The sequence below is a fragment of the Megalobrama amblycephala genome, linkage group LG1, assembly GCF_018812025.1.
Source record: "Megalobrama amblycephala isolate DHTTF-2021 linkage group LG1, ASM1881202v1, whole genome shotgun sequence".
In the NCBI taxonomy this organism is placed as follows: domain Eukaryota; kingdom Metazoa; phylum Chordata; class Actinopteri; order Cypriniformes; family Xenocyprididae; genus Megalobrama; species Megalobrama amblycephala.
In genome coordinates this window covers 11,234,827-11,306,915 of record NC_063044.1, presented here as the reverse complement: position 1 = coordinate 11,306,915, position 72,089 = coordinate 11,234,827, and the positions used below count along the sequence as shown (strand labels likewise).

At 38.9% G+C, this 72,089-nt stretch overlaps 2 protein-coding genes across 4 annotated transcripts; both read left to right on the top strand.

The window, feature by feature from the left end:
• Positions 1-38,059: 38,059 nt before the first annotated feature.
• On the top strand, positions 38,060-46,676 carry LOC125262818. 3 transcript variants are annotated; one of them, XM_048181688.1, is made up of 6 exons: positions 38,064-38,930; positions 39,347-39,475; positions 45,320-45,349; positions 45,536-45,600; positions 46,388-46,450; positions 46,603-46,676. In XM_048181688.1, the coding sequence occupies exons 1-4, from the start codon at positions 38,390-38,392 to the stop codon at positions 45,550-45,552; spliced, it is 717 nt and encodes a 238-aa protein (XP_048037645.1). In that variant the 5' UTR covers positions 38,064-38,389; the 3' UTR covers positions 45,553-45,600; positions 46,388-46,450; positions 46,603-46,676. The 3 variants fall into 3 exon arrangements, with proteins under 3 accessions (XP_048037652.1, XP_048037645.1, XP_048037642.1); XM_048181685.1 differs by having other exon boundaries at positions 45,317-45,349; XM_048181695.1 differs by lacking the exon at positions 39,347-39,475 and having other exon boundaries at positions 38,060-38,930; positions 45,317-45,349.
• Positions 46,677-46,809: 133 nt separating this feature from the next.
• On the top strand, positions 46,810-57,777 carry LOC125262809. The gene is made up of 6 exons (XM_048181683.1): positions 46,810-46,919; positions 49,774-50,079; positions 54,089-54,397; positions 55,107-55,397; positions 55,979-56,293; positions 57,281-57,777. The coding sequence occupies exons 1-6, from the start codon at positions 46,856-46,858 to the stop codon at positions 57,343-57,345; spliced, it is 1,350 nt and encodes a 449-aa protein (XP_048037640.1). The 5' UTR covers positions 46,810-46,855; the 3' UTR covers positions 57,346-57,777.
• The last annotated feature ends 14,312 nt before the right edge of the window (positions 57,778-72,089 follow it).

The following is a 72,089-nucleotide window of genomic DNA, read 5'->3' as shown; positions in this document are numbered from 1 at the left end:
CCTCTTTATAATACATAGCCTAACTTTTCTTACCATGTTCAGCTGGCATCTGGAGACTTGTCCCAGGCTGTGGTTGGGAGTGGGCACTAGTGCTGGGGACCACAGATGATCCACTGGGGCCTGTCAAGAGAACACACACACACAATTTAGTGATGATGAAGATGATGATGATGATGATGATGACAGTAGCCTAACAGAAATAGAGGTTGTAATACAAATTAAATGACCAGCTAGAGTGTGTTTTCAAGTGACTGGAAGGCAAATTATAGTAAGCTCTTTAAAATACATAGTTTTTCTTACCATGTTCAGCTGGCATCTGGAGACTTGTCCCAGGCTGTGGTTGGGAGTGGGCGCTAGTGCTGGGGACCACGGATGATCCACTGGGGCCTGTCAAGAGAACACACACACACACCCAATTTAGTGATGATGAAGATGACGATGACACTAGCCTTATACTAATAGTAGTTGTAATTGTTTACCAGCACTTATCTCCTCCTCAATCTCCCTGTTGTCCTCGAGGGTTGGATCTGGCTCCTCAGTTACTTCGGCTCCTTCAAAGTCTTCATCTTTGTAGACGGTCTTGTCAACAGGCCACATCCCACAGGCCTTGAAACCCTTTTGGCCCTTCCCCACACACGCTGAAGCTGAGTAGGCTTTATCGAAAAGCCCACACAGCATAAATATCTATTCGTTGTCCTGGGTGAGAGGTCATCCAGTTATCTGCAGCTGTGTTGTATTTTGCCTTAAAAGACTTGAAAAAGGTGCGGTCTAATGGCTGCATCTTGTGGCTGCAGTGGGGTGGGATGGTAATCATTATCACCCCACGCTCTCTCGCAAGCAACACAGCCTCGAGGGTCTTATGTGAGTGGTGGCCATCCAATATCAGAATGTGAGGCCTCTGAGGAGTGCATCCAATGGTGTCACAAAAATGTCTCAGCCACTGGAGAAACAGTGTACTGTACATCCACCCTGAGTCAGTCACTCCACCAATCGATCCTGCTGGGGCACCACACAGCAGGCGCTCATTCATTCTTTTTCTTGGAAAAATGAACAGTGGTGGTACAAACTGCCCAGCGGCATTCATGGAACAGGCAGCAGTGACCGTAAAGCCTCTTTCCGCACTTGTGACTCTTGCCACCTGCCTCTTCCCCTTTGAAGCAACAATTTTGTTTGGCTTCTGTACATTCTGGACACCCACCTCGTCCATATTCCACAGACGGGTGGGGTCAACGTTTTCGCCACGCCTATAGAGCTCATCCTCATAAATACAGAAGAACAGGTCCACCTTTGGTCTGTTGAACCCCACCATCCTAGAAATGCTCGTCGCCTGTGGAGTCCTGACAGACAGGGTTCCTTGTCTTCTTAGAAAATTATAGAACCAGTCTTTCCCTGCCATCTTGCGCTCTGAATTAAAACAATGGTTCAAGCCTAACCTCTCTGCCAGGTCATAGGCCAGCCTCCTTACATCAATCGTTGAAAGCCCAAACAATGCCCTCTCCATTGATTGAATGTGCTCAGTTAACTGGAGCTCGAATGATGATGTAAAAACTGCTTTGCGCCCTAAACACTTTGATCCAGGCTCCAAAACTTTTTTATCCCTATGCCGCCTCAAGGCCTTTGGGGGGACTCCAAATTGATGGGCTGCAGCCTTCAAAGTAGTTCCCTCTTCAATCGCTCTGATGGCATTTTGTAGAGCTTGCTCTGTATAAGCACCACGGTGACTTTTTCTTTTATATGTTCGCATCTATATGGAGAGAAAAAATATATATATGAGGTTGAGATTTCTACATTAGGCCTTTATGGGGTTGATAATTGATGTATTTGTTCACCACTATCACCAAGACAAACAGAAAACCCTAAATAAATATTAAACATAAATTTGTATATTTATGTAGTGAAATATATTCAATAATGCATTAAAAGCCACTATGTTTTATCATTGGGTCACCTAACCACCTTCCATCAGTGAGCTAACTGTGCTATCAAGCTAGCCTAATGCTCACTTGAGGTCATTTTTTTTTATTTTGTTCAAATATTTTGATTTTACCACCTAGTTATACTGCATTAAGTGTAAAACAAAGGATTTGATAGACAGAAATATGTTAGTAATTATGATAGAGAGAAACTATGCCCTCTGGGGGGCGTTTTACCCCTCAGCGTAGGGGGCGTTTTACCCCACAAGCTATGACTTTTTAAAAAAATGTTTAATTTTTAAAACATAATTATATTCCTTATAAATAACATATCCTCTCAAACTACAGACTTCACTATTCATCTATCATACATCACTGTGATATCCTGAAGAACAATATTCTCTTAAACACTTGTTTACTAATATCTGAAAATTATAGCGCTTACCATGTAATCCTCTTCTCGTCAAATACGTCGCTGGTGTCAGCTTCTCCAAGGAGATTTGTTTATCCCCGTTGTCAAACGTAGTGCATAGCAACAGTGAAAATGTATCTTGACTCCCTCTAGTGGTTATTTTGGGAAAAACAGGTGGGGGGCGTTTTACCCCAGAAGGGTGTTTTACTTTAAATTCAAAATGGTAAAGAAATAAATTGGCCAGCCACACAAGTATTGATATCACAAGATTCAGCATGATACAAAAAATTATGTAAGGATAGTGTTAAAAAGCAAATATGTAAAGTATATTTTATAATAAATAAATTAAGAAATAAATAATGTAAATGTATTCTTTACATCTCACAATGGTGTCCAATAAAATATTTAGACTCATTTCAAAGTGTTAATTATCACCTACATGAGAAAAGGGTTCAAAAGTTACAAAGAAAAAATTATTTTTTAAAATTTTTTATAAGCACTGGTGGTGAAATAATAGTGGAAAGTCACATGTGAAAACATGTGCACAGATTAAAGCTTTGAAGAAAGAAAGGCTGAAAGCATGGTCCAAAGACCAGAAAGGCAGACTCACCAGGGGCGGATCTACCGGGGTGGCAACTGCCACCCTAAGAAAAAGCTTTGCCACCCCAAAATTATCAGAGAATAAAATAGAAATGTTAGCAGTGTTTCAAGTACTAATCGAGCGCAGCGTTAGTTCAGTCAGGCCACGTAGGCATAGTGCCGCGACCAGCTGACGCGGTCAGCTGTCAAATCGCTCCAATCATTACCATTCTCCTATTAGACACGGGACATATATACGTGGCATCGCTGCTCGGTAAGTATGCTCAAACTGCTCGCAACCCTCCCTCCCTCCCCATTATAAGCATGAGCACATTACTGTGCACCTTCTGGTTGTCGTCTTCTTTTGATCCAGATCTCTACCTTTGTAGTGATCTGGATAAGGCTTCAAGTCCCGGCTGGCATGGACCTCACTGCTGAGAGACACTCATCCTCATAACCAAGCTACAGTATAGACGTCCTACTGCCATATATACATGATACCACGTTCGCTCCTAAAGACATTACTAGTGTCTTAATTGTCTGTGTATTTCCAAGCTGATGGTTCCGGGGGTTAATGTTAAAGCTCTTGTATGTCCAATTAATTTTGGAGCAAGAACACCCGTAAGGAACCATACCGCCAAAGATAATTGTGTTCAATAAACTCAAGTAACTTGCCAAAGTGGTCCTGTCTGAACTGCTTTTCAGCAGCAGCGCTTCAATGTGATGACATAAAAAAGACAGCGTATTGCAAAATAATGGCAAGAAAACACGTCTTTCAATAAGCTGCATGACGGTTGCACGCGCACGCAGCGCGCCCAGTGTAGTCAGCTTCATTAACAAATGACTCTTATGAACCGGTTCTTTGGGAGTCAAAAACACAGCGTAGCCAAGTTCACTTACGAATTGTTTTCCATTCGTTTGTAAATCGGAAAATTACTGCTTCTCGACTAACTCATAAGTCCTTGAATTTTCTTTATTTTTTTGCGAGCTGATTCACCGCCCGCCCGCTCCACTTTCATCATGGATAAAGGTCTTTTTGCCATCCGATGAAACGATAACATGAAATCAATAAGAAGATCCCGATCACAGAAACTAGTTAGGTAAGAATCTTAATGTATTTTAGCTTTTCTCGATTGCTAACACATTATAAGTGATTCAGTTGGCCCAGTTTCCCAAACCATTCGCTCAGTTCTCAAAACAAAGACACATTTCTCAAAATGTTTAACAATGACAAATACATTAGGTAGCAAAACTGATGACACACCAGTCAAAATCTGAGAGAGAGCTGAATGAATAATTTACAGGGGTTTTAATCTTGCACAGTACCAGTACTTTAGATGAGGGAAATTTCACTATGTACAGTAAACTGGAGCACGTTGTACACCCTCAAACTTGTGATTGTCAACTTTCTCTGTAGCCATTTGTACTGTATTTCTGCAGAACTGAGAAATGATTGCCTTAGGGATATAGTCTTGTGTCAGAAGACCAATACACTGCTATAGTACTTTATATACTGTAATGAAATTTGGCCAAATGTGCAGAGGATACTGAATTTAGTTTTACTGTAATTGACAGTATACTGTATTGTGGTGCATACTGCAAAATCAATTTATAATAGTAAAATGAAAAAGGAAAGAAAGAAAAAATCATTTCTGTATGTTACTGTATCTGTAAATTTATTTGTGTATAGTGTAGTAGACAGTGAGCTGCAAAATAATTCCTGAATCCCAGTAAGCGGTATTTTTGTTACAGTGTTATATGAATTGATCTCACTAGTGTTCACTGGGCAGTGCAGTAGTCTGTGTATTTGTTATGTTTTATGTGTCATCTGAGGCCAAAGTTTGATTTTGTCAGACAAGAATAAGTTTTTGACTAGAACATTTTATTTTGACCTGGAAGTTTGAGGTTTGTGCAAGTTGGTGTATAGTTTTGAGATTGTGTTTAGTTGTGAGAAAATGTTGAATTGTTTCATTTCAACTAGACTGAAAAATTTGAAAGACAAACTTATGCTGGCTTGTCATAAAGCCAATTTAAAGTCTTGTTTAAAAAACAAATAGTTTGATCTGTTCTAGGTGTTGCTAGGAGATTCTGGGTGGTTGCTAGGCTCTTGCTATGCAGTTGCTGGGGTGTTGCTAGAGTATGTGGTTGATGGGGTGTTCTGGTAAACACACAGACATTCCCACCTCTTTTAATAACAGAAACTCAAAAATGGTTTGCAAAAAAATAAGTTTTTGTTGTTCTTTAATTTGCACTAAAACAAGTGATTTAAACCATCAAAGTAGCCTGTGTAATATGAATAAAACTGCTCATCTCCTTTGCTGATACAAGCTCAGTCTCATTTAGAATCTGCTGATATTTTTCTTATAGTGTCTTGACTTGGTGCCATGATGGATATTGAAATCTTGTTTATTTTTTAATTTTAAACAGTATATAGATGATTATTTTGTGGTATTGCAATGTTTGTGAACACAATTGTGTATGTCAGGCCATAAATCTCCAAAAACTATGCATGAGCGCTTGCTTTGGTGTTGCCACCCCTCATAGACCTCATGCCACCCCTTTGCCACCCTATAAATAATTTTCTAGATCTGCCCCTGCCAGACCATCACGCCATGTGGCAGAAAGTAGAGGATCAGCCAAGAGAGATGAGCTTGCAGCCTTGATTTCAGCTCCTGTGCAAAGACACATTGCCCTGCAACACCACGACTACGACTGAGGAACGAGAATGATTTACCACTTTCAGAAGATTAAAGACCTTCTTATTAGTGGCAGTTAGTGCAAGGGCTATGATTAGAACAGTGTCATAAGGGTTTTATACAATTACAGTAAAGGAAATTCTCACTTTTAAAGGTTTTCGCGATTGGCTGTGCTGGTAATGTACATTTTTGTTTTGTTTTCTATTTAATTTTAGAAGGAGATTTTGACAATTTGAAGCTGGAGGACATTTTAATCTTTGCCAGTGGGGCATCTAAAGTCCCACTGGCAGGATTTCAGGAGAAACCAACCAATTCCTGGAACCAGGGTTAGGTCGAAGCCTTCCAACAGCCATCACGTGCTCATTTGCCAATGTGCACAACATTTAATTACTTTTCAGAAAGTATGGCATTGGCCATAATTGCTAAATTCAAACCACAAGGTTTTTTGTGTGTGTGTGTGGAAAAGTTGTTTTTTTTCTTCATATATATATATATATATATATATATATATATATACACACAATTGGGGCATTTTGTATGTTACATTAACTTGATTAATGTTTATTTCCATTTTTTCACTTTACTAGGTCAATAGTTCACCTTTGAGAACTCTAAGTTAAACATTGAGATTTGCTATATCTGAGTGTTTTAAAAGCAAATGTATGTCTGTGTTTCCCAACCCTCTTCTTGGAAGCAAGCGTTTGGATGGATGGTCTCCCTTACACAATCCATCTATTTCAGGGATTGGGCTGAATCTGAAATCAAATACTCTGAATGGGTACCACTTCTGAATATGTACTTTATTCGCAATTAAAAAAAGCATGTTGTACGTTCGTTCTGTTAATAGGTTCATAGTTCACCTTTTGAGAACTGTTGTCATGAGTTTTCTTTGCTTTAGTGTTTCTGTCAAATTTTTTTTTAAATAAATAAATAAATAAAATAAAAATAAATTGAAACTGTTGTGATCTCTTTTTTTTCTTTTTTACTATAAATAAAATGACATTTATTGGTAATGTTCTATGGTGTTGAGAATAAGAGTTTCAGTGCATAATTATAGGATATTCCAGAAGCTTTTTAAAATAGTTAAAACACTTGGATATTGTTACTGAAAAGACTTTGTATAACTATCAAACATATATAAAATAATTTACTTTTCCCATAAATAGTTGGCTGCCAAAAAAATATAAATAGGAGTTGTCATTACAAGTACAGGTTTAAAAATACTTGTATATTTAGATAATATGTATTTATTAGTTTGTTCAATATTAATATAGTTCAACATAAATAAACCTTTTTTTTTAATAGCTACTTTGATGCTAAACATTACAACTCCAGGAGTCTTTATTGTGGACCTTACAATTAAAAACTTTCAATGTGTTTTCTTAAACTGCTAGAATTTGACTTCATAACCAGTTCTATTCAGTTCAATTCACATTTATTTGTATAGTGCTTTTCACGATACATATCGTTTCAAAGCAGCTTTACAGAGAATGCATGTCAACATTACAATTTAGAGAACGTAATTAGGTAATGTAATAATTTAGGCAATTAATTTACAATCACTGTTAGCAGTTTAACTGAAGGTAGAAGCAATGAACTCTAGAGGAATGGTGAGCAGAACTGAACTGAGACCTGCTGAACAACCAGACACCAGCTGCTCTTTCATCATCTCCAGGGGCCAGTTGTTCAAACGTAATCTGATCGGATTTTGGCTATCGGATTGGATAAAATCTTGAAAATGGGTTGTTCAAAAGGAAAAAAGGATTCTGAAATCAAATTAGATCACAAAATCCAATCTTGGTTTTGATCTGGATAAAACCTTCAGTTTGTGTTGTTCAAAACTTGTCAGTAGGATTTGGATAACTTTGATCCAAAAAAACAGGATTATACTGATCCCAACAGAAGGGTGGATTTCAGGAACAAAAATGTGATAAAACTTTAAAACTGGTCAAAAAATACAACTTTTATATCATATAATATACATACACACTTTTTTATTTTGCTCTTGATTAGTTTAAGTGTTAAAAGTAATAAATTAGAAGTAGACATTAGCCTACATATTTAGCCTTTCGGTAACCTACTGTAAAGTTAAAAAGAGATTTTGGTGCCATAAAACAATCCTCAAACAGCTGTAAATATCCAACAAATATATTATATTTAATTCAAAACTCATATTCTTTCTATCAGCATGTCCCTTTAGGGGCTCCGTAAAGCACTGGTAATCCAGATTTGGTTATCTGGAAAAGTGTGTATCTGGATCACAGTGATCCAATCTAATTTTTCTTTGAAAAACCAGCACAAAAGTAAGATGGATTACCTGATCCTGGATGGCAAAACATGGGATTTCCAAATCCAGATCATTCTGATCCAGATTAAACTTTTTGAACAACTGGCCCCTGGAGTTCCTGGAAGGTCACATGATTAGTGATGGGGAGCCGACTCCAAAAGAGTCGATTAGAGTCTGAATAGCCCAGAGTCAGGGTCGACTCCAGCACAGGAATCGACTCTCTGTGTCGACTCTGTTGCTGTGTCCGGAATCGCTCACTTGTTTACTGATTCTTGAATCCATAGCCTACATAATGCATGCTTTTAAGCTAAAAGCCCTGAGGGATGTTATTTTGTGGAGTTTTTTCATGATGATCTCACAGGAGTTTTTTCTCAATGGCTGAAGCTGACGCTCATATTTCAATGAAAAGGTAACGACTCTGTTTTTCATATTCATAACTCCCGACGCATATTAACAAATAACGGTCACTATACGATATTAAGAGTAAAATAAAGATTAAAAATTGAAGCTCGAGCCTTAGATCTTTTCAATGATGTATAGTGTAATACAGTTCGTATATACGGGAAGAAGGAGGCGGGAACCGGCGAACATTCAACAAAACTTTAATACCAAAATAAACAAAGAACAAAACGAAAGTAATGCTGGCAGACCCTCGCGGACGTCTGCCGGACACACAAACATAATAAAATATAACATAATATCCAGGCCTGGTCCTCTCTCGTCCTTCACTGTCGTCGCTCCTCCATTTATGCTCCCGGAGCTCTTCCGTGAGAGACTCAAGGCTCAAAGAGAACTAAGACTCAAAGCCTCCCAGGTGGGGCTAATTAACTCTTGCGCCACCGGCCTCGCGCCGTTCCCTCACGGTTCTCGCCTGCCCTGGTTGCAACATATAGTTTGTCAAGGTAATTGCATTACATCTAACAGTAAATTTGAGCTCATTTAAACAAAGAAGTTTCAGTGCATCGGTGTCCTCGCGCAGGTTACGCAAAAATATCTAAATTTGTGTTCTGAAGATGAACAAAGGTCTTACGGGCGTGGAACGGCATGAGGGTGAGTAATAAATTACATTATTTTCATTTTTGGATGAACTAACCCTTACTAACCCTTTTGGATGAACTAACCCTTACTAACCCTTTTGGATGAACTAACCCTTTAAGCCCGAATTGTGCACCCTCCCACGAAATTGTTTTTATTATTAAATTACTATGTAACCACTGACAGGAATAACAGAAAATAGGTATAATTTTAAACCTTAGAACCTCAGCTTTTGTTTCATTTTGTTCAACTCTTAACAAGCGCTGATATTATGTTTATATATTCTTGCAATATTTCTTATTCTTAGGTCGTTTTGGTGAAAGCATAGACATCCTATTTGGAAGATGAAGCTGAACTGACTGTCCTCAAAGACCTGTTGTTTCCTTGCCGGGCCCCTCCGCTGAAATGCAAATGCACCATAGAGGAGATTAAAAAATTACAACAAGTATGTACTTTATTATTTTATGTGGTTTTAACTTAATCTAAATTCTACCTTTTTTCTATCATTTTTAATTAATGTCTTTCTTATTAATGTTTTCTCAGGTTGGTGGACTTACTGGACGCGTAGTGCACCTGACCGTCTTAACCAAGACCGTTGAATTCCAAGGACGACAACTAGAAACACAAAGTGCTACACTAGAAGACATCACCGGAAACATTCGTGTCCAACTATGGGAAGCTCAAGTAGGCTTACTTTCATACGGTAAAACCTAACCTAAAACCCAGTTCACACAATTATGCACAAGAGAATTCAACAGATAATTCTTTTGAAACGAAAGAAGATCCAGTAACATCAATCTGCGGAACCATTAACCGGGCCGAGGTCACTGTGTCATGCAACTGCAGATTCTGGCAACTGCACTTTGAGCTGAAAAACAAGTTCCACAGATGTGAAAACTGCAAGATGCTGCAAACAATGGGAATCTACAAGGCAACTGCCACTGCCCATGTCAATGTGTCTGGAGATCACAGAGACTGCAGCTTAAACATAAACAATTCTGTCCTACAAAAGTTCCTGACAAATTTACAACTCACCCACCTTCTGGAAGATGGACAGGACATAGAGGAATACTTTCTCGAACGCAGATCCATGAAACTAAACATCCAAAATGACACTGTGCTTGAGATGCGCAAACTCCCCGAAGCTACTGCTACTACACCGGAATCTGAATCCTCTGTGCCTGTAGATGCGCATGTCACAGAAGGTATTGCAAAGTAGGCCACGATTGTTTAATGTTAAAGATTTTGTTCATGTTAATTCAACAGTTTCACTGTTCAAATGTTTCACGTGCTAGACTATTTCAAGTTCCTTTTTGTAGTTCTCTATTTTTCTTTTTGTTCTATTAGCCGAAGCAATTTTTATGTATTTTCAGCATTATTCTATGTTTCTGTAAAATGTTTTTGCTATTAGCATTTTTATAATTAGGCTACTCTATTTCTTTTAAAAATGTTCTTAAAACTACTTATTTGCTTGTAATTTTTACACATTGTAATAAATAGTTATTTTGTACAACTATTATCTCTGGCTGTTATTACATTACATGTATTTTCTAGACATAGCCTATTTTAACTTACAGTGGGGTTACAGTCACACTTTAAGAAATACGGTACTGTATTAATGTGAATTTAACTTTGACAAATCTTTTGCACATACTTTAATTATACGTTGAATTTTAGAAATGATACTAGACTAAAACTACGTTCCTTTGTGAAAAAGTTGTCAACTGTAGGCTACCATAAAAAGTGTCATTACTGAAACTCATACAAATGACTAGAAAGACTATTAAAAGAATCACCTGTTGTCTAAACGAAAAGTTTAACCCACTTGAAATAAGATGTTCTCGCTTCAACTAAAATGGTAACAAAATTTAATTACAAAAGTTAGACAGTATCACAAGCGTCAGCCGTAATTCATCTGTAAAAGCAGGTTGAACAGAACCCCAACAAAATATTCATCCGAATGTGATACACTCAAATGTACATTTTGGATATTGTTATTTAAAATATATATATATCTTCCGTATTCTGTTTTTCATTTTACATATATTTTATATGTAAAATGGTATAACCGCTGCTCTGTCATGCAAAAGTTTTGGCTACACATCTATATTAGGGAGGACTCGCTGTTTGTTCATATTAAACCTCATAAAAGGGGCTTCCTGTCTTGCTAGGTGTGTAAAATAACCAACCCACAAAGTAGTTAAAAATATGCAAAGAGATATATTCAAGAGAATTAATAGTTGAATGTCTCACATTAGGGTGACCAAACATACTGTTTTCCCAGGACATGTCCTGTTTTCACGTCCTGTCCTGGCCGTCCTGGTTGTTTTTTATAAAGTGATTAAAATGTCCTGGTTTTGTCCATTGTTTTTCATTGGGCCATTAAATTGATCACCCATAGTGATCAAGAAGTTTTTTAAAAACGACTTCAGTGAGATTTACCTGTGGCACATGCACTCACTCATGTCTGTGTTCCACACCCACATTCAACAATAGTAAAAGGAGAACTCCATCATGGAGGTGAAGAAAATATTGAACAGTATGTAAGAGCAACAATTTCATGACCCTTAAAGTTAAGGGACTACTGGCAGAAAAATTGCAGCAATGGACTTGGTGAGGGCTGCGACAAGTTCTGTGCTGATGTTCAAGGCCTGTACAGTGCATGTCTGGAGTAAAAGAGTTCTTAACATTTATGTGGATGGATATGAGTGAGCCACTAGATTGGAAAGATGTGGAGGCCTGCATAAAGGGAGTACCAGTTAATGATGTCAAGTGTTTTGACCAGGTCGCCAATCTGAAGAAATTCATAGAAAGGTGCAACAGTGATGAGGAGTTCATTGGCCTGCAGGTGCACCAGAAGTGGACCAAATACTTTGAGAAGGCCAAAAGCATTGCATGCTACTCAGAACTACTGAAGATTGCACAGTTTGTCTTTGCACTTCCCTCTCACAATGCAAATGTTGAGAGGGTTTTCTCACTGATGCAGAGCCCGTGGACAAATGAGAGGAACCAGCTCTCTGTTGAGTGATTGAAAGGGATTCTATTTGTGCAATACAACTTCAAAGACACTTCTTGCAAAGACATTCATGCTTATTTGTTAAGCAACAAAAAACTGCTGGGAAAGATGAGCAAACAAGGAGGATGAGGAAGAAAAACAGGAAAACGAGGATGAAGAAGTAAACTAAAGATATAGAATTTTGTTTTGTTAGTTTTTGTAAGTTTGTGAGAGCTATTTTTGTTAAATTTGGATTGCTAATATAGCAGAGGTATTATTTTTAGTTATTTATTATTTATGTATTTTTCTAATACAGATGAGACATTATTTCTATCATTATTTAATTCGTTATTTTTGAAACTTGTCATAATAAAACATGTTGAGTAACCTCTGAGAAGCCTATCTGAATTTGTGTTTTTGGTTATAGATAGTATTTTGTAATATAACAATTTTCTATCCATACAGAGGAGGCATACGTTAAATGTGTTGAAATTATAAGGCATCTTTGAGTAAACTTTGAGTATCATTTGAGAATCTCATTGCCGGGCCGAGTGTCCTGGTTTTTGTAATCAAAATATGGTCACCCTAATCAGGGCTCGACATTAAGACTTGTCATTTCCTTCAGACAAGTAATTTGGTCATTTACTTGCCAGAGTAAAAAAAGCTTGTCCAGATTTTTTTTTTTTTTTGTGGTTTTTCTCCCTGACAAACGTTAATGTCGTACCCTGCTACATCTTCCTAGTTTATGTTATAGTTGAATAGTTAACATGCTAAATGTTGCTTACAGATTCAATTGACAAAATAAGAGAAAAGTGGGAAAGGTCATGTGTGACATCAGAAAATATTGTGCAGTGCCTGGACTCAACAGTAACACAACAACATGAAAGTAACTGTGTTCATTATAATGCCTGATCTGATATTAATGATTCATGAGCAGTGCGCGCTGAAGCTGTCAATCAAACAGCACAAGTTTATCTATGACTGATGCGCAAAACTCCCGTTGTATTCCTTTCATGCCACTCTCTAAATATAATGCCATAGATCTAAATGTAATGCAACACTTTTCACGATAAGTTAACCTTGAGAGCTGTAATAGTAAAAACGTGCCAAAAGAGAGAATGATACATGGGTATTTCATATGCAAAGATGTAAGCCAATCACAGCAGTGGGCGTTTACACTGAAGTCTCACAGCAGACACACCCCTTTAAACAGAGCGTTCAAACCAGAGGATAAAATCAGGGTAGGAAAAATGCCTTTTATTTATAAATGCAATTTTGGATGTAAAAAGCATATTATGTATAATAATACATATATATTATTGATGCATATTATAAGTGCACCCCAGGAAACATTATAAAACAATAAACCAATGCAGTTCATGACCCCTTTAAAATAAATCTAAATGTTCAGTGGGATTCTGAGAATCCAATAAGATCCAACAGGGCAAAGTGAAATTCCAATAGGATCTTTGACAAGGGTTTACCCTTGCATTGCAAACAATCGGAGACCATCTTCAAACTGTGCGGCACTTCATTTTAAATTTTGAGAATCCACTGGAGTTACAAGGTTTAGTCACAACTAGTGATGGGTCGTTCACGAACTTCAGACAAGTAATTTGGTCATTTACTTGCCAGAGTAAAAAAAGCTTGTCCAGATTTTTTTTTTTTTTTTGTGGTTTTTCTCCCTGACAAACGTTAATGTCGTACCCTGCTACATCTTCCTAGTTTATGTTATAGTTGAATAGTTAACATGCTAAATGTTGCTTACAGATTCAATTGACAAAATAAGAGAAAAGTGGGAAAGGTCATGTGTGACATCAGAAAATATTGTGCAGTGCCTGGACTCAACAGTAACACAACAACATGAAAGTAACTGTGTTCATTATAATGCCTGATCTGATATTAATGATTCATGAGCAGTGCGCGCTGAAGCTGTCAATCAAACAGCACAAGTTTACCCTTGCATTGCAAACAATCGGAGACCATCTTCAAACTGTGCGGCACTTCATTTTAAATTTTGAGAATCCACTGGAGTTACAAGGTTTAGTCACAACTAGTGATGGGTCGTTCACGAACTCTTTTACGTGAACGTTGGGAGCCTGCTCACATATCTGAAGAGCCGAATCTATTTTTAAAAGTATAGCCTTTAGAAATTGAATCATTATGTAATGAATGATTTTAATTTTGTTTAAAACAATAGACTAATAATTCAAAGAACAACACAAAAATTATAATTATATAAGCCTAGGCGCACACACTCATTAGTTTTGACTATCTGATCAGCCTCACGGTCTGTTCCTGTCAATCATACACGCTGTGTCAACCAATTATACTGCGAGGGAGAGCCTGTGATTGGCTAACATCTTTGCATATGAAATACCCAAGTATCATTCTCTCTTTTGGCACGTTTTTACTATTACAGCTCTCTCTCTCACACACAGACAGAGTAGCCTAGACGAAACTCAGAGGAGAGGGAAAAACAGCTGTAAAAAAACAAAAGCAGCAAAATAAGTCGGAAGCACAGCGGCATTTGGAATTTAATGATGTAGGCAATGTGAAAGCACAGTGTAGAATTTGCCAAATAAAAATTTCTTTTAAAGCCGGTTCTGAACTCTGCACCCAACTGTGAAGCTAGCGGAGCTTCGACAAACTACCGGTCCTGCTAGTGATGGCGACTGGAGCCAGCACCTCTGCAGTTGGAGATGTATCCACTCAGTTAAGCAGGCCTACTCCACGACCCACAGCAACGCAGTCTTACATAATGGACCAGTTTATGCAAAAGTCAATGCCTGTAGAAAAACAAGGCCAAATTGATATTGCATTGGCTAAAATGTTTGCCACCGATTTCCAGCCATTTTCAATCGTGGAGGACAGAGGTTTTAGAAATTATAGCAGGAGTTTACATCCAATGTACACAATTCCAAGCAGGAAAGTAATTTGAAAATCACTTATTCCACAACTGTATGAGAGCACACGGGCTTCAGTGCAGGAAAGAGTCAAAAAAGCTACTGCAGTTTGCCTTACCACTGACTGCTGGACATCAAGAATGACCACTAATTACATGTCAGTTACATGTCACTTCATTGAAGATTTTTCAGTGTCTAGCTGTCTTCTGGATTGCTTTGAGTTCAGCGACAGACACACCTCAGAGAACTTGGCAGAGGAACTGTTGAGAGTGGCAAAAGAATGGGATGTAGATGGAAAAGTGGTCTGTTGTGTTACTGACAATGCAGCTAACATAACCAAAGCTGTGAAAATTTTAAAGTGGACCCATCATCCATCCCTGTGTCTCAATCAGCTCCCTAGTTCAGTAGTCAGGGCACTGACCAGGTAGTCGGCCATTTTAAGGGCTGTCTCAATCGTAGAATCCTTCCAGGGCACTGAAACGTTCGCTCCCTGAAAAGTCCCATAATGCACCGTGAAAACCAGGGAGCATCGATGCTCACTATGCTCCCTTAACGGAAGTTCTGAAGCGCGAAACTTGAATCACGTGAGCCAACTCACTACACATAACGATCATAACGATACGTGATAGATGTTTTTAAAAATACAAACCGTTATTTTATTATATTTCAGCATAAACATACATCACTAGACAGGTAATGAACATAATCTAGCTAACATTTATAATTTATTCACGGCTGAAATGTTGCACGTATATGTAACAAGCAAATAATTAATCATAATGTACTTTAAATAACATTACAAGTAATGTCAGAAAATATCAGCTCTGTTGTTGTTCATAAATACCAGTAGTGATGTTGTACAATGAGGACCTTGTCATGTCGCCGGAAATAGAGTCATAAGTGTCCCAATGTGTAGTGAACCAGCATCTTTAACTGTCCTTACCAGTGCCCGAATTTGTGTACACGATATACTGATTCACGAGCTCGGGAGCTAGGGAACTGATTGAGACACACCCCATGTCTTGCCCACACAATCAACCTGATTGTAAGAGATGCTGTGAAGGTGATTAAGCCCACTGTGGACAAAGTGAAAGCAGCTGTGGAATATGTCCACAGGAGCACAGTGGGTGCTGAAAAACTAAGGTCTACACAACGCCAGAGCTAAGGCCTTACAAGACTGCCCTACAAGGTGGAATTCAACATTTTATATGTTGAAATGGTTTCTTAAGTCAAAGGATGCTATCATCTCTACCCTGGCCATTGTCAGTGCACCTGTTGATCCTCTGACCCAAGAGGAATGGGAGGTGGTGGAGGAGGTGTGCAGAGTCCTGGAGCCCTTTGAGCAGGCTACTGTGGAGATCAGTGGAGAGAGGTACAGTAAGCAGTTATTTCTACATTTTATCCTGTATTTTAATATATATATATATATATATATATATATATATATATATATATATATATATACACAGGTCCTTCTCAAAAAATTAGCATATTGTGATAAAGTTCATTATTTTCCATAATATAATGATAAAAATTAAACTTTCATATATTTTAGATTCATTGAACACCAACTGAAATATTTCAGGTCTTTTATTGTTTTAATACTGATGATTTTGGCATACAGCTCATGAAAACCCAAAATCTCAAAAAATTTGCATATTTCATCCGACCAATAAAAGAAAAGTGTTTTTAATACAAAAAAAGTCAACCTTCAAATAATTATGTTCAGTTATGCACTCAATACTTGGTCGGGAATCCTTTTGCAGAAATGACTGCTTCAATGCGGCGTGGCATGGAGGCAATCAGCCTGTGGCACTGCTGAGGTGTTATGGAGGCCCAGGATGCTTCAATAGCGGCCTTAAGCTCATCCAGAGTGTTGGGTCTTGCGTCTCTCAACTTTCTCTTCACAATATCCCACAGATTCTCTATGGGGTTCAGGTCAGGAGAGTTGGCAGGCCAATTGAGCACAGTAATACCATGGTCAGTAAACCATTTACCAGTGGTTTTGGCACTGTGAGCAGGTGCCAGGTCGTGCTGAAAAACGAAATCTTCATCTCCATAAAGCTTTTCAGCAGATGGAAGCATGAAGTGCTCCAAAATCTCCTGATAGCTAGCTGCATTGACCCTGCCCTTGATAAAACACAGTGGACCAACACCAGCAGCTGACATGGCACCCCAGACCATCACTGACTGTGGGTACTTGACACTGGACTTCAGGCATTTTGGCATTTCCTTCTCCCCAGTCTTCCTCCAGACTCTGGCACCTTGATTTCCGAATGACATGCAAAACTGAGCAACAGTCCAGTGCTGCTTCTCTGTAGCCCAGGTCAGGCGCTTCTGCTGCTGTTTCTGGTTCAAAAGTGGCTTGACCTGGGGAATGCGGCACCTGTAGCCCATTTCCTGCACACGCCTGTGCACGGTGGCTCTGGATGTTTCTACTCCAGACTCAGTCCACTGCTTCCGCAGGTCCCCCAAGGTCTGGAATCGGTCCTTCTCCACAATCTTCCTCAGGGTCCGGTCACCTCTTCTCGTTGTGCAGCGTTTTTTGCCACACTTTTTCCTTCCCACAGACTTCCCACTGAGGTGCCTTGATACAGCACTTAAGCAATTAAATTTTTGTACTCATTTTTCTGTTATTTTCGCGAGCTACTGGAACAGTGATAAAGATCGACCAGTCGATCGCGATCGACGGGTTGGCGACCACTGCTCTATACATTTTAGCTGGACAGCATGTACTATAATGTAATGTAACTGAGAAATATTCACACATTAACAGAAATCTTGAAATTAAATTCACCTGTGTGACTGTACCAGGGAACAAGTCACCATCTTATTCAACCAGGACCCACAGTCCAACCTCTATGGTGGCCTCTGTTCTGTCAGTTCTCCAAGTACCTTAGCAACCACCCAGGTTACCATAGCAAGCACCCAGAACACCCTAGCAACCGCCTAGAAACACCTTAGCATCTACCCCAAGTACCTTAGAAACCGCCTAGCAACCGAGGGGCGAGTTGTGCCACTGCAAGCACCATTCACATTTTCTTCAGGAAATGTACATTCTTCATTTCCAAAGGAATTTTCTGTCTCACTTAATGAAGATGTTGGGGTTAGATCTAGAAGTGCTTGCTCTTGCTTTTTTTTTTTTTTTTTCTGTAATATTTTGCCGAATTTTTCTTCCAAATTTTTTTTTTCTCTCATGCTGTCTACTTGTGAGGTCCTGAGTAGTCTTAATTTTACCATTTTCTTTACGTTTTCGATACCTGAAAAAGAAAAACATTAATGAAAGGTGAAATGCAGTAAGCACTGACATAAATACAAACTTTGGACTATGATCAAAATTGCACACAATTTTTTATTTAGGAATGGTAGGTGTGTGTCTGTGTGTGATGTGTGTGAAAGAGAGTGTGTGTATCTACAATATAGTGTATACTGTACAATTATGTCAGCCTTCACATTTGCATGTCAGCATCTGTGTGTGTGTGTACTTATGTTTCTGTGCTCGTGCGTGTGTCTGTGTGGGAATGAGTGCAAGTGTTGGTCAAAACAATTAATCCAAGTTATATTTTCTCCCTATTATCACCCTGTCCCCTGACCTTTCTCTCTCCTTTCTTCTGTACTCCTCAAGTAACACTGGATTACTGTATATTTTTTCCCTATGCTTTGCCAGCCTGTCTTTCGCTGATGCCCTTTTCTTTTCAACTGATGCTTGCCTGTAACAAAATATACAGTACCCATCTTGATTGAATGTAACATTTTGTAAAAAAGACAGAAATACATTGCTTCACAGTAAAAATATTAAATAATATTACATTTATAGTAGGTGGCCTATACTGCTTTTTGTGGAAGCACTTCATAAAAATGAAAAATTAGTGACCCCTGCTGAGGGGGTTGTAATAGCTATTTTGTTTACGCAATCTGTTCAATAAGTGTTTAAGGCAAATATCAAGTTATATTGAAATTAGCAAGAGTTATAGTGCACGTTCCTCCTTCATAAGTCTGTTTCTCACTACCGAAACATTGAGTATCTCCACCGCAACAGGCCTTCAATTGTTGCGGTGAATGATAATGGTGTTGCGGAGGATGAGCGACCTTAAACATTTTTGCTTACTGTGGAAGCTAAATGAGGGTTAGCTAAACTTTCCCTCTCTTTTTATATTTAGACCATAATGGGGTATATAGTTAGCCTGGTAATACCAGACTCTGCTACTTCACTTTGCTTCGTAGACAGAGTCTGGAATGGCATAATAGAGAAGTGTTTTCTCTCTCGCTAGGGGGCGCTTGTCTGAAGTTTAAAATCATTGGTTACCCGTAAGCCAATCAGATACGTTTAGTTATGACGTATGTTATGGGCCTGTACAGCCCGCATCGAAGCACAGACATCATGCATCGAACTCAAATCTATGATTGAACTTCCACTGTAAACCTGTTGTAAACACATGATGATGCGAGCGAAATACCGGAGTGAACATGGCTGTAAACGACTTTTGCAGATTATGTGAAGTTAATGCATCCCGAAGTTTGCATCCCGTGTCTCGTTTCCCATTTCCGCGGTCGTTTCGGTTTTCGATTTCTCTAACCTACAATGTAAAACTCGGCGCTTAGCATCTACGTCACGGCTCTCAGCCCGCCCTCTGTTCGTTGATTGGCCCGGCTGTTTCCAGACCGGTGGAAAACAGAAAGCTCTTACGCTGTATCAGACTGAGTACAGAAGCGAAATTAAATTGAGCGGAAGTAGGAAGTCTGACGTAGTCAGGCTAGTATATAGTAATCAAAAAATTAAAACAGCAACATTTTGTAAAACTTCACAAACACATGTTTCGGTAATGAGAACTTAAAAAGTTGTGTAGGTACTATGACAAACAAAATTTTAACTTTTATCAAGAGAAAAAAAATAAGAACTGCTTACCTGATAGCCATCTTGAGTGTCACAGTCAATTATGTCCCTTCCAGCAAAACTCCTTGAAAATGTTAGTTCCTTGAGGACTTAAACAATGATTGAAAATTGTTGCGGAGGATGAGAAAATTGGTCTTGGACACATTTATATTCCTTATTATTTTTACTACATTTACCAATGATCACCAAATACCACATGTTTATTTACTGTAAATGTTTATAGTATAACATGCACTGAAGCTTTTTATTTTTTATATTTTTTAATTATAAAAAATTCCACCTCAAAGAACCCAAATCTAGTCATGGACACGTTGCGGTAATGAGAAATTTTCCCTTAAATGTGAAAAGAAAAAAAAAAAAAATTGGTATTTATGATGTAATTTGAAATCATGTGCAAAATAGTAGATTAAGAGATGTTTATAACTGTATCCTTCTTATTTTGATAGCATTTACATTTATCATCAAAATGAAGAGTTTGGTTCCAAAACGCGATAAACGCCATTTTCAAAAAAATTGAGTTTCCACCAAAATCAGTATTGTATCTGGTAGGTATTGAAAAGTCATTTATTAATTTTGCGCAAAAATGCGATATCCGTCGTGTTATTCTGTCATGTTTTCTCCCTTTCTTTCCAAAACGCGACAAACGCCAGTCTCCTTTTTCTGCAGAACGCGATATATCCGCTCAACCAATCACAGCGCACCATTCCACGCACTGTAAACATTGAAGGCTTTTTAAAAAAATCCATTTTAATACCAATGTACTCGGCAAATGTGTTTATTTAACCATGAGGTGGCGCCAGATACTCTTTAATCGGTAATGATAAATAATTCATAAGATGACCTGTTGAATTCATTTTGGGAGCGACGGCTGAATGTATTTTTACTCAAATGCGTATATAAGATTAATATTGGCAAAGTTTAGACTCTGTCATATATGTGAATCAACTTACTTTGTTGTGTATTTTCAATTTGAAAAATAACTTTTATATTGATGGATTAATTGCATTTTGAAAAAAAAAGTGTCATGGATTTATTGCATTTTGGGAAAAAAATAAAACGTTTGTATAATAAACTTTTTAAAATCAAAATGTAGATTTGAACTTTTAATGGTTTTATAACCAAATATGCTATGTGAATGTTTGGAATAGAAAATAGTGGTTTTCATCTTGTCACTTTCTTGGTAAAGAAAACACATTTTTACTCAAATTAATCAAAATGGAGTTATTGCGTTTTGGAACCAAACTCTTCAAATGTTTCATGACACCTCATAAGTCTAATTTCGCGAGAATCACCCATTTGTAGTTGAATCTACAGTAACTTTACCTGAAAGATCCTGCCGATCTTGTCAGTTGTAAGGTCATTTTCTTTTAAAGTGATTCACTTGTTCCCTCTAAAGAACACAAAACTTTCCATTGTGATCGATTGTCAGACAGTGATGGTCGCGTGCGCTCTTTCATCAGTGTTGCCAGGTATATGGTTTCCCGCTTGAATATTCCTCCTTCCCTCCCTGAATGTGGAACGGAATATTTACCACCCAAAAATGCTAATTTTACTCCCCGAAAAGTTATTACATTTTTTTATTTATTTTTTTAGAAGGGGAACACCTCTGGAATTCAGTTGGGATAATGATGGCCGTTTTGTGGCTAGATTGATCAGCAATTGGGAGGGTGTTGTTATGCAGACTCGGCAACCCTGTTTCACAGCTACATCCGGGTCATGCCAAATTGGATAACTAAATATCAAAATCAGATTTGTGGTGAATCAGGGTATCTTCCGTTCATTCATGTTTTGATTTGATATTGAAATCAGAAAAATGAGAAAACCGCACCTTTTTTCGTTTTTCATTTTTAAAACGAAAACGAAAAAACAAAAAACTGACTTGATTTTTCTTTTTTCGTTCTGGGGTTGGAAACAAATAAGCAGTTTGAATATTCGATCTCTACATGTGGGCGGGAATGAAACGCCTCTTTCCGCTGATTGGTCAAGGAGACGTCAAACCATGTCGTCATCAGTTGTTCATCGGTTCCGCTCAACAGAATAAAAGTCCCTCGCTATACAGCTGTACGGATTCTTAACGCGTTTATTCTACATTTAATCTCTTTCTAGTGAATTCTAGCCAGACTAGTGAATGGCTTGACACAAATCGTTCTGATGAAGAGTCAGGGCTTCATTCTGTATAGACATTAATTCATCACGTGAAATATTAGTTTATCTCATAAATATTAATTTACTTTGCAGCTGCACACTACCCCCAGGCAGCCTACAACTTCGATACATTGAGTGTAAAAATGTATTTTGTTTTACACAACATGGGATGGATTTGAAATGATAGATAGGCTATGAAATTATATATATATATATATATATATATATATATATATATATATATATATATATATATATATATATATATGTGTGTGTGTGTATTTAACAGTCACAGCATATCTATTAGGCCTATTTTGAGTTTTGTTTTCATAGAGAAGTGTAGGACATGTCAAATATTCAGGTAATCCTTCTGTTTCATAATACATGTATAGGCAACATGCTATTTTTTCCTTTTCTTAAAGTTATAACTTTTGTTTAAGGCAATATTCTGAGTTTATTTCATTAATATTGAGTATTAATGAATGTCAGACAAAACGGTGTTTTATTTTCTCTGCCAACTAAACTTCCAATGCATATCAGAAATGTTGTGTGACTGACTCGTAGCACACTGAGCAGTGTTTCATTCCTGAATGTCTTTGAACAAATCAGTTGACTGAGTGATTCAATGGCCCAAAAGATTGTAGAGATCCAATTGATATATTCTTGAATGAATCAGCGTTTTGAACGAATAGCTTAAATAAATGACTCAATGATTAGCACAATGACTTGCTGACACCTACTGGCAACATTAATTTCATAATCCAGTTATCGTTTAATTTTGTCATTTAAAATTTTCTGTATTCAAAATGATGTTTAAAACATTAATATGATTACATTATGCAATTGTAATTCCTACACATATACTGCCCTCTCTGAGCAATCTAACTCATAAATCTAAAAGCAACTGCAGGTGGTGCTTCTTTGACACCTCTGCAAGCCTTTGTTTGATACTGATTTAATTGGTAACAACCTGTAGCATCATTTTATTGTAATTTAAATGACTAAATTTAAGAACTTAACATTAAAGAAAGCATACATATTTAATAAGATTAGGAAAAATCCTAAAATCCCCTGAAAATCAATTAATCAACTAAATCAATTACAGTTAATTTCTGACACAGACAGATAGCAATAAATAGGCTATAAAAATACTCTTTATCTTATTATTGTTAGTGTTATTTCAGGGTTTTGATATATATCCTAATATTGATAAAGTAGGCTATAATTGATATCTTCTTAAGAGAGCACTATAACGGTTATTTTTAACACTGTTTTAACATTTTTCCCTTTATTTAATTATTTTAAAATGTGTGATAGCCTATTTCGAATTGGCATAAACGAGTTCACCTCCGTCAAATCATCCAATTCGCATTTTAAGTCCATCTCTCTATAGCACCGCTTTGATGAACTAATAACATGTAATATATTTCATATCTGTCATATTTCAAATTCATCCCATGTCCAAAACTCAGGGTGTTGTCTAAAACAAAAGTTATGACTGCTGCATATTTACATCGATAGGCTACTGATTTGCACTTTTTTAATTCAGTGTATACCTATACATTCGCTGGCCAGTGCGTTGAGCAGCTTCGCTAGATTTTTATATTTGGTCACTTCAATAAAACAGGCATTGTGCCAACGTTGTAGAATGGGGGTAATTGTGTGCAGCTGCAAAGAAAATTTTTTGCCAATTTTTTGTTTTTTCGTTTTCATTTTGAAAATGAAAAACGAAAAAAAAGTGCGGTTTTCTCATTTTTCTGATTTCAATATCAAATCAAAACATGAATGAACGGAAGATACCCTGATTGTGGTGGAGGCGTTTTTCGTATTTCCCATTTTCAATTTGAGCATGTAATCGAAAATACAAAAAAACAGTCATTATTTGTTTTTTAAATATTGTATTTGTAAACGAATAAGGAAATAAGTCCTTTTTCAATTTTCCGAATTTGATTTCTTAATTGAATATGAAAAGAACGAATGATACACGGATTTCAGACCTGCAATGGACAGTTCCATTGAGTAAAACAGAAATGGAAAGTGTCATTAAAACAGAAGTCAATAAGTTATGGCAAGGACAATGGTAAAAGGAGACCAAAGGTCTTTTTTTATATAAAGTACAAAAGCAAGTGACAACAAGGAGGCAGGGTGGTTGGAAGCAAAGACTAAGAATTGGACATAGCCTACAGGTCTCAATCATAATCTCAGTCACTTAGGGAAACACACAACAGGACTGTGCATAAATTGTGACAAAAGAGAGACTGTAGAACATGTATTGCTAGAGTGTGAAGCATACAGGACAGAGAGAACCATACTGTTAGAAAAAGTCAAAGAATTAGGATATACATTTGTCAATAAAGGATTTACTTTCTTTTTATACAACAAAACCATCAGCATGGCTAGTTCTCATGAGATACTTAAAAACTCATGTAACTTATGTACATACAGGTGCTGGTCATATAATTAGAATATCATCAAAAAGTTGATTTATTTCACTAATTCCATTCAAAAAGTGAAACTTGTATATTATATTCGTTCATTACACACAGACTGATATATTTCAAATGTTTATTTCTTTTAATTTTCATTATTATAACTGACAACTAAGGAAAATCCCAAATTCAGTGTCTAAATTAGAATAGTATTTAAGACCAATACAAAGAAAGGATTTTTAGAAATCTTGGCCAACTGAAAAGTATGAACATGAAAAGTATGAGCATGTACAGCACTCAATACTTAGTTGGGGCTCCTTTTGCCTGAATTACTGCAGCAATGCGGCATGGCATGGAGTTCCAAAGGAAATGCAAAATTTACTTTCATCAGAGAACATAACTTTGGACCACTCAGCAGCGGTCCAGTCCTTTTGTCTTTAGCCCAGGCAAGATGCTTCTGACGCTGTCTGTTCAAGAGTGGCTTGACACAAGGAATGTGACAGCTGAAACCCATGTCTTGCATACATCTGTGTGTAGTGGTTCTTGAAGCACTGACTCCAGCTGCAGTCCACTCTTTGTGTATCTCCCCCACATTTTTGAATGGGTTTTGTTTCACAATCCTCTCCAGGGTGCGGTTATCCCTATTGCTTGTACACTTTTTTCTATCACATCTTTTCCTTCCCTTCGCCTCTCTATTAATGTGCTTGGACACAGAGCTCTGTGAACAGCCAGCCTCTTTTGCAATGACCTTTTGTGTCTTGCCCTCCTTGTGCAAGGTGTCAATGGTCATCTTTTGGACAACTGTCAGGTCAGCAGTCTTCCCCATGATTGTGTAGCCTACAGAACTAGACTGAGAGACCATTTAAAGGCCTTTGCAGGTGTTTTGAGTTAATTAGCTGATTAGAGTGTGGCACCAGGTGTCTTCAATATTGAACCTTTTCACAGTATTCTAATTTTCTGAGATGCTGAATTTGGGATTTTCCTTAGTTGTCAGTTATAATCATCAAAATTAAAATAAATAAACATTTGAAATATATCAGTCTGTGTGTAATTAATGAATATAATATTAGTGAAATAAATCAACTTTTTAATGATATTGTAATTATATGACCAGCACCTGTATATGCTGCCACTGAGCCAAATAATGAGAAAGAACCAAATAGCATATCACAGTTATGCAGATGACACCCAGATTTATCTAGCCCTATCACTTAAAGACTACATTTTATGTGCCTAAACCTCTTTCAGTTAAACAAAGGTAAAACTGAAGTCATTGCATTTGGAAACAAAGATGAAGTTCTCAAAGTGAACGCCTACTGTTACGTTCCACGTATGTTTTGTATTTTTTGTTTTTTCCTCCCTCTCTTTTGTTATCTATTGAGTTATTTAGGTATATCTTATTGGACGGGAAAACCAGCAATCATCCTTGTGATGTTATGATGTTCTGACGTCATGACCAGCGTTCTGCCAATCTGCGGGTGACTGATCGTTTAAAGGGCTTTGTCGGCGTTCCACCTGCAGTAAGCGTTTGGGCTTCGGACCTCACTCACCTTTGTTGAGCCAGAAGCAGCCAGCCAACCTACGAGTCTTTGAACTGTTCACTTAGTCTGTTGTTTACTGAGACGGCATTTCTGTGATTTGTTTGATGCACTCGTGTAATAGTTAACCTGATGGAGTTAGAGCGTGATACAAGTTTCACATGTTCATTGTATGTGCGCATTTGTATGCTGGTGTGAAGTCGTTATCTGTTAACCACTTGATTTGGTCTTGATTGGCAAATAATGATCCCTTTGTTATGTACAGCCCTACTCAGTGTTAATCTCAACCTCACTGACAATTGTTAATTCCGTAGTGCGTGACGGCTCGAACTGGTAGCTAGTACTCTATGTTAGTTAGTGTGTGGGTGTATTTTGGTTATTTATATAGTAAAGTTTAGTTAAGGCGTCACATACGCCAAAGATTTCAGTTTTGTTTCTACATTTTATTTTTAGTAGTTAGTTTAGGGGCGTGGGCGCTAGTTAATGGATTTTGTTTTGATTATTTCTTGATTATTATTTTTTTTGGAAACACCCTCATTTTTTCTTTTATTGAGTTCATGTTTTTATTGTATTGTCTAAATTCTCCCCGTGTCAATAAATATTGGGTTATTTCTGCATCCCTTGTTGTCTGGTCTGTTCTCCCTCACACTGCAACAGCTGCATCTCACCTAAATGTTGCATTCATTCCATTTAACATCTTTAAATACGTAACTGTCACAGACATGGCTTGCGACCATGTATCGATTACCAGGCACTTAACTCCATCACCGTCAAGTTCAGGTACCCCCCTCCTCTCGTCCCAGCGGCCCTGGAACATCTCCGTGGTGCCACTGTGTTCACCAAGTTGGACCTCCGCAGCGCATACAACCTCATCCGGATACGCGAGGGGGAAGAGTGCAAGACCGCCCACCGGCCACTACGAGTACCTGGTGATGCCTGGTACTGCCTGGTCAATGCCTCCTCTGTATTCCGGGACTTCATCCATGAGGTGCTCTAGGAGTTCCTCCACAAATTTGTGCTGGTCTACATTGACAACATCTTGATCTACTCCCGGAGCATGAACCATCAAGAACTGGCCCACACCCACAACAGGAGCTCCAACGTTTCCTCGGCTTCGCCAGTTTCTACAGACGTTTCATCCAGAACTACAGCTCCATCACCAGCCCGCTCACAATCCTCCTCCGCAATAAACCCAAGTCTCTGTCCTGGACTCCAGCTGCCACAGAAGCATTCGACATCCTCAAGAAGGCCTTCACCACCGCTCCTCTCCTGGTCCACCCTGACCCAGACAAACCCTTCATTGTGGAAGTGGATGCCTCCACCACAGGAGTAGGAGCGGTACTCTCACATCAGCAGGGGAATCCGAGCCGCCTCCATCCATGTGCCTTCTCCCGCAAACTCAACCCAACAGAGGTTAACTATGATATCGGCAACTGAGAACTTCTTGCTGTCAAGTTGGCCCTCGAGGAGTGGAGGCATTGGTTGGAGGGAGCCAGACACCCGTTCCTGGTACTAACTGACCATAAAAATCTGGAGTACCTCCAAGCTGCTAAAAGACTCAACCCCAGACAGGCCCATTGGGCGCTGTTCTTCACAAACTTTAACTTCACCATCTCCTACTGATCCGGCTCCAGAAACATTAAAGCAGATGCCTTATCAAGACTTCATGCTCCAGAAGAAAACACAGAAGAACCTGAGTCCATTCTCCCTGAGCAGATAATTGTCAGTCCCATCACCTGGTCCACCGAGACCCTTCCCTCCTCCAATGCCTCCACCAACACTCTGCCGGGTTGCCCACCGGGCTTGCAGTATGTCACCAGGACATGGCTCACTCCACTTATTCACTCTGCCCACTCTTCACTCGGCACTGGCCACCCGGGGGTCAATGAAACCCTCTCGCTGCTGAAGGAGCGCTTCTGGTGGCCCAACATGGCAGCCGATGTCAGAATTTACGTGCAGGGATGAAAGGAATGTGCCTTCTCTAAGAGCCCACGCCATCTACCATCCAGCAAGCTTCTTCCTCTGCCTGTTCCTAATTGACCCTGGTCACACCTAGGATTGGACTTCGTCACTGACCTCCCATTCTCCAATGAATGTACCTGCATACTAGTTGTGGTGGACAGGTTCTCTAAATCCTGTCGTCTCATCGCTCTGAAAGGATTCCCCACTGCTATGGAAACTGCTGAAATCATGTTTAACCATGTGTTCTGATAATACGGTATCCCCGAAGACGTCGTGTCTGATAGAGGACCACAGTTCATCTCCCGAGTGTGGAAGGCTTTCCTCTCGCTCCTAGGTGTTACCGTCAGCCTCTCGTCAGGATACCATCCACAGATGAAAGGGCAGACGGAACGGAAGATTCAAGAGATTGGTCGCTTCCTCCGTACCTTCTGTCATGGCCACCAGGACTCTTGGAACCAGTACCTGGGTTGGGCCGAGTATGTGCAGAACTCCCTTTGCCAACCGACCACCAGACTAACACCCTTCCAGTGCGTACTTGGTTACCAACCCCCACTGTTCCCCTGGACCGGGGAACCATCAGACATACCATCTGTGGATTACTGGTTCTGAGAGAGCGAGAGGGTCTGGGACTCAGCACATCACCAGCAGCAACATGCTCTCCATAGGCGCAGGATGACAGCAGACCTTCGCCGCTCCGAAGCTCCTGCATACCAACCTGGACAGAAGGTCTGGCTGTCCACCAGGGACATCCATTTGTGCTTACCATGCCGTAAGCTGAGTCCCAGGTTTATTGGCCCATTCACCATCTTAGAGCAGGTCAACCTGGTCACCTACAAGCTCCAGTTACCACCTGAGTACTGCATTCACCCCACATTCCATGTGTCACTTCTGAAACCTCACCACCCTTCTGTTCCTCTCTCCACAGAGCCTGGTGTGACCGAAGCCGAGCCCCCCCTTCCACTCATACTGGACGACGGAGCTGCAGACGAGGTGCGAGGGAATTAATTTGTGTTCTTAATGTCAGAACTCTCTCCGGTTCCGGTGAGAGAACGCCGTGCGCACTGTGGCTGCCGCTTCTCATCGTCAGTGTTCACTGTTTTTTTTTTCTTTCCTGTTTGCTAACCATTTGCAAGCTGTGTATCACCATCCTGTCCTTGTTGCTGGTTGTCTGTATGTTTTGGACTCGTTTTTTCTACTAACTACAACATGTTGCTGTCTTGACCCATATGTCTGGATTATTTGTTTTGATCAAATCCATCACCATTATTTCAGTCTCCTCCATCACTATCAACATCAATCATCGTTTTCTCTTGTGTTTTTTCCCCCATTTTGGATACAAAATCATCAAACATAAACATTACTGGACTGTTTTCCTGGTTTTTACAAACTTTTGCCTTTACCTGTATGGTTGGTGTTCGTGACACGCCTCAATTTTCACCGCGAGCTCTCTGCCTGTGTCTGGTTTAAAGGGCACCTATTATGCCCCTTTTTACAAGATGTAATATTGGTCTTGGGTGTCCCCAGAATGTATTTGTGAAGTTTCAGCACAAAATACCCCACAGTTAATTTATTATAACCATTTGAAAATGTCATTTTTGGGGCCTGTTTTAAAAAGAGCTGTTTTGGTGTGTACCACCTTAAATATAAATGAGCTGCATATCCCCGCCCTGCCTTTGGATGAGGGTGTAACTTGCATACCTATGGCAATAAACAGAGGGTAGAAGCAGAATGGCTGAGAGTGAGAGACCCGCTGTTTTGTATGGCATTCAGCCGTACATGTTTGAACCGGAATCAGACCCAGATGATGAAGAGACACAATTGAGAATGGAGCAGGACGTCTCTGAATGGTTATTTGATACATTTATGTACTTATAGAGTTTTAATCGCGTCCCCTTTGCAATTATTATTATTTATTAGTAATATTATTTATTATTACTTTTATTAGCCTCACTCTCTCTAATCTCGCGGGATGCGAGATTTTCCGGAGGGCTACGGTGTCACTTTTAGGACATACAGTATCAGTCAGGATGTTACAGTATTCAGACCCTTTGCTCAGTATTTAGTAGAAGCACCCTTTTGATCTAATACAGCCATGAGTCTTTTTGGGAAAGATGCAACAAGTTTTTCACACCTGGATTTGGGGATCCTCTGCCATTCCTTCTTGCAGATCCTCTCCAGTTCTGTCAGGTTGGATGGTAAACGTTGGTGGACAGCCATTTTTAGGTCTCTCCAGAGATGCTCAATTGGGTTTAAGTCAGGGCTCTGGCTGGGCCATTCAAGAACAGTCACGGAGTTGTTGTGAAGCCACTCCTTCGTTATTTTAGCTGTGTGCTTAGGGTCATTGTCTTGTTGGAAGGTAAACCTTCGGCCCAGTCTGAGGTCCTGAGCACTCTGGAGAAGGTTTTCGTCCAGGATATCCCTGTACTTGACCTCATTCATCTTTCCCTCGATTGCAACCAGTCGTCCTGTCCCTGCAGCTGAAAAACACCCCCACAGCATGATGCTGCCACCACCATGCTTCACTGTTGGGACTGTATTGGACAGGTGATGAGCAGTGCCTGGTTTTCTCCACACATACCGCTTAGAATTAAGGCCAAAAAGTTCTATCTTGGTCTCATCAGACCAGAGAATCTTATTTCTCACCATCTTTGAGTCCTTCAGGTGTTTTTTTCAGGTGCAAACTCCATGCAGGCTTTCATGTGTCTTGCACTGAGGAGAGGCTTCCGTCGGGCCACTCTGCCATAAAGCCCCGACTGGTGGAGGGCTGCAGTGATGTTGACTTTCTACAACTTTCTCCCATCTCCCGACTGCATCTCTGGAGCTCAGCCACAGTGATCTTTGGGTTCTTCTTTACCTCTTCTCACCAAGGCTATTCTCCCCCGATAGCTCAGTTTGGCCGGACGGCCAGCTCTAGGAAGGGTTCTGGTCGTCCCAAACGTCTTCCATTTAAGGATTATGGAGGCCACTGTGCTCTTAGGAACCTTACGTGCAGCAGAAATGTTTTTGTAACCTTGGCCAGATCTGTGCCTTGCCACAATTCTGTCTCTGAGCTCTTCAGGCAGTTCCTTTGACCTCATGATTCTCATTTGCTCTGACATGCACTGTGAGCTGTAAGGTCTTACATAGACAGGTGTGTGGCTTTCCTAATCAAGTCCAATCAGTATAATCAAACACAGCTGGACTCAAATGAAGGTGTAGAACCATCTCAAGGATGATCAGAAGAAATGGACAGCACCTGAGTTAAATATAAGAGTATCACAGCAAAGGGTCTGAATACTCAGGACCATGTGATATTTCAGTTTTTCTTTTTTAATAAATCTGCAAAAATGTCAACAATTCTGTGTTTTTCTGTCAATATGGGGTGCTGTGTGTACATTAATGAGGAAAAAAATGAACTGAAATGATTTTAGCAAATGGCTGCAATATAACAAAGAGTGAAAAATTTAAGGGGGTCTGAATACTTTCCGTACCCACTGTAATTTCCTGGTCAACAAAGAGCTTAGAACCTAAGAGGTGACACTCTGATACTTTTTAGGCAACAGTCACTAGATGGCGCTCCGGTAGCGCGGCCACCATTATGGGGTGAAAATACTAACTGGACCATTGAATCCTTCACATCTTATGCACCCAAAATCGGTGAATTTCACTGCCAAATCAGAAGCACAGTAGAACAGTTTTTTAAATTAAGTCACCAGTAAATTGTATGATCCTACAGTAAATATTGTATTGTCTTACATATGTTTTATTTTACCAGTTGTGGAATCCAACCATTCATCCATCTGAGGTAACGCAGATAGCCTACTTTATTGAGCATTTTCATTTTATGAAACTTTACACATTTATTAATAGTAAATTAATAATTAATTAATTTAAGATCATCATGTTTGCAGCGAACAATATATTTCAGACCTAGTGGAGTAATAATAATAATATCTAGATCTGAACTGAAATAAGCTATATTGTACGTTTTAATGGATCACGCTACAAACATAATGATCTTATGATCTGCTGTGTCCATTATCGCATAATTCCCACTTTTGGACACTTTTGCTTCAATGGACATTAGACAACACTGCAAAATCAAGCCGTTATATTCATATATTTATTGTCCAACATTCCCAATTTTTCTGATGCATGTCATAATTTCAATTTCATATGTCGGTATTAATTCAGTGTTTATAAGTCTAATACTAATACTAGATCTTTTAAAGAGTTTTAACCCAAACTGACTGAGAGCAAAAAAGTTTTTTTTTTTTTTTTTTAAACAAAGCAGCTGATATTGCCATAGAAACTAGTGGACTGCCAAGTCGCCTTCACCCCAAAATGGCGGAAATGCAAGGCCGCTGCTGGCGCAGGTGTTGCAATGGAACATTCTGTTGAGTGTCGCTTCTTGTTAGTGTATATTCTTTGAGGTCAAGGTGCTGTGCATTGTGGTAATTGATGCAACATGACGTCACTTCCAAAGTACCAATGAACATGTCTGACCAATTCCATGGAATGTGAAAATGAATCTCATTGAATAAATAACCTTTAAATTAAACTGGTCATCAGCGCAATTCAATTGGTTTGGTAATAGCAAAAGAAAATAGAATGAAGTGATCTCCAAAAAATAAGTACTTTTTGACTGTAAATAAAATTGTAAGGAGTAAAAAGTACTCTTTTTTTCTCAAAAAATGTAATCAAGTAAAAGTAAAAGTATTGATTTTTAAATGTACTCAAGTAAAGTAAAAATCCCCAAAAATAATACTTAAGTACAGTAATCAAGTAAAATTACTCAAGTACTTTACACCTCTGACCTTTGGGGTCTTCCTGTCTTTTTAATTTATATCATAAAACGGTGATGAAATATCACATCTCAACAATGACTGTAAGTGAAGCCATCTTCCTCTGCGATGTGTTTTTTTCTCAGTACTTAAACTGGTGTAAAACAAGGGGGGTTTATTAACATTCAATCATTTTTTCTTCCATTTTCCAACTCAAAATCATGCGTAGGCTGTTCCACCCATTAATTGAAATTGCATTTGGACTGGAAAAGTACATTTTCTATCCTGGTGCCATAAATCTGCCAAATGCTTTCCAGACCGCAAACTGCAATCAGGACATACAGTGGCATGAAAAAGTATGTGAACCACTTGCAGAATCTGTGAAAATGTGAATAATTTTAATAAAATAAGAGAGATCATACAAAATGCATGTTATTTTTTATTTAGTACTGTCCTGCGTAAGATATTTTACATAAAAGATGTTTGCATTTAGTTCACGAGACAAAACAATAGCTGAATTTATTAAAATAACCCCATTCATAAGCATGTGAACCACTGATTCTCAATACTGTGTGTGGTCACCTGACGAGAGAATAATTCAAGCTACAGGAGGATCTGCGCACTGTAAGTGTTTTTGTGTTGTTTCTAGTTTGATTTTAGTGCTGTGTAACTGCTAGTTTGTTTGTTTACTGACTTCACGTGGCAAATCGCATTTGTTCTCGTTTCGCTATGAGCAAGTAAGGCGTGGCCTGCTGAACTAACTAACGTTGTAACAAGTTGGTATAAACTCTGAGGTCTACCGCGGCAGCCCTTGTGTGGAACTGTCAATCTGCTGTAAACAAAGCAGACTTCATCACAGCTATTGCTACTTATTCAGATCTCCATCTTATGGCTCTGACTGAGACATGGATCAAACCAGAGGACACTGCCACACCAGCAGCCCTCTCCTCTAATCTCTCACACCTCACGCCAGATTGGGAGGGGTGGTGGTACTGGTCTGCTTATGTCCAGTGAATGGAAGTTCAATCCTTTACCATCTCTCTGTGACAATGGCTCATTTGAATCGCATGCAATTACCATCACCTACCCTGCTAAAATCCATGTTGTAGTTGTTTATCGTCCCCCAGGTCAGCTAGGTAACTTCTTGGAGGAGTTGGATGTGTTACTCTCATCCTTCCCTGAGGATGGTACTCCTCTGCTAGTACTTGGAGATTTCAACATCCATCTAGACTAGGGTGACCACCATCAAACAAACCAAATGTGGGACAATTACTAAGTTTGTGTGGGACAATGTGGGACATGTTTCCAACACTAAAACATAACCTGAAGCTGTTATATAATGTCTATCTAACTTAATAACAACATTTGTATTCTGCCTTTCAGCTGATAAAAATACGTTGTTCTTTAGTCCCTTCCAAAAAACACCATTACATAATGTATGTCTTTATTTTACATGTCATTTAAATTAAATATCACTGACCCTAAAGGCAGCAGGCATCATGCAGATAACTATTTTTGAATTAGGTGACCAGATTTCTGAAATGAAAACTAGGGACATTTCCTATTTTAGGTGAACAAAAATCTCATTTGTTATGATCTATTTAAAAAACAGGGACAATACATTTTTTAATGTTTTTGTTTTTAATTGTTGTGGGTTCCTTATAGGCTATTATTACATGAATAATTATGATTTAGTTTTATTATTAGGATTTTTGCTCTGGTTTAAATACAACCAAAAAAAACTTTTACACGATTAATAGTAACCACTGTAAAAGCAGTTCCAAACAATACTGTTATAGCCTAACATTCGTATGAATTTACAAAAACATATTACATTTCAAAAATAAAACATAAATAAGCCTATAAGAAGATTATTATATTATATTATTATAATATTTAACAAATATGTTTTAACATTATTGAATTTAATATTTTAATTTTCACATGCTGTTTTTAGCTACTGTACAGAAATTAGGCTACAACTGTTTCAACTTTTAGCTAATTTTAACTATTATTTTGCATTTTAGACTTATTTTAAGCAAAAAGTATGTGTATTATTTTATTTTTTATTTATTCATATCTGAGTGTACCTTAAGGTAGTTAAGACGTGTGTGTGGAAATTGCTGCGTTATGACTGCGGAACTTTTGTGGACGTTTAAAATTGTGCAAAACAATCTCGCACCCTGTTGAGGCCCAGTAATAAAACATACAAACAGTTTGAATAGTTAGTATGTTACTAACCTTGAAACTGATAACGATGTTTATTTTGATATTTGACGATAATGGCGCTTTGCTCTGGTCCAGATCCAGATTACGTTCCTCATGAAGTAGCGGCGCGCGCGCGACCAAGTGTAGCTGCACAGCCCCTCTGTTGGAGAACATGATCACTACACAATTGCTCCAGCAGGCTGCTGTATGCTCGTCGGAACAGACCACAGTCTATGGAACAGACTGATGAAAATGTGGGACATTTTCTCAATATGCGACGTGCGGGACAAGGAGTTAAAATGCTGTGCAGTGCAACGCAAACCGGGACGGGTGGTCACCCTAATCTAGACAAACCTCAGGCTGCTGACTTCCACACTCTGCTTGCCTCATTTGATCTCAAGCGAGTGGCTACCTCAGCTACCCACAAATCAGGCAACCAATTGGACCTCATCTACACACGCTGTGGCTCCACTGACAATGCACTGGTTACTCCACTACACACCTCAGACCACTTTCTCATCACTTTTAATCTCAACCTGACCCCTAATCCAACTCTCACTCCACCACGTTACTTTTCGGCAAAACCTATGCTCCCTCTCACCATCCCGCCTATCCTCTCTGGTCTCATCCACACTTCCTCACCCTAACCAGTTCTCATCACTGGACACTAACACTGCTACTGACACTCTCTGCACCACTCAAACATCTTGCTTAGATGATTTCTGCCCCCTTTTAACCAGACCAGCCCGCGCCACCTCCGCTGTCCCCTGGCTCTCTGATGTTCTCCGTGAGCATCGATCGAGACTCAGGGCTGCAGAGAGGAAGTGGCGCAAATCTAAAGATCCTACTGACCTTAGCTTATATCAGTCACTCCTTTCTTCTTTCTCTACTAATGTCTCCAATGCTAAAACCACATACTATCTCACTAAAATTAATAATTCGACTGATTCCCGAACACTTTTCAAAACCTTTTCTTCTCTTCTTTGCCCTCTTCCCCTCCCTCCCTTCCTCATCAACTCTTACAGCTGATGACTTTGCCACATTCTTCACACATAAAATAACAACCATCAGCAGCCAATTCTCCACACCAAACACTGACAATAACATCTTAACGGAAACCACAGAAATTCTCCCCTCCTTCTCCATGCTTTCGGAGGCAGATGTTTCAAAACTCATCCTCTCTAATCACCCTACTACCTGTCCGCTAGACCCTATCCCCACTCATCTTCTTCAGGCCATCTCCTCCTCAATTCTACCTGCACTCACTCACATTATCAATTCTTCCCTTCACACTGGAACATTTCCCACAGCTTTTAAGCAGGCTAGGATTACCCCACTGCTTAAGAAACCCACTCTGAATCCAGCACTTTTAGAAAACTACAGACCAGTATCCCTTCTTCCTTTCATTGCGAAGACACTGGAGAGAGTTGTATTCAACCAACTGTCTACTTATCTCACACAGAACAACCTCCTTGACAACCACCAGTCTGGTTTCAAGAGTGGCCACTCAACTGAGACTGCCCTGCTCTCAGTCACTGAAGCCCTGAGACTGGCACGAGTGACTTCACAATCATCAGTACTCATCTTGCTGGATCTGTCTGCTGCTTTTGACACAATTAACCACCAGATCCTCCTGTCAACACTCATGTCGAAGGGCATCTCGGGAACCGCACTCCAGTGGTTCAAGTCTTACCTCTCAGGTAGGTCCTTCAGGGTATCTTGGAGAGGTGAGGTGTCCAAGTCACATCATCTTGCTACTGGGGTACCTCAGGGCTCAGTGCTTGGACCACTTCTCTTCTCCATCTACACGTCATCACTAGGATCTGTCATTCAGGATCATGGTTTCTCCTATCACTATTACGCTGATGACACACAACTCTACCTCTCATTCCAACCAGATGATCCGACGGTTGCTGGTCGTATTGCAGCCTGCCTGACAGCCATTTCTGCCTGGATGAAGGACCACCACCTTCAACTCAACCTTGCAAAAACAGAACTGCTTGTGATCGGTGCCAACCCAACACTTCATCACAACCTTTCAATTCAACTTGGGTCGTCAACCATCACTCCTTCCAGGACAGCCAGGAACCTTGGAGTGGTGATGGATGATTCTTTAAGCTTCATGTTGCTACAACGGCCCGGTCCTGCAGATTTGCCTTGCCTCAGGAAGATTAGACCCTTCCTATCGGAGCATTCCACACAAATTCTTGTCCAAGCTCTTGTTCTATCCAGACTGGACTATTGTAATGATCTCTTGGCTGGCCTTCCAGCATGCACTGTCAAGCCTCTTCAACTGATACAGAATACTATTCTCATTTGTAAGTCGCTTTGGATAAAAGCGTCTGCTAAATGACTAAATGTAAATGTAAATGATCTACGACTGTTTTTTTGTTTTGTGATGGTTATTCATGAGTCTATTGTTTGTCCTGAGCAGTTAAACTGAGCTCTGTTCTTCAGAAAAAATCCTCCAGCTCCTGCAGATTCTTCAGTTTCCCACCATCTTTTGCATATTTGAACCCTTTCCAGCAGTGACTGAATGATTTTGAGATCCGTCTTTTCACACTGAGGACAATTGAGGGACTCAAACACAACTATTAAAAAAGGTTCAAACATTCACTGATGTTCCAGAAGGAAACACGACGCATTAAGAGTCGAAGGGGTGAAAACTTTTGAACAGGATGAAGATTTCACAATTTTTCTTATTATATTTAAATATCGTTGTTTTTCATTTAGTACTGCCCTTCGGAAGCAACAGAAGATATTTGTACAAAAGTACAATTTACCTTGATATTTGAATTCAAAAGTTTTCACCCCCTGACTCTTAATGCGTCTTCTTTCCTTCTGGAGCATCAGTGAATGTTTGAACCTTTTTTAATAGTTGTGTTTGAGTCCCTCAATTGTCCTCAGTGTGAAAAGACGGATCTCAAAATCATTCAGTCACTGCTGGAAATGGTTCAGATATGCAGAAGATGCTTGAAAACTGAAGAATCTGCAGGAGCTGGAGGATTTTTCTGAAGAACAGAGCTCAGTTTAACTGCTCAGGACAAACAAGAGACTCATGAACAACCATCACAAAACACACAAACAGTCGTGGATCATCAGGTGATCACACACAGTATTGAGAATCAATGGTTCACACACTTATGAATGGGGCCATTTTAATAAATTCAGCTATTGTTTTGTCTTGTGAACTAAACACAAACATATTTTATGTAAAATATTTTACTCAGAACAGTACTAAATAAAAAATAACATGCATTTTGTATGATCGCTCTTATTTTATTAAAATTATTCACATTTTCACAGATTCTGCAAGTGGTTCACATACTTTTTCATGCCACTGTACATCACTACTGGGAATTTAGTTGGTTTTATTTCTACATTTTTTTCAAAGAAACAACAAGGATGACACAAAAAAAGGATGATGAACTTTATTTTCAGTGCATGAACAAAATTTCTTTCCCGGTCTGTAATTACTGGCAACGATTGTGGTAAAAATGAAATATAAAAACAAAGTTGCACAAAACCTACTCCATTCTACCCTTTTGGTTCTTTCTGAAACATCTGTGTATCATTAAATCGCAGCACGTCTCTGTAAGAGTAACTTTGAATAAAAGTGTCTGATAAATGAATAAATGTAAATCTGTAGATTCTAGATCAGACACAGGAGATCTCCTCTCATTACTTACTTTCAGTAAGCTTGTCTGTTCTTTATTTACAGCTGAAGAGTTCAGATTGTGTTTACTGGACAAGAGTAAATTATGTGTTCAATTATGTGTTCACTATCACATTACCAGCAGTGTTTCTGAGTTTAATCTCAGATTGACTGTTTGTGTTTGTTCTGCAGTGTTTGGAGCTGATGAAGATGGAGTGAAGAGAGAGTCAGTGAAGAAGGGAGATTCTGTTACTCTAGACACTGGTGTTACTGACAAACATAAAATTAATAAGATACTGTGGATGTTTCGAGATGATGTCATTGCTGTAATGTATAAAAATGACGAGACCTCATATCCTGATGATGAGAGATTCAGAGACAGACTGAAGCTGGATAATCAGACTGGATCTCTGACCATCAACAACACGAGAGTCACAGACTCTGGACTTTATGAAGCACAGATCAATCTCAATGATGGGCTCTCATATAAGAGATTCAATGTGACTGTCTCAGGTGAGGACACTTTTATTATTTGAATAAGTTGTTTTCAAGTTTGTTCTTCATAACAGTATCACAGGATCACGGTCATGCTGTTGATCTGAATGTAATCTCAGCTGTGATTGGCCCAGGTGATCACATGACTGATACTCAGAACAGAAACTGAACATTTCACACACAGTACAGTACGATATCTTGTTTGGTTTCATTCCACTAGAGTTAATATTTACAAACCTGTTAATTTTCACCATCATTGGTGAGAAACTTTAGTTGTAAAGTAATGACTGAATAATTCAGATGATGTCACATTATAGGGCTCAAATTATGAACTATAAATGAATGTACAGTGATGTCATACTGTCAGGTTATAGAGTTGATGTTTATAGAGTTTGTTATAGATCAGACTCATTCACACTAATGACTGTCTTTAGCTGTTCCAGATCCAGTTCTGTCTCCAGGTGCTAAAGCAGGAATAGTTGTTGTCGTTCTGTTGGTGTTTTCTGCTGCTGCTGCTGCTGTTTATTATCGACACAGAATCTGTGATCTAAAACGTTTATTGGGTAATTATTACATCTCATATAACAAGAGAAAAACAAGCCTTATTGCATGTGCTACAAAAGTTTAAACATATAATGTGTTTTCCATATTAAAAGTTGAAGTTCATAGAAACCATTTCTGTCAAAAATGATCATAATGACTTCCGGTTTGGGCGATGTTGTGGTAGGTCGCAAGCTGGGAGAGCTCTGTTGAAATCCTCTCTAAATTTGACTATTACACGCATTATTATTACAGTCAACTTGAGCAAGCCTGTGTGAATGCATATTAATCATGGGGAAACCGACCAAAAAGCAAAACCAACCCGCAGAGGGCTCACCTGATGATAATCACGATGCCGGTTCGCAGGCTAATCAAAATGAACCGCATGCTGCTAATAACACGCCGCTAACCCTGGCTGACATGGAAAAACTCCTCAACTCAATGGAGGACCGCATTATAACCAAATTGTCTGTTCAACTTTCTGCTGACCGAGCAACGATTGATAGGCACGACCAGACCATCCAACAGATGGAAACGTCACTTAACGACATGGAATCCAGACTGCTGACCCTGGAAGCGACCTGCGCGACTCTGTCCAAAGATAACGAGGCCCTCAAACTTAAGACAGACGATCTTGAAAATAGATCGAGGCGCAATAATATCCGGGTAACCGGCTTACCTGAAAAAGTTGAGGGATCGCAGCCTACAGCTTTCATGGAGGTATTCTTGGCTGAAATTTTTGGCGAGGAAGCTTTTTCCTCACCTCCATCCGTTGACAGGGCGCACAGAGTAGCCTTTTCTCGCAGGAAACAGGATGACCCACCGCGCCCTTTCATTGCACAGGATTCACCGTTACCAGGACAAAGAGCGCATCCTGAAACTGGCTAGAGAGACTGGGCCCCTCTCCTTTCGCGGCTCTGAGGTACACATCTACCCCGACTACAGCGCGGAGGTTTCCAAGAAAAGAACAGCGTACTATACAGTGAAATCGCAGCTGAGAAACGCTGGATTAGCATATCGGATGTTTTTTCCTGCCAAACTTCAAGTCACTGACAAAAACGGTCAGAAAGTAACTTTCGCCTCCCCTGAAGAAGTTTCAGCCTTTCTGCAAAATAATCGGCCAGGTATTCCTTCTACTTCCTCCACTTCGTGAAACACTAATTTTGACGCCGTTAGAATTTCTCTGAGTTAAAGGTGGACTTCCTGATGCTGGAGAGCTTTGTGTTTTCATCACTCTGCGTTGTCTAATCCGGAAATCAACCATTCCCTGATTTACATGATGGATTACTGAGGTGGACGCGCTTCCCTACAACCGCGCTCGCGTTCGTATATGCCCCATTTCTGCGCGTTTGCACGCACACTCAGACACAAACTCTAGCATTGGCATACGGAAATGAAGGTCCCTGGACAAGTTCCCTGTTCTCCCGTTGCATTTTCCTCCAAATGCTATAGCTGTTCTGTCTACCTCACATAAATATTCACTTATGTTGAGGGCTACAGCTCTCAGTTGTTCTAATTGTTTATATTTGTCACATAGCGTCTTTGCACAAACATGTTAGAATATGTAATAGTCTTAACTGCATTGTTTCTTTGTAAAACAGAGTTCTAGTGTAAGTTTGGTGTTCTTTAAGCTGGTAGCTTTGAGTTCTTTTCATGTTCCCTGTCCCCTTCCAGACGTTTTTTTTTTTTTTTTTTTTTTTTTCGTTCCCCTTCCCTGCTTATGCGGCCGCACTTTATTTACACCCCCATAATTTAGTGAATGAGGACATCCAAAACTAGTTCCAACCAAAATCGGCCCATTCATTTTGTTTCTCTAAACACCAAGGGGATGAATACCTGGTTGAAAAGGCAAAAAATAACATCCTACCTACAACAACTAAAATCAGACATAGCCTTTTTACAGGAAACCCACCTTAAGAATGACCATATCAACTATCTTAAAAGGGGCTGGGTTGGGCAAGTGTTCCACTCCAAATTTAATTTTAAGGCCAGAGGGACAGCAATCCTTGTTCATAAGGACATTCCCTTTCAAGCTGAAGAAGTGATTGCTGATAAAAATGGAAGATTCGTCATTGTAAAAGGCAGACTATTCACCAATCTTGTTATTTTGATTAATGTGTACGCTCCTAACTATGATGATTACAACTTTTTTAACAAATTATTCTCCGCTATCCCCTGTGACAATAACTATAAGTTAATAATAGGGGGGGACTTTAACTGTGTATTCAACACTGTACTAGACAGATCATCAAACAAGGTTCAACCCCTCACTGTCTTAGACCATCCCGCAATTGGAGGCTTAACCCCCTCCTCATTGCTGATAAACAATTTGTAAATCATGTTTCCTCCCAAATTAACTTTTTTATTGAAACTAATACCTCCCCAGACATCTCTCCATTCTACCTTTTGGGAAACTCTCAAGGCCTATTTACGAGGGACAAATAATTGAATACTCTTCTAGGACAAAAAAAACAAGAGACTCAAAATTCAAGGATATCTCACGAGCTATTGCAGAGATTGATAATCAATACTCCTCCTCTCCATCCCCAACACTTTTCAAAGAGAGACTCCGATTACAGACAGAATATGATTTACTCTCCACAGATAAGGCATCTTATTTACTTACTAAAGTGAGATCTAAACTTTATGAATCCGGGGATAAGGCTGGCAGGCTACTTGCCCAACAAGCTCGCCAGGCCCAATCATCTCACCTTATTCCCAAGATTTATGATCAAACGGGGGAGACCAGAACAGACTACCTGGAAATTAATAATATTTTTAAACAATATTACAGTAAATTATATAGCTCCGAATGTGAGGGTAACCCTTCTCAGCTCAATCAGTTCCTTGAAAACCTTCACTTTCCCTCTATTTCATCTGAACAAAAACCACTACTGGAAGGTGCAATCTCCAATATAGAGATTCTAAAAGCTATCAACTCTCTTAAAAGCAACAAAGCACCTGGTCCGGATGGGTATTCCTCCGAATTTTACAAAAAATTTGCACCTATGCTATGCCCTCTGCTCCAGACTATGTTTAATGAATCTCTATCATCCGGGCAGCTCCCACCTACCCTGCGACAAGCCGCAATTACTTTGCTACCCAAAGGGGGAAAAGATCCACTTCAATGCTCCTCCTATCGCCCAATCTCCCTGTTGAACGTGGATTATAAAATTCTATCTAAGGTTTTGGCGGCTAGATTGGAAACAGTAATTCCACATATTATCACAGAAGACCAAACTGGCTTCATTCTAAATAGGCACTCTAGTTCAAATTTCAGAAGACTCCTAAATATTGTTTATTCCCCCCCATCCCGCTCTCCGGAATTTGTTATATCTCTTGACGCTGAAAAAGCGTTCGATCGGGTTGAATGGCAATATTTGTTTGCAACTTTAAGGAAATTCGGATTTGGAGACTTCTTTATCTCCTGGATAAAACTCTGCTACTCTCACCCTTCTGCCACAGTAATTACTAATGGACAGCAATCAGAGTACTTCTCTCTAGGCAGAGGCACACGTCAAGGTTGCAGTTTATCTCCTTTACTTTTTGCCATTGCCATCGAGCCACTGGCCATTGCTCTTAGACAATCTGAGGACTTCCGGGGCATAGAGCCTTGGGGCCTTCTACATAAAACATCCCTTTATGCAGATGACATCCTCTTATATGTCTCAGACCCACTGGGCTCTGTTCCTTCCATTCTCAACATTCTGACTCAATTCGGAAACCTCTCCGGCTATAAAATCAATTTTGAAAAAAGTGAAATGTTCCCTCTCAACAATGCAGCCACTTTAATACCGGCATCACATTTCCCATTTAGAATTGTTAACAAGGGCTTTAAGTATCTCGGGGTAGAGATTACTCAAACTTTTCCTTCCCTCTTCACTAAAAATTTTAATATCTTGTTTGAAAAATGTAAAAAAGATATGGCTAGATGGATGAATCTCCCGCTGTCCCTAGCAGGACGAATTAATCTTATTAAAATGATTATATTACCAAAATTTATGTACCTCTTCCAAAATATCCCCATTCTGATTAAAAAATCATTCTTCAGTTTATTGGAGAGTAATGTATCCTCCTTTATTTGGAATGGCAAACCGCCTAGAATCAAAAGAAGCGCCCTCCAAAAACCTAAAAAGTTGGCCGGTCTAGCCTTTACCCAATTTTATTTACTATTATTGGGCATGCAATATAAAGACAATGCTGCATTGGTTGGGAGCGGGGGGCTACAGTGGGAATGGGGCCTGGATACGGATGGAGATTGCCTCTAGCCCATTTGATCCGGGCGCCGTGCTTTGTGCCCCACGCCCCCCACCTCGAAGCCAATTTTGTGCTAACCCGGTGGTCTGTCATTCTATTAGAATTTGGTCTCAATTCAGAAGACACTTCAAGTTGCAGACAATGTTGGTGTATTCTCCCATAAAGAATAATTATAGTTTCCCCCCCTCTCTCACAGACTCGACCTTTAGAACTTGGGCCTCGAAGGGCATAAATTCTATCTCTAGTCTCTATGTAGATGGCAAGTTTGTGTCTTTTGCCCAACTCTCTCAATTATTTGACTTACCTCCTTCCCACTTCTTTAGATTTCTCCAAATTAAACACTTTGTCCAGAAAAATATATCCTCCTTTCCAGACTTTCCAGCGAGCAATACAATCGATCATATTCTCTCATTACCCCCTTCACGTAAAGGCCTAATCTCTACTCTCTATAACTGTATCAGCAATGTCTCCCCACATTCTTTGCAAGATGTCAGGAGTTCGTGGGAGAACGATTTCGGGGAGGAATTTACAAATGATCATTGGAAGGCTGTGCTTGACTCAATTCATACCTCCTCTCCTTGTGCCAGGCACAACGTGATTCAACTTAAAATAGTTTTAAGAGTACACTTGACTAAGACAAGGTTGGTGAAAATCTTTCCTAATGTCGATCCCTCATGCCCTCGCTGTAAAGGCCAGCCAGCAGATTGTATACATATGTTCTGGTCTTGCCCTAGACTAAATACGTTCTGGACCAATATTTTTGGCGCCTACAATATTATGCTTCAAAAAAACATTATCCCCAACCCTGTAACTGCCCTCTTTGGGTTTATCCCTGAAATTCTCCCCCAAAACAGCCCAATTATAGCATTCACTTCCTTGATTGCTAGGCGTCTCATCCTACTCTCCTGGAAGGAACAAGCACCCCCTAGCTTCAGAAGATGGGTTTGTGATGTAATGCATTTTCTAAAACTTGAGAAGATCAGATATACCCTTAAAGGCTCTATCCAAACATTCAGAAAGATCTGGACCCCCTTTCTGGAGTACTATGAGAACTTGCAAACTCCATTAAATAAGAATGATTAATGTATTATCATCATAGTTTTGCGGCAGCACCCATCCCCCCCCCCCTTTTTTTTTTTTTTTTTTTTTACATTGAATGCTTACTCTTAGTAATATTTTATTTTTATTAGTATGATTTAATGTCTTCCACCCTTTCCATTGCTGGTCAGGCGACCACTTACTTTGCAAACTTATGCTATCCTGTAAATTCTCCTCTTATAATTATTAGTTGGACTATAACTTCAACGGACAATCATTCTTGAGAAGATCTGGATCTATAGGGACAATAGGGATGGTTGGGTGGGATGGGTGGGTTGGGGTGGTGGGGTTTATGTTATCTTGGTTAATACTTGTATTATACAGCCATTACATTTTTGTATATATATGATCCACTATGTGCTGTTGAAATCCTACTTGTTTTAAGAAAAAACCCAATAAAAATTGTTAAACATAAAAATGATCATAATGATTGATGGTAATTGCCATCGGTTGTTTTTATAATGATGAAATGATCTGCTAATGATCTCCTGTTTTTCTGTGCTGACAAGAAGCCGAGGTCTCTGAACGACAGTCAGAAACGGGTGAGTATTACTGCAGCAAGAGAAAATGTTGAGTTTCCATATTTAGTATTTTTACTTTTTATTTTAACCACAAGTTCTGCTTGTAATTGTTTTGGTGCAGTAATTAATGGAGTGTGTGATTATACATTTATTCCAGTATTGAGATGCATGACATTAATATACTAATCAACTGCATTTATGTTTTAGGAGTCAAGCATGTTTAACCCACAGTAATGTTTGTTCGTCTGCTATTGAAGCTCACAGAACTAAATGTAAGCTTGAGAAAATTTGCTCGTATGCTTGTTTTGTATGCTTATTTTTTCAGACTTTAACACAGAAACTCTGAAGATGGCACCACACTTGTTTTTTATGCTTCAATACTTTCGTTTTTTACTGACAGAGGTGACTATCACTTCTTTATTTGTCGGTATTCATATTTAAAGGTACAGTAAAGTGATTTCTGAGAAATGCTGTTGGAAATTGAAATCAACACACGACCAAACAATTTTGTGAATATTTGCTATTGGATGTCGATTTCAAACATCAACAGTGTTTCTGAGAAATCACTTTCTCCAGCTTTAAATGAATAGTTGAATAGATTTATTAGTTATTTGCCCTCATGTTACTTTCATCTGTTTCATTTGTTCGAAATGACGTCACATCAGTTCGCTCTTCGATTTCGTTTGAAGTATATCGGTCACTTTAGCGTTAGTTCTGCTCATTTTCAGGGTCCAGTTCATGCCACTCACACACACTCCTGCCTCCTATTTTATATATTTGCTCGATATATGAGTATATTGGTTTTTGCAATGTTTCACAGAACAAAAAAGGTTTTTTGACATGAGGGCAAGTAAGAATTTTCAAAAAAAAAAAAAAAAAATTTCATTTTTGGGTAAACTAAATTATTTTTTTATTTTAAGTAATGAAGAAGTATTAACAGTATGGTGGAAAATCCTTCTCTACTGCCTAAGCGAATATTTATAATGTTTACATAAACTTTAAACAAGAAATAAATATTGCTTGTTAATGTACATTAATGATTATTATTCTAATTATCAGAATTTGTAGATGGTGTTGTGACCGATGAAGAGGCAGCCTCTGAACAACTAACAAGTAAAACATGTGAGTATTTCAATTTCTATAGCAAGAGTTTAACTAATATAAAGACACAATATTACTGTAAATGGTTATCGATTATATCTTCTCATCATTACTGACATGTCCATTTGCTCGTTCACTTACAATCGTGTATTTTTACGCCACTGCTGTGACAGTTGAAGAGAGGACAGTATCAGTAAAGGAGGGAGATTCTGCCATTCTCAAGACTGATGCTGAAATACAGAGAGATGATCAGATCCTGTGGACGTTTGGACCTCAAGACTCTCTAATAGCTGAAACTAAAAGTGAGACCAGTGAGATCGCAACATATGATGGTCCTAATAGGAGATTCAGGGACAGACTGAGGCTGGACAAGACGACTGGATTTCTCACCATCTCAAACATCACAGCTGAACACACTTGGAGTCTATGAAACTACAGATCAGCAGCGGCAGAGGAACCTTGTTCCAAAGATTCATTGTGACTGTCAGAGGTGAGTATCTCAGGTATTATAAAGCTGCAAGCAGCATTTATTAGGGTTCAAGCATTTAAGGCCTTTAAGCACATAAAAAGGTATTATATTTTATTTAGCAAGCATATAAACACTTAGATCATAGATGGAAAAGACCATTTACAGGCAATACAGGCAATTTAGTGAGGAAAAATATGGTTTTTAAAGGTTTTTTGACAGTTATAGTGCCACCTATTGCCCAATCTCCACCACTTTTGGGGTGTCCTCAGAGTGTGTCCATACATATGCATGTTAATTTTGGTGAAAATATCTCATTTCGTTTTGAACTTATAGATACTTATATATATGAGAGCATAAAAAATGCCACTTCCTATCAAAATTTGTCATTAGTGTTGAAACACTTAGTTAACCAGCTTGGGTTCCGTGTTTAGTATGCTGGTTTCATCTCAATCAGACCAACGGTTTTGAAGATATTCGCAAAAGTTTTTTAGCACTAAATCACAACGTTGCACAAACCATGAGCCCAAACCTGGCAAGTCTGGTATCATTGGATTTGGCAAGGTTTCAGAAGTCTAAGGATGTGAAAATAAGTTGACCACACCCAAAGTTATATACATTTTCATCCAAAACCATTAAAAACATGTTTTATAAAGCTTTCTAACAGTTATAGCGCCACCTATGGTCCAATCTCCATAAATATTGGCATGCTTCTTTAGAGTCATATGTTGCATGTGCTCACTTCATTGAGTTCTGAGTTTTCATTTAGGCTTTATAGGCTTTTTTTCTGTAGATTTTGCCACGCCCATTTTCTAAATGACCCTGTTATAGCGACCCAAAGGGTAAAGTTCTGGTTTTGTTCCGATCGGATGAAAAACCTAGGACTAATTCAAATGATATGCATATTGTGTGGATCTGTGAAACACCACATGATTACAGAGGCGTAAAACTCATTAGCGCCAACTAGTGGCTGATTTCTTTCAAAATTTTTACAGACCTCTAGGACCATGAGTCAAACATGCCCACCGCCCAGTTTCATCCCAATTGGCCTCCATTAACCTTGTCTGATAGGTGCTCAAAATTCATTGGCCGATGGCGGCCATGTTTTTTGAGATACGCCAATGTCCTCATGTACCGTCATGCCCCCTTGGACCAAGACACTGCATGCCAAATTTCAAGTCGATCAGCTAAACGGTTGCATAGTTACAGCTGTTTTCATGTTTTTTTTTTCGAGTTATAGTGCCACCTATTGTCCAATCGAAATTATTTTTTTATCATGACCAAAGATTGAGCCCCTACACACGTGTCCCAATCTTGGTGCAAATGTCTCATTTCATTCTTTAGTTATAGCCATTTTAGTAAAAGTGGCTCTGCCCTCATCGGTTGTTTTGGCAGTTTTGTTCAAGTCTCTACGACTTACCGTTTGGTGTGCCCAATCACTTTTAGGGGAGAATGCTGCAGCCTCTTCACTCAGTATTGTAAAGAAATTACTTGTTCTTTATCAATCATCTAGTCATGCATCGGTCAATCTCTGTCTCAGGTCACTCAGTTTAAAATATCAGGGTTTGTCAAAGTTGCTTATGTGAAGCGGATGCACACTCCTTGCACAGTATCCTGTTTCCATTTCCTAGTTCTTCTGCAAACTCATGTGACTAAAATACAGTGCACAGCATAAATGAGTACACCAAGTCTGTTTAATCAGTTACCAAAGAAGCATGTCAAACTGTCAGGAGACTTATTTCTTAGCACAAAAGAGGACAGTGGTAAAAGAGGAATACCAAATCATTCATTTAATTGTGCAAATATAGCAAAAGTAACACAGAAATTCAAAAACAATGGACAGAGCAGGAGAAATGTGTCCCAGAATGACTCAGAGCCAGCAAAAGCTAAGAAAAGAGAGACTTATCTCACAGAGTAAGATCCAGCCTGCAGAAATGACAAGCATGGTTGTTGTTCTCACTGGAACTACCTACTGTAGCCAAAGCACAATAAAGTCAGTTAGCCATTTCCAAAGCCCATATTTACAAAAAAGAGATTCTGGGAATCAATACTCTGATCTCATGAGACCAAATCAATTATTTTGGATCTAACAGAATCCAAAATGCTCTGGTGTTGCTAGAGGAGGAGTACAGCGAGAAGTGCTTGGTTCTTATATAGGGATCTTATATAGGGATGTATGAGTGCTGAAGGTGTGAGGGAGTTGTGCTTTATCAATGCTGTCATGAATTCACACCCCGCTGTGTGATGTAATACACAAACCTGAAACAGAACATGTTACCCTTTCCTCATTCCCTGTATTGTTGGTCATTTTTTTAACATGACAATGAGGATGTGGGGGATTCTGTAGAGACGGGTTGAGCAACACTCCCCATTAAAGATCAGGGCATTTAAGGAGCTCATCATCCAGGAGTTAAACAGGACAAATGTGACAATTTGTTATGAACTTGTACACTCCGTGCCAAGAAGGGTCAGAGCAGTATATTCAAAATTATAGAGGGCATATTAAGTGATAGAATATTATACATTTGTTGAATTAAATCTAGGGGGTACTCATTTCTGCAATCCTTCATTTAAACAAAATTGGCTAATTTACTTATTTTATGGCTATTAATGACATATTTTCTCAGTTATTATGTGTATGTTTAATACATTTTAGTTTTGCCATCTTTCCATGAATTGTATTATTGATCATAAAGAAAATACATCTTTTGTATATGTTCATTGTGTCATTAAGCAGGGTTAATACAGTATATGTGCATAATACAGTACAGTATAACCTCCAAGATTATATATCACGGATAAAAACAGCATGCACACTTGCTGTAATGACATTTTCTTTGTATTTCTCTCTTTCTATGTGCTTCTGTCACAAATAAAGTCGTGATGAGATCAGCGGTGGAGGGAGAATCGGTCACTTTATACCCTGACACTGAAGTACAGAAAGATGATCTGATCGTGTGGACATTTGGATATGAAGACACTCTCATCGCTCAAATGACTGGAAAGACCAGAGAAACGTATGAAGGTACTGATGGGAGATTCAGAGACAGACTGAAGCTGGACAAGAGGACTGGATCACTGACCATCAACAGCGCGAGAACTGAACACTCTGGACTTTATAAACTACAGATGAGCAGCAGCAGCAGAGGAACCACAAACAAGAGATTCAAAGTTGCTGTGAATTGTGAGTATTTGTCTTTATTTTTATGTGATGATGCATTGAAATGCACTGGCCAGTTATTCATACTGTAAATAATGCACACACATCCATCAATGAGCCAAAACATTATGAGCACCTGCCTAATGGCGCTTTTCCACTGTGTGGTTTCAGCACGGCTTGGCTCGCTTTACTTCCAATTTGCTTTTCCACTGCAGTTTAGTACTGCTTCAGAGTAGGTGGGATTATAGACTGATTGTAAACTGTCTATTACTGTCGTGGATCTGCTCCTCGGCAACCAACGATTCTGCACCTCGTCTACTGACCACAACACAGCCATTTATTTTTCCAAGTTGCGTGCAACAGTCGTTTAAAGCAAGTCTTTTAAAAAAAGTCATGCAAACAAATAATACTGCGGTGACCGTTACTGACTGTTTAAGGGTGCATTCACATTTGTAGTTCGGTTCGCTTGGTTCATTTGGTCCGGACCAAAGAAGAAAAAAAAACATTTAGTCCTGGTCCGATTAGCGTTCAGATTAGCAATTTTATCACCGAACCAAAAGATACCGAACCTTAAGGCATGGGGATACATTCACAACCTTATTGGTTGGATTTTATGACGAATTGCCTATTTTGAGACAGAACTTACCAAACATCCCAAACAATGCTGTTTGCTGAGGTAAATGCGCTCATTGTGTCTGCGTAGCGGTGCATGTGATGGTATTTTGGCCAGCTGGGAACTAGTGAAGAGCTTATAAAATGTGTAAAGTAGTCAAAACAGCGACAGGGATCCATCCGTCACACAAACGATCTGCTGTGAGGAGACGCGCGTCTGATACATGTGATAGGCTTACTCGCGACTATGACAAGAAAAACCGACATGCGTGAGGATTCTGTCCTTTTTAGGGTCTCGTCTTCCTGTTTTTGGTTCGTTTACATGTCTTTGGTCCGTGTTGCGTTCATATATCATTCGAACCGCACCAGAGTTCGTTTGGAAGCGGACAGAGACCCATCTTTTCAGCGGTCTCGGTCAGCTTGTTTGGTGCGCACCAGGGTTCGGATGGCAGCGTTCACATATGTTCAAATGAACCGCACTAACCGAGCAATCGCACCAGGGTTCGTTTTAATCGAACCAAACATGACAAGTGTGAATGCACCCTTAGTCTAGCGGGTTTGGTGTCTCGTGTCTCAAATCCAATGACACTGGTAGAGACAATTCTCTCTGACCTATCAGTGATTTGCAGTGTTTACTGTCACATTTAGTATCGGTACGGCACGCTTGGAACATCCACCGAGGTTGTACTATTTAAGCGAGTCGTACCATGCAGTGGAAAAGCGGCAAAAAGTGGGCCGTACTGAACTGTACCATGCAGTGGAAAAGCATCATATTATGCTCTTGGTCCACCGCGTGCTGCCAAAACCCACCAAGGGATGGACTCTACAAGAGCCCTGCTGATCCTTCATGCCCTGTAGGTTGCGAGGTAGAGCTGCCTTGGATCGAACTTGTTGATCTAGCTCATCCCAAAAGATGCTCAGTTGCACTGAGATCTGGGGAATTTGAAGGCCAGGGCAACACCTTGAGCTTTTCATCATGTTTCTCAGACCATTCCTGAATAATGCATGCAGTGTGGCAAGGTGATTATCCTGCTGAAAGGGGTTGCTTCCACCTGGAACACCATTGTCAAGAAGGGGTGGTACCTGGTCTGCAACAATGTTTAGGTGGCACGTGTCAAATATCCGTCCACATGACAGTCCAGACTCAAGCATCACACTCCCTTCAGTGCAGTGTATCCTGATGCCATCACTTCCCCAGATAAACAGCATACACATACACTGCCGTCCACGTTTCTTTAAAAGAAAACAGGACTCACTGGACCGAGCAATCTTTCACTAATCTGCCTCTTGGGAGTGAGGTTTACCCACACAGCTTTCTACCAGCTAGCTTCCGTTACACTCACTCCACTAAATCTCACTCCAATCCAGGTCACAGCACCAATGTTACCCCTTCTGGTCCTAACCACCTCACTCCAAGTGGGACTCAAACCCGGGTCACCAGCATGGGAGGCAGGCTCGCTAACAAGGACGCTAAAGACCACAGCCCCTAGCATCAGTCACTAATGTGCCTCTTGAGGTCAGGGAGTAAGGTTTACATGCACAGCTTTCTACTGGCTGGCCTCCGTTACACTCACTCCCCTAAACCTCACCCCTTCCAGGTCACAGCACCAGTGTTACCCCTTATGGTCCTAATGCAAGTGGGACTCAAACCCGGGTCACCGACATGGGATGCGGGCACGCTAACAAGGATGCTAAAGACTGTAGTCCCTAGAATCAGTTGCTCGCTCACGCGCCCCTTTAAGTCGGTGTGTAAGGTCCAGTAATGACACTTGTATGGCCATTGTTGGCGCTTTTGACAAGGGTAATCATAGACACTCTGATTAGTGATCACAGCCCCATACAGAACAGAGTGTGATGCACTGTGCATTGTGACACAGTCCTCCCATAACCATCATTAACATTTTGTTACTTGTGCCACAGTAGACTTTCTGTTTGCTTGGACCAGATGGGATAGACCCATCATTGCCTTTGTGCATCAAAGAGCCTTGGGCACCCAACACCCTGTTGCCGGTTTGCGGTTTGTCCCTTCTTGGATGTTAAAAGGGTGTTGCTGACTATGATTTCACTTTTTTAACTTTAGTTAGTGTGTAATGTTGCTGTTTGAGTATAAACAACATCTGCAAAGTTACAACGCTTAAAGTTCAATGCAAAGGAAGATATTTTCTTCTAAAGAATTCTTTGTTTTAGGACTACAACAAACAGCTGGTAGGGACTACAATGACCTGCTTCCCATGTTGGTGGTGACATCACTAACCCAAAAATGTACATAAACCCCACCCCCGAGAACACACAACAAAGGGGGCGGGGCCATGTTGGGCTGCTTTAGAGAAGGGGAAGAGTTAATAATAATAATAATTCCTTACATTTATATAGCGCTTTTCTGGGCACTCAAAGCGCTTTACATATTGAAGGGGGAATCTCCTCAACCACCACCAATGTGCAGCATCCACCTGGATGATGCGACGGCAGCCATATTGCGCCAGTACGCCCACCACACACCAGCTTATTGGTAGAGAGGAGACAGAGTGATGAAGCCAATCAGTGTATGGGGATGATTAGGAGGCCATGCTGGACAGAGGCCAATGGGCAAGATTGGCCAGGATGTCGGGGTTACACCCCTACTCTTTTCGAAGGACATCCTGGGATTTTTAATGACCACAGAGAGTCAGGACCTCGGTTTAACGTCTCATCCGAAGGACGGTGCTTTTTGTCAGTATAGTGTCCCCATCACTATACTGGGGTGTTAGGACCCACACAGACCACAGGGTGAGCACCCCCTGCTGGCCTCACGAACACCTCTTCCAGCAGCAACCTAGTTTTCCCAGGAGGTCTCCCATCCAGGTACTAACCAGGATCTGCCCTGCTGAGTTGTTGTAGTAGAGTGTTGTTGTCATGCCGTCATTTTACGCCGGACTGCTTCACAAACGAGGGTCAATTCAACACAAAAGATTAACGTGATGGCACATGCTAGTGGATGAGTTGAATCAACTCCACAGCAACTAACCATTCAGAAACATCCAGTTTCATTCTAAAAGTTGTAACTTCTTCCTGAGTCTCTCCATCAGTGTCGACTCCGGTTTGAACAATGTAAGGCTGAACACCATTTCTGACAATCCTCATTTTGGTTCAAATCTTTATTCCTGTCCATTTCTCCTGCATCCAGTATGTTGATTATGAGAACTGATTATTTGCTTACCACCTAATCAACCCGGACCTTAATACGTGGCCTTGTTAGGTGATGTTCACTGATAGTTGCCTCACCTGTGAGTGTTCATAATGTTTTGGCTCATCAGTGCAGATGTATGTTTGCAGTTTGTTCTTACCAATACTAGTACACACACACAGCCTCGGATGAGCTTTACTGACTCACGTCACATAACCTCCTCATTTCTCTGTTTCTGTGTGCCTCTATGATATAAAGTGAAGAAAATATCAGCTAAGGAGGAAGACACTGTCACTCTGAGGACCAATACTGTAGTGCATAGAAAAGATCAGTTACTGTGGATCTTTGGAGATGAAAACTCTCTCCTAGCTGAAATCAAAGGAGGGATTGGAAAGATCTCTACATTTGACATTGCCGATGGGAAATTCAAAGACAGACTGGGCTTGGATGAGAAGACTGGATCACTGACAATCAGACATATCACAACTGAACACGCTGGAGTCTATACACTGAAGCTCGTCACCAGCAAAGCGACAACAGTCAGAAGATGCAATGTTGTTGTCAAAGGTGAGTATCTCAAGTCAAACTGTACAGATTCCATTCAGACAGTCGTCAGAAGCTCAAGGGTGTGTTCACAGTTTTAGATTGGTTCTCTGGCGTTCTGACATCTATACTGGATTGTAACGGGCCACATTGTGACTATGATGAAAAGAACCAGGTATGTTTGATCAGTCTGTACTCTGTAGGGTCACATCTTGTGACATCGAGTCCTGTCTTTGGTTTGTTTAGATGCCTTTGGTCCATGTTGCATTCATATTTCATTTGCACCAGAGTTAATTTGGAAGCAGACCAAGAACCCCTGAAAGTGTGGGCCTCTGTCTGCTTGTTTGGTTCGCATGGCAGCATTCACTTTTTCAAATGCACCACTTTAACACCAGAGTTTGAATCAAACCTGCCATGTGTGAGCACACCCTAAGATTAAAGTTTCAAAATCTCCTGCTGAACCGTATAATCACATCATTGCACCATGAGTACGTCATTCAGTTATTATTAGAGCAGAACTCTGTAAGCCTGGAAAATGTGACATTCTTCCAGTCCGAATGGTCTTTGAGGCAGCAAACCGAGATGGGGTGTGAGAAGAAAGCCAGTAGTGTTAATTTCAAACAGAGTCCTGTGGTACTGTCACTCAGATGTTCACATGTACACGCGCTTGTGTAATGGGAACTTTCTCTCTGTATTTCTTTTGTTCTTTGTGCTGCTGTCACAACTGTGTCAGTGTTGAAGATATTAGGGAAGGAGGGAAACAGTGTGACTCTTAATCCTGATGCTGAAATACAGAGAGATAATCTGATCCTGTGGAGGTTTGGAAACAATCCCATAGCTCAACTGACTGGAGAGACCAAAGAGACGACATACACTGATGCTGACGAGAGATTCAGAGACAAACTGCAGCTGGACAAGAACACTGGATCTTTGACCATCAGAAACATCACAAATGGACCTTATAAACTACAGATCATCAGCAGCAGAGGGACCTTGTCTAGGAAATTCAGAGTTTTCATGTGTTGTGAGTCTTTCACATTCATTTTAAGGAAACTTTAATTATTATTTTTTTTTATTGCAAAAGAATTTAGCAATATTTGTTTCCTTCTTGCAACAAAATAAAATATGTAAATATGTCCAAAAAATTATCAGTAATGTGCAACGAATCTGATTATCAATTAATCTGGTCTACACAAAGTACAGATCATTCGCAAATTACAAAACATAAGAATGCTTTAAGCATTTCAGACAAATGAATAGTTTAACACACGTTCCCAATTGCTTCCGCTTTATGGTATCACTAACAGTTGACCGTGGAATATTTAGTAGTGAGGAAATTTCACAAATGTGGACATGGAAGTGATTGGAACACCTGAATTCAATGATTTGGAGGGGTGTCCCAATACTTTCGGCAATATAGTATATGTTACAAAACATGGGTTTTCAAATTGGGGTCCATGGATCAATTCAGCCAATATATTTTTGGAAACAACATGATACCTTTAAATAACATTATTCATTAAATAGAGTAAATGTAGACTATATCAAGTTGAATCTGACAGTGTTTTATCTCTGTACAAGTAACTTCCTCTGTTTGTTCTCCAGGTGAATCCGGTCCGAAGACAATGTCAGTGATGATGGGAGAATGTTTAATTCTAATCACTGATTTTAACATAGAAAGAGAAGAGAGGGTACAGTGGAGCTTTGGAGCCAAAACTCTAGCAACTGGAATGAATGGAGACTCAAAAAAGACTTCATACGGTGATGATGAGAGATTCAGAGACAGACTGGAGCTGCACCATCAAACGGGATCTCTCACCATCAAAAACACCAGAACCAGCGACACTGGAGTTTATCAACTAAAGTTCTGCAGCAGAAGCGGAGAGAACATTTGCTGGGAATTTAGCGTTACTGTCAGTGGTGAGTATATCAACTCTTTTAATATGATACTCTTACTTTTTGAGATTTCTTTGAAAAATGTCATCATTTATATAATCATTTGTCATGTTGTGCCAAACCTAACTTTCATGTTCTTTTCTAAATAACAAAATTAGATGCTACCATTCAGTGTTAGTCTTCAAAAAGGACTAAGTGACTTGTGTACTAAATCTCAAGAGTATTAAAATCATGTTTTAGTTTTTGTGAGGAACAGACTCAGGCGTAGATCATTATTCACTAAAAATTTGTGATAAATTCTTGTCATTAATTTTGATGTCTGACTACAGACTAGGGCTGCACGATTAATCGGACGATTAGAAAAAACATTGAAATTGCACTTAAACGATTTGGCTTAGTGCGATTATGAAATCGCAAAGCAGCGATTATTTTTTTATGTGCGGCTTATCAATAAACTATAGCTCCAAATGCTAATCCATCTGAAAGCACTGAGAGTGACAAAAAATAAAAAAACAACACGCGTCAAGCATCTTTCCAGACATGAGACGCATTTATTAACATCTTGTCCAACAAAAGACAACATTTAATAACGTGTTTTTACTCCAAACTCACTTCATAATGACAGTTGAGCGTCCTTCTGTGAGATGATGTGGCTTCACAGAATAAGGCAGTCGTGTGTTCATTATCAAAACGTTTCAGTCATGTTTAATCAATCAAAACATTTCAATCTTCTGTTTATTCAGCTACAGCGATAGTATGGGATTTCCTGAAATGACGCGTGTTCTACTTCGGCAGCAGGGCATATTTGCAGTTTCTGCACAAGAGCACCCTCTGGCTTTCAGATAAAGAAACATTTACTACTGATCACAGAGCCGTACAGCTCTGACAAGCTGCGCATAAAATAATTGCAGCTTTTGCCAAATCGCGTGCGATAAAATTGCGATAAATCGTGCAGCCCTACTACAGACTTGACCTGTTTAATGTCTGTCTCTCATATTCTTTGTATTTCAGATTACACAGGAAACAGAGTGAATAAATCAACAGTTATAATGATGAATGGAGAGGATCCTGTTTGAATGTGCAGCAGTCAACAAGTTTAGTTTGATAAGATAAGACACGCCCACCAGCGTCAATCACATCAACAACTGAGTTCAGTTTTACATGCACTTCTCAAATACATCCACTGAAAGTGAAAAATAAACATGTGAATGTCAGAAATATCATATGTTTGTGTGAACCACAGCAGTATTTCTCAAACTGTGCATTTATGCTGTTTTATATAATAATACGGATAGTTCACCCAGTATTTTTAACAGTTATCAAGATTGAGACAAAAACCTAGGAACTAGTTCACTAAAGTACGAATTTCATGGGCGTGTGCGAAAAATTGCACGATACACAATTGTTTGCGCACATGAAAAAGCGCAGAAATCGGTGGACGGTGGCCGATGGCGGACATGTTTTTTGAAATACGTCAACGTCCTTGTAGACAGTCATGGCACCTCGAGTGAAGACACTCCCTGCGTTCCATTCGGAAAGGCTCGTCCCTATGCCCTAATCCCTTCAAAGGGTTTACCCACCGGAGTGAGAGCTTCGAAGAGTTGAAGGGTGTAGGGGTCAAAAAAACTCTTTTTTTGGAACACACTTCTGCGTCATCTTAACGAAACAATCAAGGAGGAGTAGATTGTGCAAAGCTGTGCCTTTTGTTTAACATTAGTTTATATATTTATTTATTTTTGGTTTATCGCACCATATTGTATATTGTGTCTATGTATTTGAAACATTTAAATGGACTGATAAAGGGAGCTGTATTTTTGTTGGAGTATACAATGTCGTTTTGACCATAATAATGTACCAAATCTAACTTGTATAAATATTACACTAGTATAGAAAAAAACTATACATACATTTATAGGTAAAATCGAACTCCTAACCTCCTGTACCCATTCTGTGATGTCAAAGAACTTCCTTGTGCAAAGGATCATGGGGTCCCGAAGTGTCCATCAGTTGTACCCTTCGAAATCCTTCATTCCGAAGGGCCCTTTGAAGTGGCCAGTTTGAGCACTTCGGTTTGGAACGACCCTTCAATATGGCAGCCATGATTATTTTTTCTCCAAAGTGCCCTTTGGAGGGCGATATATCCCGTTTGGAACGCACCGACTGTATACCAATTTTCAAGTCGATTGGACTAACGGTGAAGTAGTTATAGCAGTTTTCATGTTTTTTGCTGTTATAGCACCACCAAGTGGCCAGTTTGCACGTTCTTTTGCATACAACCACAGAATAATCTATTACATAGGTGTGCTGAGTTTGGTGAAAATATCTCATTCTGTTCACGAGTTATAGCCATTTTAGTAAAAGTGGCTCCGCCCACTTTGAACATTTTGGGACCCCTTAGGGAATAATCACTTTTAGGAGAGAATGCTGATGCTTGGAAAATGTAACAATTACAGCGCTACACGCTTTAACACCTAATACTGTAATTCATGATATGAGCTTGAACTACCTCTTCATCTTCAGAACCTTAATGCTCATGTTCATATTGATGCTAATGTCCTCTGATCAAATCTGAATGTAAAATTGTGAATGTAATCTGAATGGACTTTTTTACATGCTTAAGTACTTGCCTGATAAATTCCACATATAGTAAAAAGAAAAAAAAGCTTGTTAACACTTAAATGTTTCATGAGACCACATGATGTTGTGCCTTGGATTATTCACTACTGTTAGTATTGTTCTGATTTGTTAGTAAGTTGTTTACATAAATGTGCATATTAATGTGTATTTGATCTTTTGACTGTTCTAGTGTACAAATACTGATTCTGTTGTCACTGAATCTGATACAGCGTTGTTTTACATACTCTAATTAAATATACATTTTTTTATTTTAATATGACTAAGTTGTGTCAATGAAGAATTTCACTCACCTGAAGAAATTCATACTGTCGTTTTAAATCTCTGTGTCAAAATAGCGTGTTTGAAGATTGTTGTACAACATATGTCTTCATCTGTCTTCATCTGCTGTAGCTTGTCCTTCACAAATTTGTTAAATCAGCTGCATGATTTATTAATCGAGGGAACGAAATAGTAAATAGTGCACGATTTAATTTTTTTTCTTGCAAGGAATGTGCGGGGCTCCATACACCTCTACAGTCATTGAAAGTGAAATACTCGATGATTCGCTTCTAACTGTTGAGAAATTTGAAATACTCAGTGGTGATTGGCTATTTTTGTGCGCCAAAGAAACGTGCGCGCATCCATCTTTAGAATTTCGAACTTCCGGTTTTGCGGTAGCATTTCTGTCATCGCTGTCAATGGATAATTAGCTGATGAAGTGCATTTACTTATTGTAGGGTTAACAAAAGTTATCATGAGCACTGTAATGTTTAAATCAGACGTCTTAACAAATGTCAGTAGACCGTGAAGATTTTAAAACGAGCAGTTCATTCATAAATAGACCAATTTGGTGTTTGCAAACAGCGATGACGTTTTTTGTGGGCGGAGCCTAGCTGGTTGCAGAAAATGACAGTTGAGCAGTATAAGTCTATGGAAGCCACGAAATAAAAGAATAAAAAAAGTTAATTTCGAGTTTATATCTCACAATTCTGACTTTTATTTCTCGCAAATCTGAGTTTACATCTCACATTTCTTACAAAGAAAAACAGAATTGTCAGATATACTCGTTATTCTGTCTTTTCTGAATTGCAATTCCGCAATTGCAAATCCCGCAATTCTGACTTTTTCCCCCTCAGAATTGTGAAATAAACTCAAAATTGCGAGTTATAAAGTCCGAACTGGGAGTAATAAACACGCAAATGCAAGAAAAAAAAGTCAGAATTGTGAAATAAAAATTATTATGTTTAAAAGTTATCTATGTAAAATACTATAGGTTTAAATTATTTTAATTATAATTATTTCATCATGTAACTGCTATGTATGTATGTCCTCTGAACTGCATATGTGAATATTATGTACACTTACTGTTTACATCAAATTCCTGCTTTAATAGTAGACTAATCCTTACAGATGTCATCAGTCCAGTCTGTGAAACGTCTCTGTTTATCTTCAAAGGACGTTTTTAACGATGGTTTTCTTTAAAAATGAAGACTATATTTTTTGCATTCCGATTCCAACATCCAGAGGCACAACAAAACATTTTTCTCTTTTTCTGTGGATTTTGCACATTTTCCTTCAATTGCTACCACTATTATTCTGCAACCAGTATGCGCGCGCAGCTGCAAGTGACGTAATTGTGACGTCTGCTCCAAAGTGGTCTATACGTAAGATCGCTGTGGAAATACAAACCGGAAGTCAAAAGACAACGACCGCGGCGCTGAAAAGGGGCGGGGCTACATTAGGTTGCATCATCCTGAAGTGAATGTTTGTTTTTTGAATGGGATTTTGGTTAAATTTCTGAAATAAGATGCGTAGTTAACACAAGCTCTAGATACTTTCATAAAAACAAGTATTAGCCTACTTTTTTTTTTTTTTTTTAAAAGCTGTTGACATTAAATGTAATCAAGTGGAACAGAGCTCAGTCCACTTTTACAACCTTGTTATGCTTATAAATGAGCACTTACAAACAATTGTAATTCAAAATTTAAAGGGAAAAAGTTTTGTAGATAAATAATAAAAGAGATGTCTGTTTAGTAGTGGTGATGTTGGTTGACGTGCTAATGTGGTGTAGTTCATTTATAGCCTTTAGCTCTTTGCTTCCAACGACTGCATTTAAGCTTCATAAAAGTTGTGTCACATCTGTGAACATTATCTTGATGGACAAAACGTACAAGTATCATTAACTTTTGTTGATCACAGAGCTTATTTCTTTTTGACAACATAGTTCCTGTCGTAGCGGTTTTCTAAAATGTTTTAATTCCATTGGCAGATTCAATCTTAGAATAACACAAGACATGTCACTCGTATTGTTTTGAATGGGAGAAAGTGTAACGCGCAATATGGCGGAATAAGTCCCGCCTTCTAAAGCCAAGAGCCAATCGCCGACTGGTAAAGTCATCGCGTCACTTTAGCGGCCGTTAGAATCACCGGTTTCTATAGAAACAGTCAGACGCGCGCCTCCAAAGAGACGCGCATTTAGGTCTGCGCATGCGCATTAGCTTGATCCAGCCTGAAAAAAATACAGTTTTTTGTCATGATTCGAGCGTTTAGAAACTAAATGTATGAGTCGGTTGTTGTTAGATTTCATTGGTGTTTCAACCGGTTTTTAACAGGATTCAGTCAGCTGGGAAATATGATCAAAGGAGGCTTTGAAAATAAATCTATGTTGTTTATCCTTTTGATCTTTATTTTAAATAAAATCACAAAATTCTAACCTGTCGTTGAAGTACAACAATGAAAAGTTGGGGGAAAATCTTACTATGAAATAATTTTTTTTCTCTAGTTTACGTTGGCCACAATTATTGACACGTTGTTTTCCCAAGATAAAAGAACCCATGATACCATGTGTCTGAACAAGATGTCCAGCAAAAAAAAAAAGGCATGCAGCAAAATACAAAAAAAACCCCAGATTGAATTTGTTAAATATGAATTGACTAAAGTGACATTACTGAAAATATGCATTTCAATTACTGACTAATAACCTTTTCATTGCCAATTAAGTGAAATTACTGAATCTAAATATAGAAGCTTGATAAAAAAAAATGCTAATTTAAAGGAAAAGATGTCAGACGGACTTAAAGGTTTTTGCGTTTGAACTCTTCACTTGATTTAAATTAAATCATTAACATTATAAATGTCTTTACTGCCACTTTTGATTGATTTAATGCATCCTTGCTGAATAAAAGTATTCATTTCTTTAAATTCTTCTCAAAAAAATAAAAATAAAAATTCTTACTGACCCCAAACTTTTGAACGGTAGTGTATAATGCTACAGAAGCTTTGTATTTCAGATAAATGCTGTTCTTTTGAACTTTCTATTCATCAAGGAATCCTGAAAAAAAAAGTACACAACTGTTTTCAACATTGAAAATAATCATAAATGTTTCTTGAGCAGCAGATCAGCATATTAGAATGATTTCTGAAGGATCATGTGACACTGAAGACTGGAGTAATGATGCTGAAAATTCAGCTTTGATCACAGGAATAAATTACTTTGTGAAATATATTCAAATAGAAAACAGTTATTTTAAATTGTAATAATATTTCACAATATTACTGTTTTTTTACTGTATTTTTAATTAAATAAATGTAGCCTTGGTGAGCAGACGAAACTTCTTTTAAAAACATTAAAAATCTGAGTGGTTCCAAACTTTTGGACTGTACTGTATATATATATATATATATATATATATATATATATATATGTCAGGTTTTCCTTCTTTTTGTTTCTAGCTGATCACATTCCTGAAAATCTTATTAAATCCAAAATTACATTTAGTGTCCCATTCACTGACAATCATATAAACATTCACGCTGCTGGTGATGATTCTGTGATTTCGGTCAAATACAGGCTATTTTCGCGGTGTACAAATACAATACGCTTAAAATGATTATTCATATATAAACATGCGCTACATCAATGACGATCTAACTTTGTTGTTTGGGGAAAACGAATAAATCATATTTATCACAATAGTTCTTTCCTCCACCATATGTTTAAAGTTTATGGCCCGCCCATATCAGGAATTTGGGTATCAATTATTCCACAAACTTCCTGGTGGCAAACATGACGGGCGTTCAATATTTAGCAGAAAAGTCGTTTTTATGTTAATTCCGATAGCATGTGAAGGCACTATGCTTGTCGTCGATCACGTGACTCTGTGAAACAAAAGCTAGCCCCGGAAAAAACTTCATTGAAAACTGGAGATGCACTGAAGAGCTTCACTGTCTGATGTAACTCATTCATGCTGTTTCATAAACTCAAAGAGTATTAATAGTGTCCATCGAAATCAGATTTTGCAACAACATGAAGAACATTGTCAAGACTGTGCTGTTTTCATTAATAATGTGCGGTAAGTGTGTGATTTCTGTTCAGTATTTTACATTCACAGTTTTCTATAGTAATACCAGTAATACAGAATGATGTTTGACAATGTAAAAATGCTGAAAGTTTTGTGTGATTTGTAGGTTTAGGGGTGGGGTTAGTGCAGAATATACATTAAAACACATGGGTGCCTGTGTGTCTGTGTAAAAAATAAGTTTGCATGAACATAAATGAGAAAAAAGTGCTTATGAAGAATTGATCACTTTTGTTTGTTACAGAACAGACTGCTATTTCTCATAGAAAGCAAAACACTATAATACGTTTATAAAAACTGTATGCATTTGCCTGTAAGTACAGTAACGAGTCATCAATGATTAACAAATGCTGGTTATAAGAGAGTTAGTGCAGCACCTGAAGACATGAAAAATGATTCTTTTCTTTTTCAGTGCATAATTAGTAGCAGCAGCACAAAATTCCCTGTACTTCTAACCTTTGCTACTTTAACTCTTATTTTTATTTAGTACTTTTATTCTTATTCTGCACTTTTTGGCTCTTAATTCTAGCTCTTCTTAGCTGTTTTAGGTGAGAATCGGATTTGTTCAGTGTGTATGAAGAACAACACATAGGAGAAGAAAAAAAAGTCTGGGTAAGGGAGAGGAATAGATGAAGGAGGAGAGGAGAAGCTGGATCAGGATAAGAGAAAAGAAGAGGTAGAGGAGAGGAGGAAGAATGTGTGCTGGATTGAGCATCTCTATGACTTCCCCCCTTACACATGTTGAACCTATGAAAGCGTGTTTCTGCCATGCATAGAAAATAAAAAAAACTTTTTATCTCACAATTCTGACTTTTTCCTCTCAATTCCTAGTTTATATCTCACAGTTCTGAGAAAAAGTCAGAAAAAGTACTTTAAGTATTGGTAAACGCTTGTTAGCAACTGACAAAAACTGTAAGACAGTACATTAAAATAATATGCTGAGAAACGCAGTATCAAGCAGCACAGCGAGAGTTTTGTACATCAAAAGCCATCAGGAAGTGAATCACACCGGATTCTAAACACATTCCTCTACAGTGTGTAACTGACCACATCCATCTTACATGAAGAATAAAGTGGATAGTTTACAGATAATATCTCATATTAAACATTTACATAACCTGATTTACTGTTACTTCCACTTTGTATAATGTTCATTCTCTCTCTGCTATCCATAATACTGTTTATATTAACATATAAATATATAGGCTACTTTATGTTGTATTTTGTTTTCTCCGTTCATCATAGACCACACATGTGGAAATTATCCAGATATGGATCGCTCTCTCGCTCCAGTTTTTCTAAACGGAAACTTCCACAACCATTACTTGTGATTAACCGAACCCTTTAAAGGTTCAGTGTGTAATATTTAGGAGGATCTATTGACAGCAATGCAATATAATATACATAGCTATGTTTTCAGTGGTGTATAAAGATCTTACATAATGAACCGTGTTTTTATTACCTGAGAATGAGCCATTTCTATCTTCACACACCGTGGGTCCTCTTAGAAGTTCATTCAACATTTTGCGGCACCATGTTTCTACAGTAGCCCTAAATGGACAAACTGCTCTACAGAGAGCGTTTCGTCACTATATGGTTCTTCGTTGGTGTTTTTAGAGGCAGCTTGCATCGTCACTACATTGAATACGAATGAAGAAGAAGAACTAGTAGTAGTAGTCGTCTGGTTTATTAGAAGCAGAGACCGTTCTTTGTTATGCTGCGTTTACACCAAACGCGAATAGAGCGTCAAATTCGCGTCTACCGCGTCTAGTTTGCCGCTTGAACATTTTGAATGCATTCGCGCGTCTAGAGCGAAATAGACCCGCGTAAAAAACAAGCGTTTGAAGCGAAATTGACGCACGTCCGAGGCGAAATCCGCTTCTTGTGGGAGGGGCAAGTGCTAGGCGGTTGTCTGTTTGCAAGATGGCTGATGTTGATCGTGCGTTCATCGAGAGAGCTACCGCTTTGTATTCGCGGGTCGATAAACGTGTACGTGACGCAAAAGTGAAATGTGTATTTACAACTTACCAGATTGCCCAATCTCCTCACCGACACTCTTCCAAGCGAGGTCCTTTTTATTCCTGTCTCTATAGAAGTATGAACTTGTGTCATAAATCTCTGGGTGACTGCTCACTGATAATATCAGTCATTCCTCCATTTTGAATTAGTGACTCCGGGCGGGCCTGCCGCCACAGCAGCAAGCAGGCTCCTGATTGGTTAACGCGGCGCGAATTTACGGCAAAGTTAAAATTTTTCAACTCGGGCGTCAGACACGAATTCGCGTAAATGCGAACGAGGCGAATTCGCGTCTTCCGCGCCGCGCTAAACGCCTCATTCGCGCCGCGAGACCTCCAGACGCGCGTAAACGCGTCTTTACATTGACTTAACATTGAAATCATTCGCGCCAGACGCTCTATTCGCGTTTGGTGTGAACACAGCATTAGAAGTAAGAAGAACCTCATTGCTTGACTGGCTCTCTGCGGTCTCAGACGACATCTTTGTCCTGTGTCGGCCAACGAGCCATTCAGACATTCAAAACTATGATGAAAAAGGCAGGAGACGGGAGTGATGCAACCAAAGTGGCACATGTACTGTCCATCTGTTCTACAGGATCATCCCACAGGAATAAGTCCTGCAGAAATGCTGTTGGGATGTAAACTGCGTTCCACTCTTGATCTGTAACAGAAGGTTTGAGACACACAAAAGCCGTATCATGACAACAAATGGCAAGGAATGAGTTTTCAAGTTGGTGATGCAGTTTTGACACAGAACTTTAGTTTGTTCCCAAATGGATTCCTGGGTTCATGCTCAGAGATGGCAAAACTGTGCACGTGTGGATCAAATTCTTTCTCAGGATGTGGAAAGTTCAGAAACAAGAATGAATGTGTGGGGGGATGTTTCCTTGAACACGTCAGTGTGTAGCAGGACTGACTCTGTTTGTGAGAAACTATGACAGAGCCAGTGGTTTTGGGCTTTCAGGAAAACCCTGAATCTGTAGGTTCCAAAGGACTGTTAAAAGGCCGAAACATTTGGAATACTTTGTGTTGTGAAAAGAAAGAAAGAAAGAAAGAAAGAAAAATGTAATGGAAAAAGGTTATCTTGTAAAAAGTATTATGGGTAATGTTGTTATCTCTTAAAGGGGGAAAGAAATGTGAAGTTCCAAAGGAATTATTATTTTTGTTTTGAGTTAAGAGTAAACCAACTAAATGTTTAACACATTTCTGGAAACTATGCCTCATATTCTCAAAACAGTGAACACAAATCCATAACGTCTCACCCAATTCCCCAAACATCCTATTTTCAGGTCGAAATGAAGCTCTACACCCAAAATCATTCACTCTTGCTGAAAAACCAAACTTTGCTCTCAGACACAAGCCCTCAAAAACACACACACTACAACATAGTCTTACACACTGCTGAGATAAATTCAAAACAATACTACAAAAACAAAAACCAGTAATAAGTTGTGTTGCTTGTGTTTCTCCCCCTCAAGGAACTTTACACATGATGAACACGTGTGCATTTGCACATTTTTTTTATTCCTTAATGTACTGTACAGTACAATACACCAAACAACAACAAAAAATATTCTGCCCCAGCATCACATCTTTGGTCTGGGACAGGCCAGAGAATCTCGTCAACATCACAGGCTGTACTGGCCCTGTCCAGGCAGCAGGGGGAAAATCCTCTTGCGTGCCTGATCCACCCCCGGCACGCATCAACTGAAATGTCCAGTCAGGCTTCTTCCATTCCATCATCTCTGTGTCCTACAAAAATACAAGTACTGATTACTGTAACTGGAACACATCCTTTTTACAAAATAGAAGCAGACAGAAAGTTTATCTGTACCCTAGTGAAAAATAACTAAAATCGATTTGAAATACATTTATTTTATGCTAAGTGTACTACAATTGCATTTACATTTGCAAGTGCTTAATATAAATACCCTGCAATTGTACTTTTAGTGTAGTAAATTGGTATACTTAAAGGTACAATTTGTAAGATATTCGCAGTAAAATATCCAAAAACCACTAGGCTAGTGTTGTATATTTTGTCCAGCTGATTACTAACAATATCTCTAATGTTTTCAACTACTTGTAAATCATGAGAAAATTCCCATTCTAAACAGTGACATGGGGCAGTGCAGTCGCCTGACGTCAGTTACCCTTTGTTACCGCCTTTACTGACGTAGAAACCACATGACAACAGTGCCGTGGACAAATGCGGAAGTAGTGTCTAGCGTCCAGCAAACCACTAGCTTGCTTCAAGCAGTTCCTTATTTACTTCTTGCACGTTTTATGGTGGATTGTGTTACTTATTTATGGAACATAATTACTGTTTACCATCTGCCGCTGGTTCTGTCGACAAGGACAGCTCCCGTAAACGTAAGCGTACGGGCCAACCAAACGACCCAAGAAGAGTTTGGGACAAGAGGAGAGAAAGAGCGAGGATCAATATCAGTGTTGCATTTTCTAGATGGAGAGAGCTTCGCGACAAACTTCATCTAGAAAGAGATGCCGATCTCGCTTGTGTTTTACTCGACAGGTGAGCTGTTTTGATTCGTATCTTTACAGAAAACGTATGCCATTATAACGATCAACACGATTAGTATTATGGGGCATCGTGTCTCTAGACCCGTGCGAGGACGCGTCTGATCCATAGTCTGATCACGTGTTTGTATTGACTTTGTATGTAATCTACTCGCGCAAATCGTTGAACTCGCGTTTGCTATGTATGCCCAATTATTGTGTTTGAATGTACACGAGTGTATATATTTGTTGAACAAGTGGTAATCGTTTTCATATCATCTGACTAAACAGTAATCAATTAATTTGATAATTTACTGTCAAACTATATTTGCTGTATTGTATTGCAATATAGCATGACGTCATCAAACCACGCGATTGTTATTGTTTTGGTAGTGCGCCCTCTAGTGGCAGGTCCTACAACCTGTACCTTTAAAGTCTGCTAAACTGGAACAAGAATTTTTGTGTTGAGGTCCAACTAAAGATATACTTAAGTATATTTGGTTATGCTAAAGTGGAACTATTGCAAGTATACTTTAGGTACACTTCATATATCTTGCATTCAAATTATACAGTGATCATACTATCCTTACTAATAGTGATATTACAGTTTTTGTTAGTTGCTAACAAGCATTTACCAATACTTAAAGTACTTTTTCTAAACTCTTAACACAGCAACACACCTTCATCACACAATTAGCCAAATAGTAGATTTTCTGCCCAAAACCATATTTTGTTAAATAAACACAAACTCTATATTTCAAAATGCTAAAAATCTTTTCAACACACACTAACTCTATCAAAACACAGCAAACCTGATTCAAAAGAGAGTCATTCTGTCAAACACTAGCACTAGTTTTCTATCCAGCATGAACATATTGTCAATCAAAGTGCAAAATACTAACAGTTGATGGCATTATGAAAACTGCATTACTGTCATGTTTCGGTTCTACCAACAGAAAAAATATGAAATGCATAGTTTTAAAAATTCAGTTTCCTTACAAGTAAGCCATTCTACATTTTTGGTTGAGTGTTGAATGTGTGCATTCTTGGCAACATAGCAACTATCTAAAAGTGAATGAGTCATTACTTTATAATGTGCCCCACCATCACCAATAAATAAATTACTTTTAAAGCACAAAATTGTTTACAAGAGAACAAGTTTCTTCATTGATCTTAATCACTTAAATTTTGGTCTAAGAATGCACCAGATTTATGCATTTAAATTTAAAACGTACAAAATTTTCCTCCGGTGGGCATGCCCCCGGACCCCCCTAGAGGGACAGATGTCCACCCACCACAGTCTCACAAAATCCTGTGGGAAACACTGAATGTGCAGTAGAAAAAGAGAAGAAGAAAGTAACAGAATTGCTCAGGGCAGACACTGGTCAGATGAGTCCCCTGTGCAGGACTTCAGTGTCCCCATCTGTTGAAATCTCTTTCTGGGGTGTGTGTTGATGGTGCTCCCGTAGAGGGTGGGATGTATATTTCACAATATTATACTTGTTGTGTTGTCTTATAAAAAATATGTAAACGAGAACAGCTTTATTGGATATTCGACTTCATATCATATTAAAATACAGTATGTGTGCACAGATTAGAAAAGAAAACAGATGTAAAGTGCCAAAAATTGGCGCATGATGTCATCTAGCAACATTTAGTGATTTTTCCTCAGGCTTTAGCTGCTTTTCATTGAAAATAGTTGGCAATACACAGCAAAAGGGCATAAACCTGAAGGTGAATGTGTGGTGATCTAGAAGAGGAGAAGCACATGTTCTCCTCAATGCTTGTTTAAGCAACAGTTCCTGGATTGTACATTAATATCTCTATTAAGTTCACCACAATTATATTCAGTTCATAAGCTGTCAGATGAGACAAAACATGTTAGAACATACGGAGCCCCGCACATGACATGCAAGAAAAAAATTAAATTGTGCGCACGATTTGCTATTTCGTTCCCTCGATTTATAAATCATGCACATGATTTAGCCTACTATTTTTTTCCTGCATTTCATGTCCGGGGCTCTGTAAGAACACACTAATAGATTAATAATATGTTGTGAGAATCATGTGTCCTGTGAAGCAGATTGTGTAGATGATTAAAACACATTGTATAGACAATATATCCACTCATATTCACTCAGCTCTACACATACTGTATTTCTCTTTTTCAGAAGCTTGTATACAAGCATCTGCTGAACACATACATGTAAAAATAGTAGAACATCTGTAGACTGTAGATGAACTAACATGAGATTTTCTTTCATTACCTTGTCTGATCTCCGATATGTACAGTAACATCAGCAGCAGTGTTTATGAGTTTAATCTGTTTGTGTTTGTTCTGCAGTGTTTGGAGCTGATGGAGATGGAGTGAAGAGAGAGTCAGTGATTGAGGGAGATTCTGTCACTCTAGACACTGGTTTAAGAGGGCAGATTAATCTAATATGGTGGAGGTTTGGAGATTCATACTCAATCATTGCTGAATCTGATGGAAATGAGCCCTTATATCCTGATGAGAGATTCAGAGACAGACTGAATATGAATCATCAGACTGGATCTCTGACCATCAACAACATGAGAGTCACAGACTCTGGAGTTTATAAACTATGGATCAATGGGATCTCATATAAGACATTCAGTGTTACTGTCCATGGTGAGAATACTTTTTTTTTTTCATTAGAGAAATGTAGAGATTTTCATATTTGTTTTGTTTTAGGAATTAAACCAGATTCAATGTTCAACAAGCAAATATTCATTATTTATGGAGCCTTTCCTCATTTTTCAGAAGTAGTTTGGTAAACTTCTATAGTGGTGAATGGATAATATATTGCATTCCCATTTGCTCCAATAGCAAAAGAACAAAATCTGGACCTTCTGTGAAATAATCTGTGAAAGCTTCTGTGTTGATCTGTGTATAAATTCACACATCAAACAGGTCCAGATGATGATCGCTTGATTTCAGGCTCGTGTTCAACTGTAAATCTATAACACATGAAAATAAACACATAAAATAAGAGACAAAATGAGCCAAAGAGAAACAGATGCTTTTATTTTAGTGAGTGAATCAATTCTGTTCTGTTGTTTATCATCCAAAATTAGTGATATAGAGTGAAATTAAACAAAAACAATCAGTTTCACTCATTTAAATATTTCCTATTTGAAAATATCTTTGTGTAAATCTGTATGTTAAATGAATAATTGTGAATATTCAGCAATATTATTGATCTGATTGTTTTCTCCAGAGCTGCTTTATAGATGAAATTAATGAAATTAATAATTGATGATCTTTACACAGTTATTGAACCGAACTAAGAATTCAGAATTCATCACAGTAAAGCTGCTTTTAATCATTTATATTGTATAAATCACTATAAAAATAAATTGACTCGACTAACACAAGATCATATCAGATCTCATATTACTTTATCAAGTCAAATTGAGTTTATCAGAGTAATATCTGTACAGTAACATCAGCAGCAGTGTTTCTGAGTTTAATCTCTGATTGATGTTTGTGTTTGTTCTGCAGTGTTTGGAGCTGATGGAGATGGAGTGAAGAGAGAGTCAGTGATGGAGGGAGATTCTGTCACTCCAGGCCCTCGTTTAAGAGAACGATTTAATCTAATAAAGTGGAGGTTTGGAGGTTCAGGCTCAATCATTGCTGAAATTGATAGTAATGAGATCTCATATCCCTTCAATGACACTGAGAGATTCAAAGACAGACTGAAGATGAATAATCAGACTGGATCTCTGATCATCAAGAACATGAGAATCACAGACTCTGGAGTTTATGAATTACGGATCGATCACAACGATGGGACTGCAACTGTGAGATTCAAAGTTACTGTCTGTGGTGAGGATATTTTTTTACTTTTCAGAATAAATAGTTTTAAATGTGTTTTTGTTTTATAAATTGAATTAAACTGAGTTTTAAAGTGCAGCAAATACAGTTATAATGTGTTCATCAGTCTTACAGTGTTGTAGTTTCTCAATATCACAGTCATGCTGTTGTTCTGTATATAATCACAACTGTGATTGGGCCGCAGGTGATCACATGACTGATATTCAGAACAACCCATTTTGATTTTATACCACAGTACTATAAAAATGAACAGTGATTGACTTACATTTGATTTCACACACATTATGAGCAGATATTTTTAGTTTCATGCCACCAGTAGTTATAACTCCAAAACAAGTCAAAGCAGGATCAGTCGTTCTGTAGAATAAGGAAATGAAATACATAGACAGGTTTATGATGAACGTTCCTGTGCTGTTATATGAAATAAGATCCTCGTGGCCAATCAAAGTAGTTTATGATAG

Coding starts and splice junctions, on each gene's coding strand:
- LOC125262818 (XM_048181685.1), top strand. CDS start 38,390: ATGAATAAATGTAAATCTGTAGATTCTAGATCAGACACAGGAGATCTC. Junction 38,931..39,346: donor ATTCAATGTGACTGTCTCAG/GTGAGGACACTT, acceptor GACTGTCTTTAG/CTGTTCCAGATCCAGTTCTG. Junction 39,476..45,316: donor TGATCTAAAACGTTTATTGG/GTAATTATTACA, acceptor TGTGCTGACAAG/AAGCCGAGGTCTCTGAACGA.
- LOC125262809 (XM_048181683.1), top strand. CDS start 46,856: ATGAAACTACAGATCAGCAGCGGCAGAGGAACCTTGTTCCAAAGATTC. Junction 55,398..55,978: donor ATTCAGAGTTTTCATGTGTT/GTGAGTCTTTCA, acceptor TTTGTTCTCCAG/GTGAATCCGGTCCGAAGACA. Junction 56,294..57,280: donor ATTTAGCGTTACTGTCAGTG/GTGAGTATATCA, acceptor TTTGTATTTCAG/ATTACACAGGAAACAGAGTG.